The sequence below is a fragment of the Phalaenopsis equestris genome, unplaced genomic scaffold (assembly GCF_001263595.1).
Source record: "Phalaenopsis equestris unplaced genomic scaffold, ASM126359v1 Scaffold000224, whole genome shotgun sequence".
NCBI lineage: Eukaryota > Viridiplantae > Streptophyta > Magnoliopsida > Asparagales > Orchidaceae > Phalaenopsis > Phalaenopsis equestris.
The window spans coordinates 5,372,416-5,444,504 of record NW_018164666.1 but is presented as its reverse complement, the minus strand read 5'-3'; the positions used below and the strand labels follow the sequence as shown (position 1 = coordinate 5,444,504).

The window sequence follows — 72,089 nt, the reverse complement described above, 5'->3', positions numbered from 1 at the left end:
TTATAACTTTGGCTTAATATCCTCCTATTACTTTATAGGAGATGCATACCATGATTCATGTCTATTACATTACATTGGCATAGTTTTAGTTATGATGAATGATATTCTTTATAATCATTGATCTATAGTAATGAAAGTTATCTCAATTAAGCTAGGCTTCATAGTTTTTTAATTCTCATGTTTTTATATAAAAAAAATTATATCTTTTATGTGATGCTTTCTACTTATTAATATAAGTGCAAAATCTTTATGCATCTCTAATTTCTATCCTCCTATTAACTAAAGATGTAAAATGAGAATCCCTTGCAATTACAAACATTCTTGAAAATTTATATAGACATAAGAGCAAGGAGTATTATAAGGCTAACAACTATTTAAATTGCTCTCTAAAGACTATTAGGCCAAGCTAAAGCATTCACATGGACGAGGTAAATGCTTAAATTTATTGATAATTAGAAGTATTTTATCATCACATTATCCATTAAATCTTATTGTTCAACTTAGCAAGAACTCAAAGATTTGGAGACTGTGATGCTAGGACTCATCTCTTGGAAGGCACCAATTGGATCACTAATTAATCATATTTTTAAAAAAATATTTTAATTATTACCTATAAATTTTATTTATTTTCATAAATTAACTATATAATTATGTGGAGTTTTAAATATTGCCTACCAAATTTACAAGTACTTAAACAAGCACCAACCAAGCAGCCTGCAATTATCTCCATTTATGTACTCACTTGTAGCCCTTTTTTGTTGTTGTTTTTAACATGTTTTCCTATATTCGTGGAGTACTGATTTGTCCTCCATACCAACGCCCAAAGTCGGATATGCCGGTAGGGCTAACCATCTATGTACTAATTTCTCCCATCCTGAAAGGAATGGGAATTATGATATCGCATCCGCTTCATCTGCGCTCACTACCATTAATGTATCTCATTCTTGTGATATCGGCTTAAGTCAAAGTTTTCCATACTGTTTACTCTGTACACATACTGTTGTCACCGTAGGCTATAAGTAGAAGATTTTTTTTAGTTTTTCTGTGATCCATCGGCATTCCCATGTGCTGAAATAGTTCAGAAGTTATTATTTTGATTAGACCTACTGTAAAAATTCGAGGGTGCCAGCCTTGTGGTTCAGAGGCGAAAGCAAGAGGCTATCGAAAGTTAAATGGAGGAAGACGACACGGAAAAGGGGGAAAGGTTGCTTTTTTGAAAGGTATTGCTTTTAGTTTTGGATGTTATAGCTCTAGGCCGCTAGGACTGACTTATTGAGTGTGTTGGTTGGGCGACTTGGAGATCTAGTGCGTAATGAGTCAATAATGGGGATTTGGGGTGTGTTTCTTCACTATTATTGGCAACGTATTGCTGCTTCAGTTGATCTGGAAAGCAAATAATTGGGATCCCTGGTTGGTTTAGGGTTTCGGGGATGGGATCTGTGGGGTGAAGTCAAGAGCTTCTTTTTACTTGCCTCTTTTTTTTATTTCGCTTTCTTACAGTCGTTTGATTTAGTTCTGGGGGCATTGTTTTAGTTGGGTTTGTTGTTTGGATCTTCAACTATTTTACTTGTTAAGAACAATGGATTTATCTGTTAGAAACTGTGCGCCGGTGTTGAGTTGATGCTTCTATTGGCATGATTTTTAAGGTAAGATTTGTATAATTTTCCCTTAACAATCCTCGATTACGGTTCTCCTTGTGAGTTTTCCTTAGCTCTGTACAATGATTTGCGACCATGGGTTCTGTTTTGCACATACTGCCCAGTTCGACGATGTTTTCTGTTTGTTTTAGTTGTTCTGGTTGATTTTGACTAAGCCAGCATAAATAAATTATGACTTTTTAACAAAGCCCGCTCCTTTTTCGTTTTGTAGGAAAAAATCGGCGCAAAAGCTCTATTTCCCGGAGCCTTTCTGCTAAAATGGACTGGAACTTAAAGGCTCCCTTACAGTGGGAGTGGGAAAATCTCGCCTTGTTTTCCGGGAAAGAAAGCGAGATAACCAAGTTTACAACGCAGGCTGAATGGAGGACTGAAGATGGCGGAGTAATCAGTAATGGATCTGTGTATTCATCTGGCAGCGGAACTTCTTCTGGTTCAGACCTAGGTAATGGCTCATCCAGAAGCTCCGTCTCAGCATCCGTCGGCTCTTCATCAAAAGTTGGAGTTTTTACATCAGAGTTGAACTTCGAAGCCCTGGAAGGTTTACATCAGAATCCGAACAAGAACAACGAACCTGTCACAGGTGAAGATGCCGAAACATCGCCGGCGATAGTTCGACGGAGCGGTGCCGGAGAGCCGCAGCTGGGTCTAAAACTCGGCAAAAGAACTTATTTTGAGGACTTTGGTAGGGCAAACGTCAAGACTTCAATCACGCAAGAAGATACTTCAGTTAAGAAAGCTCGTGTGTCTCATCAAGCGACTCAGAATACTTATTGCCAGGTTGAAGGGTGCAATATCGATCTGATTGGAGCAAAAGATTATCATCGGAAGCACAGAGTATGTGAAAACCATTCTAAAAGCCCCAAGGTTATTATTGCCGGCCAAGAGCGACGGTTTTGTCAACAGTGTAGCAGGTACTGTTTCTAACTTGTGTTGCTGAAAATTTTCTATCTCTTTTTCTGGGAGTTTACATACATACCAGTCAATTCTTATGGATTTACATATCTAACACAAATTTTTCATATGACAAAAAAAATGTCACTATTTTAACTTTAAAAAAGTGATACATTTTCATGCATAAAAATTTGAAGTTTGGTTGTTAGATATGTAAATGCATAGGAATTGAGTGGCATGCATGTAAATCTTCCTTTTTTCTAATTTTTTAGATGCATTTTTGTTTAATATAAGTTATGTGATTCTTATGCATTGGGTTCCCTTTACATTCAAACTACTATTTTCTTATTATTGGCCGTCCAAAAAAATTTTGAAAATTTGCATAAACACCAAACAATTTTTTTGTATTTACATTTATGACACTTTGGTGTCAAGAGAACAACCTATGCTTGAAAGAGTCACTTTTGAAAAGTTAGCAGTAGTGGTATTTTTGATGTGATATTGAAGTCAGAGTGTTATGTATGTAAATATGAAAGTTTGGCTGCTAGTATGTAAGTATATTAAAACTGTTGTATGTATGTAAATGCCCCAACATATTTTGAAGATAGTCGAGCTATGTTTACGGCAATGGGGAACTGAGGTAGAACTGTCAGTCAAATAGGGGATTAATTACAGTAAATTAGTCAAACCTCCCTGAATTTATAGAGATATGGATTCATTTCTTTTGTTGATGTTCGATTCAATGCTTTCCTGATGCAGCTTGACTTGAGAGGCATTTACATTCATACCACACAATTCTTATGTAATTACATATCAAACACCTAAACTTTCATACTTACTAGCATAGCACTCAAATCTTAAAAAATAACACTATTATCACCTTTTCAAAGTAACATACACTTTTTAATGTAAAGGTTTTAAAGCATCAAAATGTAAATACATAAGAATTGTGTGCTACATGTAAATTTCTCAAAAAAAAAAAAAATGAAGATGGTCAAGCTATGTATATGACAATGGGGAATTGAGGTATAACTGTCAGTTTAATAGGACATTAATTATATTAAATTAGTAGAACCTACCTTAATTTACAAGATATGGAATTGTTTCTTTTGTTCATGTTCCATTCAATTCTTTCTTGATGCAATTTGATTTCAAAATCTGGTTTTACAGATTTCTATTTTTTGTTGTGTTTGTTTAAGGTTCCATGATTTATCTGAGTTTGACCAAAAGAAAAGGAGCTGTCGCAAACGCTTATCCGAACATAACTCACGTCGACGCAAACCACAGCCTGAAGCAATCTCATTCAACTCTTCAGTTCTTCCTTCATCATTTTATGGTATGGGACTATTTTTTAATATTTCTTGTTTGATTAAAGCCCTCATATGACAAGTGTTATTAGTCTCTTATTATACTTGATAAAGATTTATTACTAAAGCTGAGCTTTTATATTCTTATATTTACATTTTGAACCAAATAGAATTTCTTTGAGTAGATATGGCATTGTTGGAATATTTTGATGCAAGCGCTCAGGTAAGGTGCATTTCATTAATTTATGACTTTCTCACCCATTCTTTTAGGATCATTTCTATCAGGGTGTTGTGAAGAGAGAGAGAGAGAGAGAGAGAGAGAGAGAGAGAGAGAGAGGGAAAACCGAAGAGTAGCATGGAGCCGAAGCATACCTCAGTCGTCCATCACACCCTTACATCAGAATTAACCCTATTACATATCTGTAGCTTACCCTTACAATATATCTCAGGAAGGGTATAACTTATTCTATACTAAAGAGTTTATTACCCCCCATCAAGCTGATAGAGTTTGGGACAAACTTGAAGCTTGGACTGCAGCTCTTTGAATTTCTTCTTTGGCAATGGTTTGGTGAAGATGTTGGCCGGTTGATCTGCCGTACCGATGTAGTGAATTTGGAGGAGTTGAGAGTAGATTTAGTCCTTTATAAATTGATGTTCGATCTCGACATATTTCGTGCAAGCGTAAAATACCAGATTCGTGGCTATAGCCATTGCCGAAAATTGTTGAGTGGTTGTCACATGAGATTTTTGTGGGTTCCAATTGAGGTGCACCGAGTTCCTCAAGGAGTCGGCGGAGCCACAAGGTATCAGATCCCGTCTAGGCTTGAACGCGATACTCATTTTCTGTAGAAAAACAAGCAACTGTATGTTGCTTTTTGACAACTCTTGTCCTCACCTACATTCACTGAGGCAATATTGCGACGTGACCCATAGTTGGTCGTTCAAACGTGCAGTGTCTAGATGCACGCATGCACACACACACACACACATGTACGTTTGTGTATTTAGAAATCTTACACATTAACATTCATATTTACATATATAACACTTTGGTGTTTTAAATCTATGTATTAAAATGTGTATGTCACTTTTATAAAGTATTAATAGTGTTGGTATGTCATCAACAAATCTCTATCATTTTGCACGAATCTTGAGATATAGCGCAAATCCCGTGACAATGTTTTAAGAAGAAATCCTCGAACTTCAATTAGAAATCATTTAGAACTTTGATTTCAATAAACATATAGTCAAATTGTCGACTCAACAAGGCAGACTCAATGATGCTAAATTTGGTCCGATTCGAGTCAAATAAAGCCTCAAATAAGTTGTTAACCATTTTGGTAGCTTTCAATACATAATTTGAAGGTCAAAATGGATTCCAAATTCTACAAGCTTACAGTAAAATTGAGCATCTTGACAAGAAAAATCCAACTGTTTCAAGATCACTTAATTCTAACCTTATGGCACTTAAATGCTAATAAAATATTATCCAATTGAGGGAAGCTCTCCGGACTATCCTATCAGAGCGGCTCAAATTCCTTCCTTATAACTCACACTCTCTTAGAGCCATGCCCCCAACTTGAGAGGGGAGCTAGGCATGGAGCCAGAAGAAGACAAGAGCAAGAAGACGAGCTGGGAGAATGAGAGAAGCGTGGTATCATTTTAACACTGAAAATATGGTGATTTATTCCTGCTCCTGCAGTCGCCAATCACTATCAAACACCACCTGTTGGTCACCATCTACAACCGTCGGTTGCTCTATACCGCTGACTACCATCGATCGCCACCTACTCCATACTCTGACGAAGATACAACATGTCTTGCAAAATTTCAACATACGTTTTGGAACAATGAAACACCTGATAGAGCATTACTTCGTCCAGTACAATAGACAATGACGCAACCCAAAGACAATGTAACAACACTCCCCTAATATGACGCAGTGACACACCATAATGACGATGTAATAATGCACTCAACATACAGTGCAACAACGTCTCCCGAATATGGTGTAATAATGCACCTTGAGGACAGTGACTTTATTTGAACTCTTAATGCTCTCTCGTTGCAGCACACCAACTATTTTCTAGGTGATCCACAACTCTTGCAGCACTCGATCCCAATTTCCATAGCCTATGAATGTTTCACAACTCACCACAACGACCTACGTAGCCAACTAAGGTCTACATGACTTACAACTCTTCGTTCATAACAGACCTCTAATGGGCATGTTTCACAGCATGTGCGTATGTGGTGGGATTTGGTGGGTGATTGAATTGGTGGAAGAGGTTCAACATTGTGACCGGTTTGAGGTGGTCGGTGCAGCTTCAGTTGACCATATGGTGTGGCTGAATTGGAGATGGTGGTGGGGGAGTGGGTATTTGTGTGGAGGCAGGGTCTGACACTGGATTTTCGGCAGGTGGAGGATTGGGAGAAGTTTTGGTTGAAGGTAGTGGAGGCTTGGATTGGCTCATATGTGGAGGTCATAGAAGTAGAGGGTTGATTGGGGTAGCTGCATGTGATTTTGTGTGCCACTTACAATGTTAATCTCTTCGCTACACAGTAGAGAGTAGAAGTCATCAGGATTGAGGAGATATAGTCGAGTCCGGATTGCCGTCATATATCCTTGGTAGGTTGTCAGTAGGCCATTGAGAGTGTAGAGTATGATATCATTTGTATCTAACTTTCATCCACTGTTCTAATGTTATCAACAAGAGCTCTGACACATGGTAGATATTGAATCACCACCTGATTGTTCATGAAGAGAGTGTGTACGACATTCTTGAGCTAAATAAGCCTTGAATGATTTGTTGGTTGCAATCATTTTGCAATTGTATGCCATGTCTTGGTAGTAGTAGAGGGTTGTAATACTTAAGGAAGGATTGGTGTACAAAGCTGCTGAAAGGTTTTGATCAATCAAAATCCATGCGGCATAGTTTGGATTATAAACCTGAATATCATCCCTATTTTCGGTAAATTGAGGGCAATGTATGCTTTCCTCTAGAAACCCTAGATATCCATTCGCTGTGAGAATCTTCAGAACTTGAGCCTTCCATATAGGATAGTTATCCGCAGATAAACGGTTTTGAGTTAGGCTCTTGATGTTGCTCTTGAGAAATTTGAGGGAAGGAGGAATCGATATGGGGACATTTGTCTCCATTATCATTGGATTCATATTTTCTGAGGTTTGTAAGGTTGACATTGGTGTTGATGTTGTAGATCGAGTTGATACCTTGATAACTTGCACGGGTAGGTTCGATCATCTTTGCGTAGCTTTGGATGCCGATCCCGATCGGACTGCTCACGGGTCCTGTGTTAAAAGCTGCTTGACCACCGGTGAGAGGGGGAAGGGAAGCTAGAATAAGCTTGAGCTCATGGCTCTAGCACCATGAAGAATAGAGAGAGAGAGAGAGAGAGACAGAGAGAGAGAGAGCAAAGCCTAGAGGGAAAGCTGAAGAGTAGCAGGGAATCGAAACATACCTCAGCCGTCCATCACACCTCACATTAGAATTAACCCTATTACATACCTATAGCTTACCCATACAATATATCTCGGGTAGGGCTGTAAACGAGCCGAGTTTGAGCGAGCTTGGACTTGGCTCGTGTTCAGCTCGAAATTGACTCGTTAAACTAAAATTGAGAAAAATAGATGTAAAATGTGGGATTCAAACCTGAATCAAATTCATACAAAAAAAGACACTAACCACATTGCCACATGAGGTGTTATGATTTAAACTTAGACATAAATATATATAATATATTAATGTTCGGCTTGCTTACATTTCAAGCTTAAAAATTTGTTCGTGTTCGGCTCGTTAGGTTTTAAGAACAAACCGAACCTGTTCACGAACAACGAACCAAATTGACAGCCCTACTCTCGGGAAGGATATAGCTTATTATGTTGCACACACACACATACTAGGTTTGTTATGTGAAGGAGGCAGCCGCCACTGCCATTTTATAATTTTCTTGGAGTATAATGAATTTTATTCTCCTTTGCCTATGATTAAGATTTCCCACATTATTCCGTAAGAAATGTCCTTAGTGCGGTTTATTGAATTTGTGGTCCTCATTTATGAGCTTATCAGCTTATTCAAATTAGGGTAGTGATGCCAAAGAAAGGCATGTTTGTTTTTGAATGTATATTGCACATGCTTGAAGGTTTTGATCATTGATTTGCAAATCAACGCCATTTTTTCTTCTTGCAATTTATCTTTTATGGATTCTTCAGGAATGCTGCAATGTTTGCTTTCAATAACATTCTTCTGGTAAATTACAATTCTTACGTGTTTACATATTTAATGCACAAAATTTGATATTTACTCTTATAACACTTTAGTGTCCTAAACGTATGCATGAAAATGTGTATTTCATTTCAACAAAGACGGCGTTGGTGGCATTTTTTATGTAATGTACTGATGTTAAAGATTTGAGTGATATGGTTGTAAATATGAATGTTTAGGTGTTAGATATGTAAATACATAAGAATTGTGTGGCATTTTCTTACATTTTTTTTTACACCATTTCATAACTCTTTATAAAACAGGGAACTTTCACTTATCATACATATGGAAAGGAAAATTCCTTGCTATTATTAGTTATAAGGACTTGCTTACAGATATGCCATATGCTTTAATGTTGCTTTAAAGTTACTTACTCTAATTATTTTTCTCAAAATCTGAACCAAAATCAGTGGATGCAGCTAATGGACAGCAAATGAATTTTTTTCTGAGTCGAGGTCCGGTCAACGATACGAGGCCTTCTGCAAGCACATTATGGGAGAAATCATCGGGTTTTAGCCTTTCAACATCAGAAGGAACTTGGCCGAAACCAACAAAAGCAGGCGTCGATGGAGCTTTGCATCTCCCTTTCTTGGATTTCTCTGATAACTTTCCCACTTCGCATCATGGCTTTAATAGAACTATGCCGTTCAAGGGCACCACTGCCGAGGTCCTTAATCAAGGTGATATCTTTTTTCTAATCTGTATAGTAGCTCTGCTTCTTTTAACTTTAGTTTGATTTCATTAGCATTTAAGGTTTTATTTTTTTTGGACTTAATTAACTGAGTTTTATAAATCCCCAACTGCATGGTTATGCCAAGCTTTGGACTTTGACCCGAAAACCAAGAGATTTGGATATGTATTTACATATCAAATGCCAAAATTTCAATTTTTACAGTCCTACCTAATTCTTAATGTTACAAAAGTGTTATCATTTTGGCACTATGTTATTCTTGTTAAGTACAGGTTTGCTTCATATTCAATAACCTGATGTTCCATATCAGTTTAGCTGAGGACAAGAGAATTGAGTTGAAAACAAATAGAAATTGTTTGGGGCATTTGCATACACTGCCCATAATTCTTATGTATTTATATGTCGCACACCTAAACTTTCATATTTACACACATAACTCTCAAATCTTTGATATCACATAACAAATACTGAATTTTTAAATCTACACCCTGCTAATTCTATATTCTTCAACATCTGTGATTTGTTCAGGTCTGGAAGCTTCTGCCTCTGCTTCCAACTTCAACGGAGCACCACCGGACCTTCGAAGTGCTCTCTCTCTTCTGTCAAACGATTCATGCGGTCCGTGCAACGCCGGACAGAGCCATATGATCATCGCCAAAACGAACCCCACCGCCGCCACGGCTTCGCATCCTTCGCCGGTTCAGGCTTCGAACTCGCTGCTGGAATGCTGGCAAGACGACCGCTCGCTGACCGAGCAAGCTCTGGCTTTCAATTTCAGCAGCAATGGAAGTCAGTTCCAAGACTTCCATCTCAGCAAAGCTCCCTTTGACAGCCCTTTATTTGAAGGAAATCAGGTATTCTCCAAGTCCGATGGGCACTTTCTAGGGTTCAAAACCTGAAATGGCTTGGCAGGGCTTATTGTTCTCTTAGGGTTTGACAACTTTGTGTTTTCTAAATAATTATTGAAGTGGATGTTGATATATTACCATTGAGAACTTGATGTTCTGTAATTTTGTGAGAGACTAAAAGTATGGTTGAGGAAGATTCATTGGTTTTAGTTCCACTTGGGTGGTGAATGGAATGTTGTGATGAAAATAGAAATTTAAAATAATAAGGTATTGTTGGGTGAGGATATGTCTGCGAATTTAGCTTGAAGATCGCTAATCGCTCGAAAATTGATTTTAACTTCGATTCGGATTGAGATTAGATTGAAATAAGCAAGGCAAGCTATGAGCCAACATTTGGGGTCGAATTTTTTTGGAGCCTATTTTGAGCTGAAACCAGCTTGGCTTGAAAACAGATCATCAATAGTCCTAGTGATGTGAAGTCAATGAATTTAGCGAATTTAGTTCGAAGATCGTTAATCGTTTGAAAATTTATTTGTATTTTAGCTCAAATCGAAACAAACGAGTAGAACTACAAATATTGTTACTAGATTTATGTTGGGATGAATTTTTGAAAATTGGATATATTTTGAAATGAGTGCAATATAAATTTAGGGGCCATTTTATTTGTTGAAAGGGATGCAGTGTAATTAAAATATAGTAAAATTGAAATGCAGTGTATTTGAATTTTCCTACAAGAATCTTCTGCTCTGTTGTTTCGCTCAATCTTTTACATTCTACCCCTTCCTATTATTTGTATTTAGCAAGGGGTGATGTTGCAACCTCTTGTTTCCCTTTACCCTTATTCGTTTCCTATTATTTTTGTTTAATGTAGGTGAGCTACAATGACGCATTGTCCGGAGGTTATATATATAATCCTAATCTTAATTTTTGTTCATTGCGTCATCTCTGTCATGAGATTGCTGTTGAAAAGTATTCATCATTGAGGGGCATTATGTAAATGCGTATTTTAAAATAAGGCATATTTTTGTAATGGAATGTTTTGGCAATGCTTTGGACATAACAAATCTGAAATGAACAGGGATGGTAGAATTGAAAAACCATAATTTAATAGGTTGATTATTGTAATTTATTCTGTATAGGAATCTCGATCTATTTGAATATGATATGATCAAAATTTATAGGAAGATGAGTTAAAAGAGAAGCCAAAAGATTTGTCCTTGGAGTCTTTTTATATTGCATTATTTCTATTCTAATTCATATTTTTATCCTAGTCAAGATCTTAGTCCTTTTATAATTAATATTTTTTATTTAATGATGACTCATAAGCAAAGATAATGATAGTGGTTTTAATTTATTAGAATTATTATCACATGTGTTTGATCTTTATAATATATACTATTATAATGTTATGATAATATTATAATTTGCCTTGTAATGTTGTTTAGTAAAGCTTTCACTTTATGGTAACATATTCTCATTGTCTCTTGCTATTGCATCGTTAATTGGTGGGGGGGGGGGGGGGGGGGGGGGTTTTGGGCTAATAGAGGTTTTGGGGGGGGGGGGATGTTAGAGCTATTAGAGTTTAGAAGTTAATGGTTAGACTGTGCTTTGAATTTGAGCTTCCTAATTAAATAAAAGATTATCTTTCAACTTCTTCGCGTGGCCTTGCAGGAGTTATTAAATATTATTTAGTGTTTAATATTTATAAGTAGAAACTTACTTATAATTGTTATGAGTTTGTACAAAAATACAAGTACAAATTGATATATGATGCGTGAGACAACAAAAAGGGCCATCCATCTTATGTTCTCATCCTCAATTTTCCATGAATTGAGACCAAATATGTCAATAAAGAAACCTTTTGCGAAACGGTTATCGTAGAGATCAGGAAAAGAGTTGGGAGTTCTTGTATTGGGGTTTGGGGGTAGATCCTTCAATGATTCCACTTTTAAACTGTATTCATATTTATGAATAATTCCATGAAAAGTCTCTTGAGATTTTAGTTATATTTTTGGTTGGCTAAGATTTTTTTCAATAAAAAAGATAGAGTTGTGTCCTTATATTGTATATGAGAAATGAAGATTAACTTATATCTTTTTATATTCAAAATTATAGTAAAATTTATGAACGCAGCAATTTAATGTAGCAAACAATAGTATGAATTTGCATAAAATTTTGCATGTTTTTGTGTGTTGATTACTTTATATTTTTTCTTATTTGAATAGACTTTTAGCCTTTTACTCGACTCTAATTTATAAGGGCCATCACAACGCTCACCCTCTGAACTGACTTCTAGCACTTGGTTTGCATGTAGTTATAATGAAATAGAAACATCTTTCAAGTCACTATCTATCTTTGTTGTGCTATTTTTGCATTAGATCTTTTGTTGATTCAACATACATTGACACATTTGATACTTTACTAAATTGTAATTCATGTGTTGACAAAGCTCTTCGACTATAATAATTTCTTATTATATAAAATAATAAAAAATTATTTGCTACTCATATAATTTTTATCTGAAAAATTGATTTTCAAGGCAATGAGAAAGATACATACTTTTAGATTTAAACTCTCTCTCTAGCTAATAGTTTTTTATAATTAGCTATTAGCTAGAGTAGCAAATAGTTTTTTATTTTGAAATATCATAAAGTAATCAACGCAATATAAGTACACTAAAATCTTTCTCATTGTTTAGGGAGAAAGATTTTAGCATCAACTTGCTCTTGCACTCTTTAGCTTTTGTATGTCTTGCTCTTGCACTTAATATTCCCATCACTTAGCAACGGCAATGTTTAAATCATTTACAAACTATCTAAAAATATAGGCTCAACTTCTTTATTTTGATGAAAATAACTCCACAACAAAATGGAATTCTAAATGAAAATACCAAACAACCCATAACCTTAACAATTATTTGCTAGATTTGGTTTGATAAATAAAATAACCACTCATACTCTATCTTAACAACCACAAAATGTTGAATTTCAGTTAGCGAGCATTTCTCTATATTAGAGACATATAATAAAGTTTTGGGGATAAACTCTCTTCGTAAAGCATAATTCTACAAGTATGTCGGTAATTTTCACATTATTATAAATCATATTTTGTGATTTGATTTTTTTTATATAGCGTGAAAGAATTTTTTATTTATTTGTTAGTTATTTGACATCATCTTATAATTAACATGTAAAGTTAAAAATGTTTTCATATTTATGTATTTTCTTATCTATTAATGTTATCCTTTGTGACCTTCCAATGACATTTCCTACACAGGACACCTTACAGTGAAATGAAACAAGGGAGAAACATATTAAATGAAAATTGAGTGAAAAAAAATTAAGACAAAAGGTGATCGGTGTAACACATTAGTCTAAATTAGATAATGTATAGCCTACCTTGGCCAAACATAAATGATATCTTGTTGAACCTCACTATACTATCCATTTTTGTATAACTGTGTTTAAGCTTATGATACACCAAAATAATATATTATTTTAAGCACATATTTTATGCTTGTTTTTGGTGATATTGCACTTTTTGGTGATATTGCACTTTAAAGAAGGTTATTTTCATGTTTTTGTTGCAGGTATATCATTTTTGGGCATTTGAAGCAAAAATGACAAAAAAGATGAAATTTGGAGTTAAAACAACAAATTTTGGGATTCTGGCGCATGATACGCCGTTTAACAGAGAACTGACGCATGATGCGCTAGAGACGATTTTTTGCAAATTAAGACGGTTCGAGATGAATTTTGCGCGAATTTTTAAATGAAAACTTGTTTTACACACCTATTGGAGTAATTCAATGCATCTAGACACTTTGAAATGTTCTTTTATGAAGGAGTATGTCTCTTGGATCAAATGACATATCTTTTGAATTCAAAAAAGTTGACTTTTGGACTTTTGGAGGGAATTTGGAATTTTTTTCAAAGGAGTCAGCCCAAAAATAAAAGAGAAGACTTGAAGGGGACTTCAAGGGGGCTAAGAGAGGGACGAGAAGGAGAGGGAGGAGAAAGGGAGAGAGAGAGAGAAAGTTGGCTTGAAAGGCAAGGGGAGAGAAGAGGAGATTTTCTTCTAGGGTTGTAAGAGGAGAGGGAAGGTGAGAGATTTCTTCTTCATTACACTTGTAAGAGAGAATTGAGTGAGATTGTAAAGAGAGAGACTTGGAGAGAATTTCTAGGGATTTGCTTGGGAAGGATTGTGAGATAAGTTGTGTCATTTGTTTCTTTTGTTTTGTAGACTTGTTTTTATATATGAAATCTGTGTTTTGTCGTATCCTTTTCATGAATTCTGAGTAGTTTTCATTATCCTTCTCTCTACTTTGAGATATGATTTTGTGAAGAATTAATTTGTTTTCTACGGTTTTAATTACCTAATAATTTGTGATGATTTGAACTCCGATCTTCATTTACTTTTTAATCTGGCCAATTGAAATGTTAAAACTTGTTAAGAAACATATGTTTTGAAAAAAGATATGATTTCTACAACATAAGGAGAGTCACATTTGATTTCATGGAAGAGTATGTCATCCATGGGATTGGGTGCAAATAAATAGAGAAATATACTTTGTTGGATGCAGAATTGAAGATTTTAAGGTGACAGATTAAAATCCCCAATTTGGTTCAGTTGATTGGAAACTGATGCGAGATTGTTAACCCTCAGGTGAGAGAGTAGTGAGAGCTCTGAAGTGGCAGCCGGTATCCTCCCAGCCTAACTACGAAATTAGAGACCAAACTCTGAATATATTCAAATGATTTCAATTTCTTCACAATCCATATACTCATGGTAAAGGGAAAGGGTGTATTCTTAAATTTAAACTTTCCATCAAAATAAAATCTTTGTTTAATTTTAGTAATTTTACTTTTAAAAAGTTAGTTCTGAGTTAGTTAACTTTGCTTTTCAACTGCATTTTATATAGCATTAACCTTAGTAGTTAATATTCAAACTTCACACTTTACTTTTGTTTTCATATTTTTAATTCTAAAATAATTTACCTATTTCAAGGATTTTCCAACTTCCCTGTGGTATCGATATCTAGGACTCAAATGAGCTCTTTATTACTTGAGCGATACGTATACTTGCGTTGATTTTAGCAGGGATTTGACAGTTTAAAAAGTGTTTTAAAAGATAAATTATTTTTATAAAAGATATTTTTGTTGGGATTATATTACATATTTATTATATATCTGCCGTGTGTAATTTTCTAATATTGAAAAATATTTGCAAAATTTACACACTAAATCCGCCTGCTTCAGCTTACCAATCTAATGGGTATACTTTTGTCATGTTTCTAAGAAAAAAAATCATTACACTTACACACATATTGTATAATAAGACTATATGGTAATTGAATTACCATATGTTCATTCACCCCATTTTGATTTATGATTTCGTTTATTTTGTTGTGTGAAAGTCAATTTTTTAAGTTATTGCAAAGTAAAAATGTTTCATTATTCAAGGTAATGACTCTCTTCTCAAATTTAATATAATCCTTAATTATAAAGCATCATATCATTATAAGCAAAGAAAAATGAGAAAAATAAGAGAAGGACAGATGGGGTAAGTGGAAGAAACCTTTGTAGTATAGAAGAAAAGTGGAGAATATGATAAGTAGAATTGATGCTTTATCTCCATATTCAACCGTCATTTTCAAAACAAGTGATTGTGTCTACTTTATCATGAATACAACAAAGTGATATACTTGTCTTTATCCATATAAAGCATAATCCCTTTATATATCTTTTTTGACTTTTATGGGCCATACACATAGGTGCCTTTCATTGAACAACATAAATGTGTCTTATGTTTTAAATCTTTAGTGCTTATTTTATAATCCCCATTTAGTTTTTTTTGTTTAAATTTTATTATTATCCTTACACATTTATATCTTATTTTATCATAGAAGATTTTCAAAAGTCATTCTTTTTTTAATTTTAGCCCCAACAATTATTCCCCATCCTCTTCATATTACCCTTTTCAAATTTTGAAAGTCACAATCATATTACTTATATTTTGGCGCAATAAGGGAGTTCAACATCTCACTCAGCAATGATATTTGATGAAGTGCATCAAATGATTAGTTATGGAATGAGGTTTCTGATTTCATTACTTAGAGGTAAGAAGCTTTATTCATTTTGTTGTATTAGGCAACTATATGTTTTTTTCTACTTTCTAGTTTGCCATACCTCGCATGCACTAAATTTTATATTTTTGTCCCGCCTTTTTAAAGCGGTAACTAATAACATTTATTATGAATCCTGGAGTATGTATAAGAAGTTTGTATCAATTTGATCATGGATGGTTTTATTGTGATATTTATCATAAGTGAAGACATGACTGCTATTAAGATAAGACTTTATTGCAAATGTCATATTATCAAAATTATTGGTGCAAGCTCCTATCTAATGCCGATAATGTTTTGTCTTTCTTTTTGAAAGACTAATGATAATACTTATTGATAGGTGAGATGGGGTCCATAAAAAAAAAATCTATCTTCTAACTTGAGCAAAAGGTTCATTGAGCCTCACTATACATAACATGACATATTATGCTTGATGATGGGAGGCATATCATTTAGCATATTTGCAAGCGCATACCCTTAATTGCACCCACATAATGATTGAGTTGTTAAACTCTTCCCAAAGAGTATTTAAATTTGTGAAGTACAAAATGATATGGTGTTATTCTTAAATTAGATTGAAGAATTTGTGATGTATTTTGAGAATCTTTAGACCACTATTCTATTGGAATCAATCCTTAAGATTGCTCTTAATTTCTTGGGCATTATCAGTGTATAGGATACTAACAAAAATTTATTTGGATTCAAATTTTGAATATCCAAGAATTTGACATTTTTATTCCAAATCTAAGCATAAGTGAGGTTTATATGATTACCTTCCAACCACACAATTGATTTATTAAAGAATGCTAGCTTTTAGTATGTACGTTTGCCATAAAACAAAATCAATTAGATAATAATTGATTTTTCTCATGCTTTATGATGTTATCATCTTTTGTGTCCTTGTTGTGGTTGAAGCATGCTTGTATATGAGAAGAAATAATTTATTATACTCAAATGCAACACTTTTTATTAGTAATATCAAAATGTTATGTACATATTAAATCAGTGTAAATATATAAGTAGACATTCGAAAAAAAATTAAAATAAAATTCCAATTAATATGACTTATGAAGATATTATAATGGATATATCAAATTTAAAGTATGTAATTAATGAGAAAATTAATGGATATTAATTAATATTGAAATATGAACGTTACATATATGTATCATATATAGATTTTTAGACATATTCAATCAATAATAAGAAGACATAAATTAACTACTTTTCTTATTATAAAATTGGTTAAAATGTTTATCAAATGAATCACATAAAATGTCATAAAAAATAAAAACTAGATTACTGGTGTATTTAAATATTATTAAAATTTTAACATTATATTATTTTAAAAATATAAAAGATTTATACATATTAAAATATTTTAATTCCACATTTTGACTAAAAAATTAATAAATAATAGGTCCATAAGATGCAAATGACACGATGATCAACACAATGCATCACTGACGAGGGACATGATTTTCAACTGACATGTTATTTTGCTTCCATGGTTCCATGGCATGTGAATACCGTGATTGCAGGAGTAACATAACCTGAAAAAAATAAAGATAAGCTCTGGCGAAAAAAGCTAGATAGGTAGGGGCCTGGAGCTTTTTGGGCGATTTTAGGGTTTCCTTGAAGAAATTCTTTTTCTCTTTCTCAAGGAAGTTTTCTGTCATTCTTTCATCTTCCATTACTTTCATTTTGGTTCTCTTTAGGTTATTGGGGCTTTACCCCCAATGAAAAAGGCTAGATGGTTTTCTCTGGAGAACCTTGGTTTATAGGGGGTAATTCTTTTCTTTTTAAAAAATGGTCTCATGATTTTTTACGAGTCAGGGAAAATTTTAAAGAAGTCCCTATATGGGTTAAATTTCCTTATATTTAGATTTTTTTGTTGGTAAGAAAATGGTTTTTTGAAAATAGTAAGTAAGATCAGTATCTCATTAGCAGTGGATTCATTGACTGCAAAAGGTTCTTGTTTAACCTTTGCTAGAGTAAACATCCATGTTAACGTGGATTCAATTTCACCTGATTCATAACTCTTGTTGCTAAGGATAAATATATAGTTAGTCCTATTATTTATGAATGAAATCCTATTCCTTGTAAGGTATGTTCTTCAATTACCTATAACCGCTCTAACTGTCCTAAATCTTCTTTTCGTATTGAAAATGTCGTTATTCCTTTAAATAGGGAAATAACTATAACATAAATACTAATGCCTTTGGAAATCAAAGGAATCATAGTAAATTTGTGAATACTTTTTGATCTTTTCAAGTTAACAATACCAATGTTAATTTCTTTCGAAGATTGCCCTGATCTTAACTTCCCTATTAATGTTACTACTACTAATAATAAATCTTCAGCTAATACTACTTATGTTTTACCAGTTATCACTTTTACTCAAGTTAAATTTGAAGTCAATGGTAACTCTACCATTATTTTGGATAATAGTGTTGCTAATGATATTTGTATGCAGTTGGATGTTATGCCTTTATTTCTAATATTAACATCCTTGTTGTTAATTTTGTGTATAATGTTGGAAATGTTGCTAGTAATGTATGTTCTTTGGTAAATGGTTCAGATTCTAATAATATTTCCTTCGCAATAATTTAAATATGACCTAGTATATAAGTATAACTTCTTCTTGTAATCCTTTTTCTTTGAGGGTAAATAAAGGTAGATCAAAATGATTTTTCCTTTTGCTATTTTTGACACTTTATTTTATTTTCATATGTTTTATCCAAGATTGGTTGTTTGGAATATTAGAGAGCTCAATAGTGAAGCTTGAATTATGGATTGTAAAAATCATTTGAAAGATAACAAGTTTGATTTTCTCTGTCTTTTAGAAACCAAATTATTCTATTCTACCATCTCTGATACCACTTCTTTAAAGCAATTTAATTTTTTTTTTTCAAATGAAGTTTGTGTGGATAATTTTATTACTTTGAAAATGGTAGAATCTAGATTAAGTGAAATTTGGACATTTTGAATTTTTCTTTTTTTGCTATTATCCCCAATTTATTCATCATTAGATTACTATTTCTTCTACTATTAAGTTCTTTATTACTGCTATTTATGTGGATAACTGTGCTACAAATATAAAAAGACTTTGGGGCTATTATTTCTGTTACAGATAATATGTGCAATCCTTAGTCGTTATTTGAAGATTTTAATTGAATTAGGAATATTAATGAGAAGGTGGGTGGTTCTCCTACCCATCCGAGTCAATTTTTTGATTTTAATAATTACATTTTAATGCTAGTCTTACTGAGCTTCAAAAATTTGGTCATTCTTTTCTGTTGGTTTAATAATCAACTAAATAATCCTATTAGATGTCTTCTAGATAGAACTGTTTGTAATTCTTTTACATTAATAGTTTTTCTAAGTCTTTGTTTGAAGTTTTAAATGATTATTCTTTTGATCATCACCCGATCACAATTTTTTTCGGAAATACATTTATTTGACATTTTAGATTTTTGTTTAAGAACTTTGTGACTCTTTTACCTAATTTTATTTAAGTTATTATCACTGCTTGGAACATGCCTATTAAAGGGGATCCTATTTTTTCTCTTTGCAATAAACTTCATCATGTTAATCAAGCTCTTAAATTTGGCTTTGTAATTCTTACAATATTTTATGTAAACACGTAGTTGAACTTAAAAATAGAAATAATATCATTTTTTTTTAATGTGATATTAGTCCTCCATCAAAAGAACTTCTGGCTTATTCATCTTACTTACAAAATAGTATCTCTAATGATACTACTTGTGAATATAAATGGGCTAAACAAAGAGCCAAATATACTTGGTTATTTAAGGGCGAGGATGATGTTCATTTTTTGTTTCAAAGAGCTAAAGTTAGATATAATTCTAACTTTATTAAAGAAATTTTGGCTAAAAATGATTATATTCATAACCAAGATGATCTTAAAGTAGCTATCTCTTTTATCTTATTTTCTTAATAATAATTGTAAGAATATTATTTTTAAGTGATAACTTTTCTATTAACAACAAAGTTTTTGAGAATGACTTTGAATTTTTTATTAAGAGTTTTTTTTATAATGATATTAAGCGTGCCTTTTTCTCTGTTGCTTCTAATATAGCTTTTGGATTTGATAAATGTACTTCCAAAAACTTAAAGGAAAATTAGCACAGTATTGGGGAAGATTGTAATGTTGCTATTAAGTTTTTTTTTTCATACTACCAAATTACCTTATAAGGTAAAATATACTGTCATTGTTGTTATTCCTAAAATTGCTTATGCTAAATTACTTTATAACTTCAGGCCTTTATCATTATGCAATGCTATTTATAAAGTTTTTCATTTACTTTTAATTGAAAAATTAAAAGTTATTCTTCCTAATATTATTCATCTGGCCAAAACTGCTTATATAAAATGTTATGGTATTGCTAATAATATCATCTTTATTAATGAATTATTTTATTCTTTTGATTCTAATAATTCTTCTAAGTAGTTTTATGCTAACGTGGATATTGCCAAAGTTTTTGATAAAGTGAGTATAAATTTCTTATTTGATAGGATGGAAATGATTGGTTTTCCTCTTATTTTCATAAAATGGATTTATGTTTGCATGACAAAAATTAATTTTTCTATCATTCTTAATAGTAAATTAAAATGTAATTTTTCCACTTCTTTTAGTTTAAGAAAATGTTGTCATTTTTATCTTATCTTTTTTTATCATTATGGATTCACTCTTTGTTATGTTTGACCATAACTAGTGTAGAAAATGATTAATATATCCCATTTAATTTATACTGATGATATTTTAATTTTGGTAAACCTGGTATTCTTTTTATTACTTTAGCTACCAAGATGTTAAATACTTTCAGTAAAGTTACCAATCTTTACATAAATGAATCCAAATCTGATATTGCTCTCTCTAAATCCGTGGATGCATCTTCTCAAAATAATATATTTTCTATATGTGGTTTTGCTATTAAACATCTTCCATGGAAGTGCCTTGGTAATGCCATTAAACATTTCAAATTTATCATTATTGATTGTCATTTGTTTATGAATAAAATTAATATTTGGTTGGCGGATTGAAAGCAAAAAATTTTATTTGCTACTGCTATTGTTAATTAAATTTATGATTTAGAGTTATTTATATTATTGATTTCATTCTAATGTTTTATTCTATGTTTTTTTCTAAAGGCTTGAGAAAGAAAATATCTTCTATAATCTTTAACTTTTTTCATAACAATAATAATAGGAAGAATTTTCATACTTTTGCTTGGTATAAAGTTAACATGCCTAAGCATTGTGGTGGTATTGAGCTATCTTCTTTGGATACCATTGATATGATGTGCAAGTACAAAATTATTTGATAATTCTATAATTTTAATTTTCTTTTATCTAAATCATGTTTTAATCATTATGGTTCAATTTTGAATAATTCTCACTTTAAAGCTTTTCCTTTTTGAAAAGATTCAATTAATATTACTAAAAGGATCAGACATAATAACTTTTTATGTTATCCCGAATGGTTAATTACTCTTCTTTTATGACCATTAGTTTAATGATTCATCTTTAAAATAGAAATTTGGTGATATTATTTTTACTTAGTTAATTCTTTTTATTAATGCTAAAATCTATGATGTCTTAGTAATAGTAGTTAGAACCTTGATCATTTTATAAATGCCCATGAATTATTTATTAATGATATTAGTAATATTTCTATATCTCAAGATTATTTTCATATTTGAAAAAGTGCTAATATTTACCACATAAGTTTGTGTATTTCTATTTATATGATTCTTTCTTAGCTTAAAGGATTTGCTATAAAATTTGCTTTTCTTACTTTAAAGATTATTTATAAAGTTTTTAAAACATGTGATTTTTTATTTTAAGAGGTATAAATATTAATAATCTTTGTGTTTTATGTTCTATTAATATTAAAATCATGATCATCTCATTTTTAAATGTCAGTTTTCTCACAATCATTTTAAAAAATGTATTCCTATTGCACTCTCTAATATTTTTTAAATTTTATATCACTATGAGAATATTTTTGATAAAATGCAGAAAAGATTTTATCTTCTTGCTTTGCAAATTACTACATATTACATACGACATAAAAGGAATTCTAGAATATTTAAAAATAAATTTCCTCCTATAGATTTGATTATTCGTAATATTCATTAGATGGTCATATATGAAAATAGAAATTAAAAATTTAAGAAAATTTATCTGATTATATTATTGATTTTTGTGGATTTTGTTCAAATTATTTATAATTCTTTTTGTTAACTTTGGGTAGAGTTTTGTTGTATTTTGATTTTTCTCATTTTTTTTTCATTTTTGTGTTTGGATATTTTAGGTTTTATTGATGATTTAATGCTTATTTGTTTCTCTTATGGTTTATTTGGTCGAATGGTTGTTATAATCGCACCGTTATTAAACTTCAACTATTTTGAATAAATTAAATCTTTTGAATTGATATTTATTCAAAATCTTGGACTAAATTTTAATCTCTCCTATAAGTTATTTTTGCGCATTGTTTGTTTATCGTTAACTTGAGTTAGTGCAAGGTTCTAGATTATGTGGTATGTTTGTTTGTTTATTTTTCTATTTTTTATTATTGTTGTGTTGTTGTCTTGGTTGTTTCTCTTTACATGCCTCGTTAGCTCACCCATTCAGTTGATTGGACTTTATTTTTGTTGTTCACCTTATTGTTTTTAGAAAGGAAAACCACCGAACATCTCAAATTGCTATCCAACAATAGATTTTGTCACTTATCCCTTCTTAAATGTGCTCGATCACCCTTATCATCCTTTTCATACCCTTCCAAAACTAAGTCCCTACAATCACTTCTCAAACACCTTTTAGAAGCCCTAGAATGATATCATCTTGGATCAGAACCTGACCAACCCTAAATTTTTAAAGGTTTTATCTTTCTTAACCAATCTAAATTTCCAAGAAAAAAAATTTCCATCGTAGCCAAATCATTTCAACTGTAATTATTTGTCCATACCCTAAAATTTTAAAATCTAACATTCTTATCTTCACCAAATTTGACAGTGAAATCTACCACTAACAACTGAGCTCCCGACCAACTTTAATTTTTAATCAATTCTACATCTGTCAAAAAGTTGACCTAGAAAAAGGAATGTCATGCCACAAAGAAGAAACACTTAGCGAGATGTCCAAGAACTCACTACATAGGACATACAATGAAAAAATCCTCCAAATATAATAGAGGCTTGTCATCCATGAGAGAAGAGAAACTAGTGAGGTCACTCATAGTCACAACGATGACTTGCTAGATAGAGAGGAGAAACTGATCCCTTCCATTATATAATTTTTAATGATGAAGAATTGATACGCTAATAATTTTTCATGAAATATTAGAAAAAAGCCAGTATTTTAGAATGAAGTTTGATCTACTGGACTTTGACATTCACATGGATCTAGATAAGTTCATCGAGTGCTCCAGACGATGGAGCATGTATTTGAGTCTAAGAACGTTCCACTTGACACAAGACTCACACTAGTTGTTATTTAGTTTAGGAATAGTATTTCCTTATTGTGGTAGAACTTGAAGTGCCTATATCAGTAGGAAAAAAAGTAAAATTACTATATATTCTAGAATGAAAAAGAGATGTAATGCAAATATCTTCACTTTGTATTAGCGACAAAAAAAGTTCATAAAACCACACCACTTACATTGGAGATATTCTTTTATGGAGGAGTGCATAGCTAGTTTGCATAACTCATTTTGAAATATGAGTTGGTGGAACCAAGGGAGCACACAATAGCGATGCTTCTTGAAGGACTGAGGTTTGGTGTAGCTGTAGCCATATTGGTTCTTACTCGATGTACATACCTTAGCTTTAAAGGTTGAGAGATAATAATGTCATTAAATAACTGCCACCCCCTACAAACACAATTCAATACCATGATCAAGCAACAAGTTTACACCCAATATAGCACCCAAGCTGACCCCACTAGAGGAGAACCGTGCAGAGTGGAGAAAAGTTGAAAACTACCAACACTCCTAAATCTATCATAGCCAAGAAGTGTTTCAAGTATCACAATTTTGAGCACATTGCATACAATTGCCCAAATAGAAAGATGTGCTTCTACAAATTTGACCATTAGATATCTCTCAACAAACAAAACAAACAAAATGTGAAGAGTCCCGAGCATCAAAACTTTTGGTACCCATACAGAGAAAAAGAGGGAGATAAAAAAAGTGTCATCATAGAGAAATTCAATTATTTTAAAACAATATATTATTACTTTTATATTTAATTTGTGAAGAAGCATTTGATTATACAAATGAATACTTTTCATTTGGACTTGAATAATAAATATGTGAAGGGAATAAATTGAGCAATAATAATATCTCATTTTCTACAACCATCATTTTCATAATGGGTGACTGTATTTTTTCTCTTACCTTGATCAAATAGTACATTAGTCAATATATCAAACTTTATATAATGTGAAATTTTTCATGTACCTATTTTAAAATTTAATAGATTATTTGAAATCGATGAACCCATAAATGAAATTCATAGCTAATGGTGAGTTGAGATGCGCCCTTTCTTAATAATTGAGAGCTTTAATTACTATTAGAATTGCATGTGAGCACCCCCAAACTTAATAACTACTATTTTTTTTTTGTTAAACTTAAAATTAAGTTGTAGTTTTTTAAAAAGCTGGTTGTATACTTGTGATGGAAAAAAAAAAAAAACCACACCTTAATTTTTAGAAAATAACAATTAATATGTTCTTCAAATAGAACTGTGGTAGCGATCTGAAACACAAAGCAGACAAAGATCTGTCCTGACCATAAAAAATGTTTGAAATAATTTTTTCATTGCTTTGTAGCCCAAATTACTCAGGTAGGCATGTATTATTATTATTATTTGAAATTTGTTATGATAGAAAGCATTATTTTGCGACTAAATCTAATAAAATATGATAATCATAAGAAAACTATCAATAAGCTTTTTTCTATTTTTATTACACAAGAAAATTTTAAAAACAAAATTATTTTCCACATTGGACCAACAATTTTACACCATCTTAAAAATCTCCAATCACCCAAAGAAACCCAAACTCACCCTTGCGATCACGTCTAAAAAAGCATGGTTTTAAACATCAGATTGAACTAGTTGTTTCGACTGGTCCAATCATAAACTAGTAATTTGGTCAGTTCAGTACAAACTTATAATCATTTTTACATAAAATTAGGATTAAATCGGTTAGAACGAGGGTCAAAACGACGAACTGATGAACCAATTCAGTTCCTAAAGAATCGGTTTGGTCTAGTTTCTAAAGAGCCAATCTGTTCAAATATTGTCAAATTTTAATATTTTGATTTTAATCGGAGGAGTAGAAAAAATATTTAAATTAAACATAAAGAAAATATCACGTATTAAATTTATATTTATAATCTTGTTCAAAATATTAGAAAAAACTTATAATTTTTTATTATTTAAATTATATTAAAATAATTTAAATATTTATTACCTCATATATTTAAATCTCCAGTTCAACCTAGCTAGGGGTGTAAGTGAGTCAAGCTAACTCGTAAACCGGCTCAAGCTTGTGAGCCGGCTCTTTTAAAAAGGTTTAGTATAAATTATATTCAAAATATATTAGAATTAAAAATTTTATCTTTAAAATATTAAAAATATTAAAAAATAATATTTTTAATATTATATTAAATAAAATTTTTTATTTGTCTTCTTGCTCGCCAGCTCACGAGCTCGTAGAGTTAAACTCTAATTCGATAAAACTAACTAGCCCTAATTCAATCTAAAGGCTCGAATTCGACTCGTTTACGCCTGACCTCAACCTGTCTTGATCCGATTTTCGCATTGCTCTAAAAACCATAAAGTTGGCCCGCAATTTCACAGCAACGCAAAACGTGCCCGCGAGCCTGAGTGAGGCGTTCCACTTTCCCGCGTATCTATCCTGATCCATCAATTGAACGACCATGATGTTCTTCCTGCTACACGAATCACGGCGTTGCCTCTCGTTAACCATAAAATCGATCTACAGCCGTCCGATTCTATATGGCTCGTTCCAATACGTTTCGGAAGACCGTCTCCTGCCCATGTGGCTCTGGGCTTTAGATAAATCCCAGTCGCTGTTTCTTCTCCCTCCTCCCTCTCTTGAAACACAGATTCCGGCGGGGTAGGCGGCGGTGAGGGGATGGGGGAAAGCTTGTTCTCGTCGGAGCCGATATCGTTGAGGATGGATAGGAGGTCTCCAGAAGCGGTGAGGTTGCGGGAGGCGATCTGTAAGAAGCTATGGGAGTTCCTCGGAGATTATTCCGACGACGTCCTAGCGGTATTACTTTATCTAATTCGAGCTCTCTCCGGATCCAATGGAGTTGCGATCATTTTTTATCTGTGTTATTTGACGGTTTATTCGTTTATTGGTGAAATTCTGGACTACGGGATTGAATTTTTTTTTTGTTGGCCTTTAGCTGTCCTTGCATTCTAGTCATTAGTGCTTCGGTTGATTCGGTGATGTTACGGATGTTTTTTTTGCTTACTCGCTGGCTGCCGATGTTGCTTTTGATCTTGCCGTAGGCGTTGATGTGCTACTGTTGTTGCTATTCTGGATTGTGGAGAGCTTATAGCTTGACGAGTTATTTTTCTTCGTCTTTTAATTTTTTGGATTGTTTTTTATTCTTATGTGCTGTGTGATGAGTGAACCAAACTTACAATGATGGCATGGGTTTAACCTTCCTAGTTTAAGCTTTGGATTCGTGGGTTGATATTGATGAACGTTTTGAGAGACGCTGTGTTTAGATATAGTGGCTTTGTTCCCTCGGATGGTGTTAGGATTGAATTACTAGTGTTTTATTTTGGATGAATGAGGGTAACTTGGCCTACCTAACGTGATATGAAAGAGATTTCGGAGAGCTAGGGTTTGGTTTAGAACGCTATATCTTGTTGGCTCGATGAGAGGATTTGATGTGGATCCTTTATTGCTGATTGAATCTATCTTACTTAAATTATTTCTCCTTGTATTGAACCACTGGTAGGAGGGTGTGTGAGGTGTGATAGAGGGCTGACTATACTAGAGATAGAGAACAAATAAATATTTGTATACCAGAATTAAAATTTAATGATATATGGGGCTTGCACTAACTCACTTTTATGGGAAGAGGAGAGAATAACAAACTTTTGACTTTTGACACATTTTGAATTTTAAGTAGATATCCATTTGATCCCCAAAACTAGTAAAGTTTATAATCATCATTCAGGCTAAGAAATATGATATTCCTAGCGAGGATAGTAGATGATCTTTTCCTTACCCAAAAATTGACAGCTTAATGGCTACATGAAGATCGTATGGTTTTATATTGTGGCAATCTGTCCTGATAGGACACTTTTTGATGCTTCTAGCTTCCTCTTAACCTGTATATTTTATAATTTTCTTTCATGTAACTTTGCAATCACCCCATGCATCCTTACATTAGATCTCTTGGAATTGCAAATTAGAATCAAAATTGAGGTTAGGGTTCTAACTTTACTTTGGTCTTCTCATTTGATATGCTGCTGTCCTCCACTTGCTGGAAGTTTGAAAACCTTCAATATGAGATTAATGATGAATGATTATTAATGGGATTTTTAATTTCTTCTTTTTGGTGGATAACGAGCCCTTGTCTTAAAACTATTTTGCACCTATGCTACTGGTGTTGAGCTTGCTTGCTTGGTTTAGTTATTCTATTTTTCTCTTGTTTAGATCAACAATACTATTAGGTGCTTTCTTGTTTGTTTTGATAGTGTTGAGATATATTAGTCTTTTTTTTTTTCAATTCTACAGAAGGAATGCCATAACATGTGTTGTTACATGTGGATAAACGGATTGTTTGGTTCATGAAATTTAGTTGCGTTTATAATGACTAAATATTTGAGGACGTGGGTATGAGATAGGTTGTGTGAACATAAGATCTATATAATGCAACAACCTAAAATAAGAGCTTTCTTTTTTCACTTCTATGATCATGTTGGTCAAAATGCTGGAACCAGAGGGTGGTTATAGGGGGCACTCGACACCCTTTGATTTTATCAAACTCTTTAATCTCCTGCAATGCCCAAAAAATTTTGCCCCATTAGCTTAAAAAATTAATAATAATTCAGTATTAATTATATATTTAATTTAATAATCATTCTTATAATAATTTCTAAAAATTTTAGGGAGATGAAAGTCTTAAATTTAAATACTTGCCAGTCCTCCACTTAAGTCATGATTCCAACATTTGTTGGTCACTTTTTATTGGGTTTGAACTTTTAATGGACACCCGTTGCAAATGCAAGAACATGTTGAGGAAGCAATTTGGCACACATTGGATAAAAATAATTCTCTTCTAATTTGGTATTTTTTAGTTCATTTTATCCTTAAAAGTTTAATTTAGTTGTTTTCTCTTTATTACACAGCCTTTTTTATCATTTTTATATCTTGTGCTTGATAGAATGTTGTAGTTATTTATGTACATTACCATTTTTTCTGCTAATAATATTAACTTCTACTTATCACATTCAGTGGTGGGACTATGATTTAAACTAAGAGGGGTGAAACAATTTATCTCAAATTTATGGGTGGAGAACATATATAATTAGCCATAAGAGAATTTATTGGTGAAACTTGCATACCATACATGGCTATAAGAAGATTTAAAACAAATTTAAGTGATGCGAGCTCCATCTACAACAGCTGACTAATTTCACCACTAATTGCATACGTCTCTCCATCTCTCTCTCTCTCTCTTAGTGATGCCATTTAAAGAATAATTCTATCTTTCAACTGTAATAAATTTAATTTAATGCTATTTTAAAGAATGCAATTTTATTTAACATAATAAACGTTCATTACAATATTTCTTTTTTCCCCAATATTTTTAAGACATCAAAATTATGGTAATCAAGATTAATATGAAGTACGATTATGGACCCAAACACAAAATGAATATAGTGATTTGACATAATTGTAAAAAGTAGGACACGAGACGCCATGGATAAATTTTTTTATTTGTTGAATTATGAATATATTAAATTACATAATAAACTATTGAACATTTTTTAAAAATTTTATACAATGATCTTCAAATTTTTTTTGAGTGATTAATAAATTTTAAGTATTTGAAGATTTTCTTAAGACTTGATATTTCACTTAACTTTTATGATTTTATTCAACCTTCAGACTCCCTAAACCCTAAATTAGACGACAATCATTCTACCAAGCGAATAGAGTGGAGCATTTCATTTTTGTTTTTTTTTACATGAAGTTTTATTTCTTGACTTGTTGCATCCCACTCTCACTTCATGTGTCCCCCGATTGTGTTCTTTCAATGTCGCGTCGTTACCATGTTAGAATCCCAATTTACTTTAGACACAGTTTGTTGCGTGTTGGACACGTGTCGTAGCATGTCAGTGCTGTCTCAAGTGTCTGTGCTTCATAGCTAGATAACATTCAATTTGTCTGCTGTTTTTATTACCCCAATTTTAGCTATTATTGTTATTTAAATTTTCTCAATGCCATAGATAACATCAAACCGAACGCCAATTATTCTAAATAACTTAGCATTGCATTAATTGAATATTGAATCATGTAACTCCTAATTTGTTTTACTGGTGCTTTCTAGCAATAATTTGCTACAACTTTTTATTTTTTATTTTCTCCTGAAATGTCCGAAGCATAAAAGTTTTATATTATTTTCTTTTACTCTCCTGTTGGTATTTAAGTTTTGGACAAGCCGTTTTCCTTCGTTGAATTGATTTGCCTTTACTGTAGTTGTGACTTGAATATGATGTTATTGGCATTTTTATGTTTACTATTCAGGATTACATTGTAGTTCTTGTTTGTAATGGCAAGCATCAGAATCAAGCACGTGATGACCTACAGGCATTTTTAGGGGAGCAGAGCGGGACATTTGTAGCTTGGTATTTTTTTACTCCCGACCTTTGATTCTAATTGGTTTGGCAATTTCTTCTCTCATCAAAAGAAGCTATTGATCTCATGTTGTCCTTATTTTTTTCACTTATAAGTGTCCTCAAAGATTTTTAATTTATAATTCTAAGCTTCATTTTGCGTAGGCTTTGGGATTATCTTTCCCAAGAATTCATTTCAAAGGCGACTCCGAACCTCTCTAATCTAGAAGTCAAAGCAACAAATAATCATAGTAACAGTTTGGACAGGGACTATAAAAAGAGCATACTTGCAGACCATGATGCTCAATCAGTTTCGTTATCGAAGGTAGCCATTTGATCTTAAGACTTTTAATTCAAGTAAACATCAAACACTTTATTAGTATTTTGATGGCACTTACCAATTGCTGACTTTGCAGGATAAGAATGGATCATCGGAACAGCCATCATGTCACACAACTTCAAACAACTTTAAACCTTCCCAAATGATGGAGAGACTCCGGCCTTGTTCCCCTAATTTAGATAAACGTTCACTTGCAGTAAATACGGAGAGGTTGAATGTACAAGAGATTGCTCTTCAAAAGAGGTCCGGTTCAAATAATGGTAATTTCACTGCAGATGCAAAAAATATTTCATCTTCAATTACGTGCTCTCATGAAGTTTTATCTGTTGGGAAGCAGTCTTTGCGTAATGAACTTCCAAACCGGAAGGTTGAAGATTAAGCCTTTTGTCTTAGTTTGTCAGACTATTTGTAGAAACAATGAGTCTAACTGCATCATTCCATATTATAGTACAGATACTAAAAAGTGATTCCAGTACTGTACCTTCTCAATGCCTCCCAGAACCTAAGACAGAACAAACTGCAATATGTTTGCGATCTGTTATTGCAGGCAAGAACTTATTCTTAACTTTTGTTGTGACTTGTTAGTTACTAACTGCTTGATTGTTTTGCTGGAATGTTTTATCCGGACAATTTTGATGATTGGGTAGGGTAATCTCACTGTTAGTTTGTGAACGTCCTTTAACCTTGCCACTTGTTCACATATGAAATAATCTGGGCACTGTTTCTTCTTTGTTCAAGTTTGATTTTTGATTTCTGTGCCTTTGCCCATGGTTCATAATGACTCTAATTTGAATCTTCTGCACATTTCTTCTGCAGAAGAGCATCAATTAAGGCCTTCATCCAGTAGAGATTTTTCTGAAGCAAGGCTGCCTTCAACTGCCATGAATGATTTGTCGTATCAAACAGCTCGTTTACGAGGCAATGTTTGGGATAGATTAGGAAAGCCTTGTGTAGAAGATAAGATACCAATTAAAGAAGAGCAACGTGGTCATCTTGATTTAATTGATACTGGAAAGCTAGAACTTCTAGAAGAATATCAAAATCCCAGGTTGACAGGGTTTTCAACTGTAGCTAGCGCAATTAGCAACTTTAATAAACAATCTTATACCATTGATAGAGGTGATGCAGAAACTGTTAAACTTTCTGGTGATTGTAGAACTTCAGATAAAATGGTAGAAGCAAGCACATTAAAAAGGAAGGGACATATGTGTGAGCTTAACAGCAACAATGGCTCATCCAGCAAGGAGAATTTTATTCAAGACAAAGGTTATTCTCAGCATCAACGACAGTCATTTCTTGTCAAGCAGAACCGTGAACAAAGCGTGAACAAGTTTGCTAGAGTAGCTGATAAATTGGTTGCATCTGATGCTAAGATTGATTTAATAAATCCTGGGCCAGACTGCAAAGCCACTGTAGTTTTTAAATCTCAAGTGACAAATAATTCAGTGCCTTTACCTTTGGAAAATCTGGTTCCTGTCAGCACAACGCTGCCAGTTAATTCTAAATCTCAGAGTATAGTAGATGGTGGGAATGCCAACAAGAAGCCTGTGCAAGAAGTAAGGCTTTCTTGCCAGCAACCCACATTCCCTTTTTTCTTGCTATCTTTTACTTTGCACTATGTGTTTTTTGTAGGATGTTCTTGCTGTTAAATCAAGACTTCGTCAGATTGAAATGGATATGCTCAAGCTTCGTTCAAATCAGGTCGTACTGAGCACCGATGGTGGAAAACAAAAATCTTCAGGTTTTCAAACTAGAAAGATTCATAATCCTGACTTTATCTTCTTTGCTGATTATGCACGCATAGAGATTTCTTTGATTTTTGAAGTTCAAATAATTGCTTCTTGCAAGTTAAAAATATGCTTTTATTCTTTCCTGCAAGTTAACATTATGATTAAAAGATCAGATTTAATGTATTTCTTTTCTCTTAAAAATATTCATCAGGGTGAAATTCTTATCAGAAAAAAACTTTTATCAATCAGTGTCTTCTTTATGTAAGTATTACCAGTATTTTTATGGTTTCTTGAACATTTTCGAGAAACTAGTGGAGTTACTTATTACATCAGACTGTGTTTCCCTTTGCATGATTTAATTGCGCCTTGTCAAGTGCTGCGTGCTTATTCCTTGAGGAGTGTAATAATTTGAAGTGAATCACCAGGAAGATAGATATTCGATAGTAAGTGGTGTCATTGTATTTAAGAGAAGAGCAGCTTATTGCTTTGGAAATAACCCTGGGAAAATAAGAATGGGTTGTTTTTGTGGTTAGCCTTAGTTTAACTGTTGTCATACAATCGAGCCTGTCATATAACTAGGACAGTCAACTTATTTTAATTTTAGTTGTCTTAACATTTATTCATTTACATCACATGCGAAGCCTGACAGACTATAGGTTGCTAGCGATGGAAGAACAATGCCTTCAGTTGATGAATAAGTGTTTCTTTTTTTATTTTGCCAAACCTTAAATTGAGATTTTATGATTATACCCATTGCAGTGAGAAATGACAGCTGTAGGTTTGTAGAATGTCATCAGCTAAGGCGGCTCCACGATTTAAATCGATTATGGTTTGTTGGCAATGATTTACCAGGGCATGATACATAAACCAATACAAAACCAATTAGTTTACTTTCTTATTGATGAGGATGCCATCCTGTTGCTAATAAGTTTGATTGAAAAGAAAATCTATAAATTAGTTTTTGAAAGACTTGAATGAACTGCTACAATATCCAGCATAATAAAGGTTGGTTAATTTGCAGTAATGATTTGAATGGACATATATAGGTTCCAACAAGATCGTCATGAGATGATTCATCATATTTATGCTATTTTGAGAAATTATTGAGTGAGACATTTAAAGAAAAAAAAATTATTTAAAATAACATGATGAATATATTATTTAAGTATGTATTGGTGCAAAAATTAAAGCCCAGTTATTTTTGAAGATGATGGATAAAGGCTATGCTTTATGTTTAAATGAGATATCTATCCAAATTCAAAGAGTTATGAGTGATATTGAAGTTGTTTGACCAATGAGTAGATAAGAGAATATCATAAACATTTGAAAGAATATTTTATTGAATTGTGTATAGGCCAGTTTTGCTATCGTATAAACTAATTCAAAACCATCTTTTTGTTTTGAGAAACAAAGAGTAGTAACTATATAAGAGAGTGATTAAAATAGTAACAAAAAGAACTCCAAAAAACCATGAAGAACAAAATGAGGATCATGTTTAGCATGGTGAGTGTCTACATTCATGGGGATACTTAGTTGTTATGTAATTCAATAACTCTTATGAACCTCTCGCTGTTCTAATTTTCAGATTTGTGAAGCTAGCAGGCCTTTTCTTAATCATAACTAAAGACTTGATTGAAAGAATTCAATAAAGGAAGAACACATCTGAAGCTTGAAGAAGAAACTTGTAACAGGGAAATCTTGTGGCCCAAGGAAGAAGACTTCTGCTTAGGCAAACTCCAAACACCATTTCTCGGTGGAAACCCCTTCTCATCTTTGCTCTCTTCTTTTTGCGTCTAACTCCAAAATCTCATTCAAGGATGAACATTATCTCTCCTCTCTTTTTTACTTGTCCAAATTGAGAAATCTTTTGGATTGCTCTTTTTTTTTTTTTTTCTCCACCTGAGGAAAATTGGCATGGCATCAGACTTTAGGGATATACGAAGAATGGGGGTTTCTAAAGTTAAAATTGAAAGATGGTGAGATGTATTTTCGATTTGGAGGAAATGGATCAGAGCCATGCTTGTTCGAATGAAAGTAGCTAAAGCTTTCGAAGGGAAAAGAAATTGGCCAAATTCTTTTGTCACAAATGAAAGGCCGAGATTATGGTGTTAGCGTTTTAATAATTTGGTGTGCATTTGAATGGCAAGGTGTTTTGTGAGGTTGATTAAGAAATGAATGCTATAACAATTTGGTTAAAAGTATAAGATATATATGAAGAGGAACTTGCAAAATATGGTTGTTGTAGGTTTTTGGTTAAACTTATAAGATATACATGACGAGGAACTAGCAAAATTGAATTCACGATGAAGGAAATTATTTGGAGCATAGAGGATAACATAAATTATATCAATAAAATTGTCATTGATTTAGATAATCTTGTTGTCAAGGTGACGAAGGGGATCATGTTATCATGATTTTGAGTTTATCGCCTAAATTTTATGCACATTTTGTTGGACTAAATTTGCTTGATGAACTCTACTAATAGAAGAGGTTCAAACACTTTTGAATGCCACTGAGATGGAAATTGTGGGCTTTGATTGTACCCTGGACTGTTTTTTTGTTTTTGTTTTTTTGAGAGAGTTTTGAGTGTCAATATTTTCAGATTGAAGATTGAATTGTAGATAAGAAACTATCCAGAGATTTCACCCTCATTTTGTGAGGTCTTATTGATCCGAGGTTCGAGGTTTCCAATATGAGCAAGCACTATGATTAATTGACACTCTCGATAATATGAGAACATTTTTAATTAAGGCTGGTCATTTAACAAGAATAATCAACATATAATTCCAACAAACATACATTTTAAGTGGTAAAATTTATCACTTGGAGCTTAAAGCAGATGGTGGGAGAAAGATGACGAACTCAATCAAGATCCAATAATTTCGTTATCTCGGGTTGTTGTGGTTTCTGATCTACTTAGTTAACAAAGATAGTCGACCCAACCTGACTGAAAAAATCTTATCAACAAACATGAGTTTATGTCATCCAAGGGACTCTTATAGATATGAGGTGGAAGTTTGTCTTAGAGGACAAATTTAAGGCGAGCTTAGTTGACAGATGTTTTGTATCAATCTATTGTATCCTCATGATTTACCACTCTAAGGATAGAAAATCGTTGGATAACATGCATACTATGATTGTAATCATAATATAATGGTGTCATTTGAAAGCAACCACTCGACCGAAAGGTTTTGGTCGTAACCGCTATTTCTTGGTGCTCTTTTGACGGTAATATAGGTGACTGAGACTACATTCTTAGTGGCATGAAATTACTTTGAGTGTGAATATAGTAGTACACTCCATGACATTTACTCTTTATGAGCTGAAGTCAATCAGAAATTTGTCACCCTCGAAAAACTGTTGCGGAGTGTAGACAGAACTTGCTTTAATTTTTTATCGATTGATTTTAATTTGGAAGATTTGATTTCCTTGCTTTAGGTCTTTAGGTAATTGATTTTACTTTAAATTTCTTGATTTATTATTTTGATAACTTGATTTGAAAATTGAGTTAAACTTTGACCCATCCGGTTGAATCTTCTTTTTACTCGGCAATCATCGTGAATTTAAACATTTAAAATTTTTATATTGAAGTGCAGTTGAGTTTGCTAATTTAGGCTTTTTAAGATATAAGTTTGGTCGACTCCTGTTCTTTTCGGGGGGAGGATCGAACTAGGTGATTTGGACTTGCAAATTCTTATATTTATGATTTGGATGTTTATTGTTAAATTTATTAAACTTGCCAGCTTTAGTCCCTGTGAGGAGGATCAAAGTTGTTGGGTGAGACTTACAACTTTGCACTCTAGATAGGGAGGCCCGATTAAAAACTTGCATAATATGTCTTGAATTTGATTTCAAAATATAAGGAGTTTTAACTTTGGAACAATTATAGATTTTCTCATAATTTTGCATGCTTATTAAAGCAAAAAACAGTTGAGTGTAAATTTAGCTTTGATCCGCGCAACATTTTCAAACCATTTAAGTTTAAACATTTAATTAGTTTGACAGAGCACATGCGAGATTTAAATTTCATATATTTGAATAACTTAAATAATTTAATAAATTTTGAAGACTTGCACATTCTTTAAATTATGAACTTAATATGAAATTTACAGTAAAAGACGCATGTAAGATTTTGAGATTGTGCATACTTAGACTCACATTTATAAATATTTTAAAACACATATAACTAAGTGGTGTCTAACTTATCATTCACAGAAGTCTCAAAACTACACTTCAAAGTTTTAAGACATTTCATTTGACTTGAGGAATACCCATGAAGTTTGTATAAGCTTTGAATACCTTAAAGCTATTTTCAACGATAAATTTTTATTTGGATATTATCTTATTGGAGTGTATGTAAGATTACATGTTTGAGCTTTAAGAGGGACCACCTTCTGTTTATTAGCGAGTGTATTGCGAATCTAGTAGTGATACTCTAAAGTTTCAAAAGCCCAATTTTTGAATTATTTTTCATCCCACGGAGTCCAAGTTCGAAAACAAAATTTTGAATTGATTTTCAAACCCTAGGAGCTAACTATGAAATGCTTAATTTAAAATTTGTTCAAGTCTTATGAGCTTAAATTTAAAAGCCCAAATATTATATTTCTTAAGCTCTGGGAGTCTATATTTCAAAAGCCCAAAATTTTAATATTTTTTAAACCTTAGGAGGCTAAAAATTAAAAGCCTAGATACAAAATATTTTTGAACCATAAGAGCCTAAATTTTTAAAGCTCGAACTTTCAAAATATTTTTAAAATTTAAATGATTCATATTTTATGTTATTTTTTTAAGTTCAAAAATTTAAAAATTTTAAATTATTTGTAAGTTTAAATCACACAAACATTTGGCAATCATCTGGCATCAACCCTGTTAGGAGGCATCACGAGAATGTCAGCATTCTCTACTGTCTTAAAAGACTCGCTGGTCAGCCTCGTGAGACACTATGACTAGGAAATAAAATGTGTATTTAACCCGCGGTCTTAAAAGATGCAACATGCTTTCAATGTACTTGCAAAATAGTTTCAAATTGCAAGTAAGCATTTTCCTAAGCGGTACCTTATTTTTCTTGAACTAGACTTAATTCTCAAGAACATGTATTCATGTTTTCCCGGATGGGTATCTGAAAATTTCTATTTTTTATAAAAATTTTCCTAATGAACCCTCGATTTCCCTGAATGACACTTAATTCCCAAGGATGGATTCCTGCGCTTCCTCAAATGGATATATATCAAATGGATATATATATATATATCAAATATCTATAATCATTTGTTTTGGCTTTTCTTATTATAAAAGGAATTTTAAATTCTTGCTTTTGTTGCTCATCATGATACATATATATATATATATATATATATATAAATTGCTTGCTCCATCGCCCCATTTTTATACCTTTTTTGAGCGAAATCGGAGATGTTGACGATCGACGAAATAAGATCGGCGAGGTGACGGCAAGTCAACTTTCTGATCATTTTTATACAAATATATAACATATAATAATAACGAAAATATTAAATTGGGGAAAGAAATTCTCAGTTTTGGGTAAAATTAGGTGGATTCATTACAGTCTTTGTGTGGAGACGAGGTGGAGGACAAGCTCTGTATGCCATAATCTCGTTGTTGCTTTCCTCTCTTGCCCCCTGGTCGCAATTGTATTGCCTGAACAGGGAAGAATCACTAGAATTTCGGTCGCAGGTTGTGTAGTAGAGAGGGGAAATGGGGAGTTCGAACCAGTCAACCCCTGCATCTCGTTTGACAATAACTTTTTGATATTTCAAAATTAACTTGAGGAGCTCCTTTTCCAACTTAGTGCGTTTGCCAGTTGTGTTTTACATTGGTGGTTACGTTTTTATTTTGACATGCCAAGGACTAGGTATCATCTGTATAGCTTTCCTTGAGGGGACAAGAATGCAACTCTAAATGACCTTCAGTGCCTTGCACAGAACTCGGACAATGCTCTTGCTCGCCTTTATAACAAAACCCTTGTCCTGTATGAGTCCTACTTCTTTGTAATCCTGAGAGCTAGTGACATCCACAACTTTTACAACAAGAATCTGCAAAGGTGCCGATTGTAGTGATCCCTTCATCACTTTTTGGTGCTCCAACACTCCACAGAGCATCCACAGACGTCCGAAAGGCCGCGAACTATCTCCTAGCACGCACGGTTGATGGTACGGAGATTCATGCAAGCTGGCAGACAGCAACGCCTCTGAAGACCTCTCAAAGAAGCCTCCAGAAGCACATTTGCCTCAGGGAAACGATTTGCTGGGTGGGTTTTCATTTTCAGTGGGAGGCATGCGAGAATTACAGGTGAAAAATGTGGAGAGAAGCAACAGTGAGATTTTTTAGGAGAAGATAGGGTTTTTGTTCCAATTGAAGAGGGAGACCTTGTATGACGCATTTTTGGTTGGATGAGGAAGGTTTTGCGGGAAACGGGAGGTGCGGGAAAGGAGTAGAAAGTATGGAGTTTCAGTTGTGGTTGCATGCTGCAGTCTCGGAGTTGTTTTCCAGCAGTCGAATCACGACTGTACTGCGAAGGTTTTGAGCATGAGAGGAAGAAGGGCAGGAGAGGTTTTCTGGCAGGGTAGAAAGAGGAGAGAGAAGAATTGGACGTGATAGATAGAGAGTTAGGTGAATCGAATTAGGGGGAGGAGAGGAACCAAATCAGGGATTTAGGTTTTCGTCCAAGAAGAAAATGGAGCGTGCAGTTTTGCGAGAGACTCAGGCAGGGAACAAGGGCTCCGTGAATTATGCTATGCGAACTGAATGAAACAGTAGGAACAATTACGGGGCGGGAGTTGTTAGGGTTCTAATTTAATTAGTTATCTCTCTTTTTTATTTCATTTTAAGCATCAACAGAAACAAATAAGAAAAAGAAATCGAAGGAGTTTGAGGTGTCAGTATTAGAGGTAGATTGATCAAATTTGAAAATTGGAAAATTGATCAGGTTACCACGTTTAACACACAGGATGTTGTAAAGTTGATACAAATCAAATATAGGTGAGTTGATAGCAGAAATGATAGTATTTGTGATCATCAGGGAGAAGCTGCTACTCAGGAAGATTTAACTGACTTGGGAAAGTACAATCCAGTAAGAATTGAATGGGAAACGGCACCTAAAGCACTTAGTTTTGTTGATTTGCCTCTTTTTGTTCCTGTCGCCGCTGCATGATTGCTAAATGAACTGAGATCATATAAAGAACGAATGAATAATGATGAGTGTTTTTTGGAGACAAAATATGCATGAGAAAATGGAATCACCGGAAAAGATTAGAATATCTCAACTTGTTGAAAAACTGCAGGGTAAAGGAATTGTGATCTGTTAATTGATGTTGGTCCTACTTATGAAAATAGGACTAGGACAAAAAGAGCAAATTGCAGGGTTTGTAGATTTTGATCGTGTTGGGGCTGGATAAAAGATCATTGATTGGTTTACTTTTTCTTGGCATTTGGAAAGATTGTGAGCTGGAAGGAAAGTTTGCAATTTATTTTTGCCTTATGAACTGCAGATTTGGAATATATTCCTTCTATGGAGGCAAGAAAGGAAGATATGTGATTGAAAGGTTGCTAGATGAACTTAAGAACAAAGAAATAAATACTGTAAACTGATGTGATAGTCAAACTGCCATGCAATTAAGATTGAATCAAGTATTTCATGAAAGGATATGATGTAGCCAAGATTATATGATTAAAAGTTGTGCAAAAATATTTGCACAAACTTGTGTTAACACCTCATGTAGAACTTAATACGATGAATGGCCGAAGAGGAATTGTAAAATGATGCTGATGATTTAAATCCTGCTTGCTAGTTTTCCAAGCATCATTTGCTTTTTTATTAGTTCACCATCCTCCCATAGGGATCAAACATACAGATACTTCTCTTGTCTGTTTGTTTGGTGGCATCAAGTACTTAAGGTGAGTCATCATTATCATTGTGTTCATTGTGCACCTTATTCAAGATAGATGTGTGATGAAAAAGTTATGAGAGTTTGTGCCTTATTCTTTAACACGTCTTCATATTTTCTTCAATCTGAACCTGAAATCACTTTTCAACATGCTCTGAGCAGTCTTCTTAAGCTATATTATTTGTTCACCGGTTGTGGCTCACTGTTCTCAAATCTCTTTTATCATATTTAAATTTTCAGTTGATGAAGTTACAAGTTTTTCTAATTCTAGTTTTTCTTAATGCAGTTTTGCAAAATCTATCCAAGGAAGTTATGGAGTCAAGGACAGTTCTTGTGGCAAATGTACACATTCCATAATTAACTGTAATCATGCATACAATTCCTTGAATTCTAATAGTTTCCATGAAGGATTATGGCAGAAATAAATATTATGTTGTGGGACTAAATTGTGGTCTGATCTGCCTTAGCATTTTTTTTTCAGACTTTCTCGCTATAATTTTACTGTTTCAGTGGCGTTGCAACATACCTTAGTCATTATTATTTTGTTGAACTGAGATACTAGATTAATTCGTTTTAGGAAATCTTCTCATCTGCTGAAATGGTTTCATACAAATAATCTTTGGATAATCATGAACCCAAGATGAGCATTGAACAGTAATCTTGAAACTGTACGTTGTGATTTTCTCAATAATTAGATACCACATTTTGGAGTGTGCATGATTTGCTGGAATAGTTTTATTTCGGATCCTAAATATCATGTAATCTGTATACAGTTTGATTGATGGAGTAGGAAAGAAATCATCGAAAACTAAACATGATTGATTCCTATGGTGCTTTAGGAAAAGAAAATCGTGCCAGCAAGCATTATCTTTATGTTTTGCAGTATAAAACCATGGCGTTGTTAAATAAAACATTATGGAGAATGCAGTTTAAATGTGGCGCAGATATGGGCCTATGGTATAGTTAATCAACAACTTTTGACACAAACCATAGTTTGAAGTAGATATAGCGTTGCAATGATACCTATTTCTTTTTTTGTAAGGCATAAGTTATCTTTCAATTGTAAGATGCAATATTCTTGGTAGGTTTTGCTACTTCCATGGTTTGTTTACTGTGATAATTTTATTTTCCATAAAATACTTCTGAAAAAAAAATTGTTGATTTCGTCATATTTTCTCAGGTACATTTTGCTGCAACAAAAGAATCTTTGGTTTCACACTTTGGAAAGTGCGGCACTATTGTTAAAGTTATAATGTTAACTGATGCTGTAACCGCTTTGCCTAAAGGGTATAATTTCTATTCTTTTGAAAATTGATGTTTTCCTAGTTATATTTATTATAAAAAAGAATCATTTCTGTTGTTTCCTTGGTTTACAGTGCAGCATACATTGTTTTTGCAAATAAGGAGTCAGTTGACAGGGCAATTTCCCTGAGTGGCACCTCCCTTTTCTCTCGGATTCTTAAGGTATGATTTGGGCAAAGTTAATAACTTAACTGAGAAGGAAGTTTTACATAGATACCACCCAATTCTTATGCATTTACATATGAAACTTCTTAACTTTAATCTATACATGTGCCACCTTACCTATGGATGACACTATGTATCACTTCTTAAAATAGTAATATTTTTTATGTGGTACGAAAGATTTGGGTGTTATAAATGTAAAAAAGGTTAATTTCAGTCTTTAAATATGTAAATACATAAGAATCGAGTGGTATGTATTTAAATGCCCCAACTGAAAACACAGTTGTATTAACGGAATGCAAACAAAGAATATTTGTTGACGTATTCCGTGTTGTCATCTCCCTAAGGTTATTCGGAAAGCTGAAGTTCCTCCAGATTTCTTGGTTCCGTCGCAGCCTGCTCTGAAGCAACTACAGCCATTTTATCCTCAGCCCTACGGGAAGATTCCTGTGCAGAAACCACCCACAAGTTCTCATCTTCAGTGGCGGCGTATCCCGAGCTCCGCCGGAGAGAGCTCTTTAACCGCGTCATCAAATGGACGAGGACCATCAAATTCTGTGGGGTAGGATTCCTAAATTAAATTTTATGCAGAAATCTTTGATAGAAGCGTATCAATAATAGTTTAGGAAATATAAACTGAAGAGGTTATATTAGTATTGTCTTTCAGAGCAGCTATTATTTGACAAAAGGTTTCTGGGACAAATGCTAGAAATATATTACATTTTGGATGAATAGTTTATTATTGTTCAAATCTCGCGCGGCTTCTTTTCCATGTAATGATTTAAAGCCTTGTGCTTTTTATCGAGCCCGTGCCATTCCACAACCGGATGGAGCTTCTGATCAGGAAATGCGTATTTAGATGAATTTGAATTTTACTTTTATCATTAAATGATAAAGTTGTGTAATTTGCATGAATGTTTTATTTCAGCATGAAATAATGATTTGGTAGTATGAACATGTGTAGTATGTTTAATTACTTGGATTATTGTTTTTGAATAAGATTATGCAACTTTGGAAGGCTTATTGGGGGGATCATAGTGCTATGTTTTTAGTTGTTAAAATGTTGAAATGTAGGGAACTTTTCTTATGTATTTACATTTTAAACACCTTAGGCATGAAATGTGTGTTTCACCTTTAAAAAAATAGCAATCCTGGTATTTTGATGTGATGTTAAATTGTAAGTGTGCGAGTAAATACGTTAAGAATCGAATGGTATGTACATAAATGCCACTTAAATATATTATGTTCGACCATAAGAAATATTTGTTTTTTATTGGATTCAGATTGGTTTTTCTGTATCATTAAGTAATTTACATCTATCCTGTAAATAAAATTTATTTCTTTGTTTCTCTGTCTCCCAATGTTTTTATGGTGCAGAATATTGGCTTATAAAAAAGAAAGCATAAAATTAAGTTAAGTGTTGTTGAGATGGGAATGCTTAGGTGGATGAGTAACTTTACAGTCAAGAGACGAAATGCAAAACAAATATAGACGCGAGAAGGTTGGTGTTGCTCTAGTGGCGGATAAGAGTAGAGAGTTGTCTTAGATGGTTTGGTCACATTAAATGTCTACCATGATTCGGTTATGAGATTAGATGTTTTAGATTTGACTTATATTTAAAAGGGAGGTAGACTTGAAAGAAGATTTGGACATGTTGGTATAAAAAATGATCTGAATTTACTAAAATTAAATGAAATATGACACTCGTTATGACAATGAAGAAAAAAAGTTTATATAGTTGGCCCCACTTGGTGGGAGAAAGGCTCCTCTTTTTTTTTTTGTGATCCAAGAAATAAAATGGGATTGAGATCCCAATATGATATCCAAAGAAAGTCTAGGTTTTAAGTTTTTAAGTGCCGATAAAAAATAGCACAAAATACTCTTATATTTCGACAACTGTAGTTTCTTCGTCCTGTCTTTTAACAGTAATTTAAGTTCGGCTTTTCATATCTCCTAAATGATGAAAGAATGAATCTAAGGTTTTTAACAGATTATCATCTATTTAAATGATAAAATATTTAAATTGACACTAATTTTCACTTATTTTGTTGAGTAGAAATTGATTTAAAAAAAAAAAATCTTTTAATGTTCAAATAATATTTGATCAATATTTGAACATAATTTGTACATGGACCTGAAACCTTATTACTATATGATTCAAATTTTGTTCTATTCTTAAACAAATATTGATCATGATTGACTGTTTAAAAATATTGTTAATGAGAAAAAATTACATGTGGTGGACCGCACGATCCTTTCATCTATTCGCCCGTTCAGACCGTCGTCCGAATTTGCTGTCACCACACGTAATATTCGCATTTGATTAAAACACAATTATTTCAATCATTAATAGACTTAGATTATATTTTCTGCAGCCATATCTTCGGATATGTTCCTCCAATTTACGACGGTCAAATCTCTCTTCTTTTAATCACAATTTTAATTTTAAATAAATTTGGAACGAAATAGGGCAAGAGGGAACAAAAGTAAGAACATATAGTCCAAAACCGAATAAAAGTAAAGGTAAATAACAAGAGAAAGCCTCTTTGTTTCAATTAAAACATGAAAACAGTAATATACTTTCATACAATGAGAGCAGCAAAAACAAAATAAGCGAAGTGAACCAACCTAACCGCTAACAATATTTATTTATAATGATAAAACAGCAAGGAACTACATAACAAGTCGTTTTCTCCCCCAACTTCATTACCATCCTTCTAATTAAATGCGCCAAAACCCAGCAATTTTCTATATTTCTTCACCATCCCTCTGACATTTCTCCTCCTAGTGCTTGTTTCCCCTTTCTCCTAATTCTGCTCAGAAATCATTGCCTTCAGTTCAGTCGATCGTCATCGGCTGAGTCATGCAACATCTGAAACGTGCACGGCGAACAGAAGTGGCCAATTCAGCTTGAACATTTTCGAGCAATTTTACAATGTCTGCAAAGGGAGGACGAACATCGGGGTTCGCATTCCAGCAACGGGTCATGATCTCGCCAAGCGCTGGGGGGCACTCGCTTGGTATGATCGGACGAGCTCCCCTGTTGACGACGGCAAAAGCAGCCTGCACAGCTGTCATGTTCTGGAATGGGAGCATTCCTGTTATGAGCTCCCACAGCACAATACCAAAACTATAGACATCAACCTTCTGCGTGTAAGGTCTGTGCTGTATCATCTCTCTGTTTATTTGATTCAAATTTTCAATTAAATTTGAAAAAATACGGAAGCAGAACAGAAGTGCTGATTGAAGTAATAGTCACAGAATTCAAATGATTCAATGAAACAGGATTGCAGGAATAGTGCGAAAAATTCAGATTTCTACTGAAAATTTAACAAACGAATCAAACCTGTGGGGTAGAGAAATAAAATACAACAAATACGCAGACACAATTACACAAATATTTTACGAGCTTCTTATCAGCAAGAAATACTTTCTCATAATTGAAAATAAAGTAATTTATCATACTTTTTTGTCTGACAAAAAAAATGAAAAAATACACCTGAGTCAAATATTTATGATGTCATTGAAATATCAGCACTGAGGATCAATGGAGCCCGAATGACTTCTTTAATCATCACAAATTCTTCTTTCTAAATTTTTTATTGTTCATATTTGTTCTGGAAATATTTCATCATGTCTTGACTTTTCATAATGGTAGTACACCAAAAAATGATCTTAAAATTTGTTTCTATTGTGATAATAAATCTATTGGCTCCTGTTTCGTGATTTCGATCCACCTATTCCTTGACAATTGCTTCCATTTTAAGGCCTGCTCTACCAACATTCAATCAGAATGGCGTCTCTGATGTCATTTAATATCAATTTATTTGAATAATAAGAAGTACAAGAGAGTGTTACTACACCGTTCCAACTTTCAAGTAGTGATCAAAGAAGAAATGAGACATGAGTTTCATCATCAAATGATGTCTATAAAGCTTAATTCACTTCTGATTGAGATAAACTCATTCACGGGCTCAATAAAAATGTTTTCCTCCTAACATCCTAAGATTAAAAGATGATGCATATAACGATGCATATTATTGACAAAATAGTGCTTTTTGGACATGATAATGGCCGTATCACCCAAGTTATGATATTTATTAAGAACATCGAAACTGCCGCTCATAGTTAAAGACCGACCGATAACTCTAGCACTTGTTCGTCCCTCAACTCCCATTATTTTTTATCAATAACTAAAGGTTGATCGCTTGAAGGTTATAATCTGTTATTTGCATATTCTAATCGACAAAATTTTACATATCAAATTTGTCAGTTTTAATGTTTCTATCTTCATCGCTCAAAGTTTCGTGTAGCTTAATGAAAATTCTAATACTAAATGTTCGTTTAATAATAGCAAGTAAAATACACAAAGAAGAGAAATTAAATACAACAAATACACAAAAATAAGAACACGGTTTTCATGCAATTAGTTGGGATTCACCTCTCTCTATGCCACACAGAGAAATCAAATAATCCACTGAATCTCAAAAAGGTGTATGAAGAAATTATATATCATAAATAGTTTTAAAGTGCATTCATCTATTTCAAATACGAGAGATGGACATGGAGAATGTGCATCACTATGGACATTACTCTCTCTCTATTTCTCAAACTAACACCACCTTCAAGGAGTAAAAAACATCCCTTTTACAAAAATTAAAAAACTAATTCTTTTGTTCCTCTTTCTATTTGCTTGCGAATGTGGGATGCAAATCCTTCCTTTCAATGCTATATTTATAGTGTAATAAAAGAATGAGTTTGGAGATGAAATTTATTATAAAAATCCATAAGATATTATTGTCACTCAAAGTCAATTAAAGATGTTTTAAATTCACTTAAAGTCAATAAATAATCACTTTAAGAACACCAAAATATACTCATAGTCACAAAAGTAGATTAGTCCAAATGCAATGTACAATTAAAATGCACTAGTTCATAGTCAATATATTTTGAATTCGTAAGATTTGGGTGAATTCCAATGCATTGATGTGCAAACTTGGTGCCCGAGGCTCACCTTCATCGATAATTGTTGCCACCATCGACAATTGTCGGCCGTCGCCACCACCATTAGCTGCAGGCTTGTTATTGACAACCGCCACCCATTCCACTCTCAATAGCCCACCAACAACCTCCGGCCACCCATTGAGCTCAGGCCACCTCCACCACCGACACCCGCCATTGCTGCCAGCCACAACTTAGCCATCATGCGTAGCTTGATATTGCTATCCGCTATTGACTGCCGCCACATACTTTATATGATTTTGTTTTCTTCAAACCAAAAAAGAAAATATAAAATTCTATATTTAATTTACACTGAACCAAAAATTTCAAAATATTTTAAATATAATACATTAGTTTTACAGAACATTCCTTTTTCAACAAACCAAACAACGCCTCGGTTATATATATAACTCGCTCTTATTAGTTGATAAATTTTTGAGAAATTCAAGATTCTCAATCTTAATCTAATGAAAATATTAGCACCATAATGGATAGATATTTAAAAATTTTACATGCAACCACCTCTTTTTATAAGCATTGAAGGGTCTATTGATGATAAGAATTGATTAATGCATATTGAAAAGATGATTCATGACATGCTCTGCCTGAAGAGGAAGATAACACTTGTTACATTTGTATTAGGAAATGAGGAGAGAAAATAGCGAGCATTGTGTGTGGAGCCTGATGGGGCTAGAAGTGTCCTATAGCAAAACAACATCCAAGGGTGGAAGTATGGTGTCAGAAATGGAAGCAGAAGTCTAGTGTCAACAGTGGATGTCAAGTGCCATACTTGGACCCCTAGCTCCAGGAGGGACACCAAGGCACCGACGATCAGAACGCCTAAAAACCTGACGCCTAGGCTCCTAGAACCTTCAATTGGTACCCGAGAGATTGGAATTCTAGTGCCAGGGAGTGGAGTAGCTGTGCGGTGGTATTTTTGTTTCTAATTTCGAAACAAAGACACCGGAAACTCGGCGCTCGGGACGGACAATCCAGCACCCAGAAGATGACTCCAAACAAAAATGCGAAAAGGCAACGCTCGAGAGCGGTGCTCCAACGCCAATCAAAGTTTCTCTTCCGACCAGGATTTAAGTCATTGACTTCTAGACAACGAAGATATATATTGATAGCACATGTAAAATAAGTGGAATTGAACAAGCGGTGCAGTAAGTTCTGTGTTGGAATTTTGCGGTTTACACTTGTGCAATCAAGAGAGGAGCGTTCATGAGTTCCAGGATGGTAGAGATGAACTTTGAGTGTGGTGTAATGTGTATGTTCTCCTCATTTTATAATGGAATTTTTGGTGTAGTGTGGCTACGTATTTTTTCCTCATTATAGGATTTTTACACGTTAAATCTTGTGCACTTTTCTAAATTGTCTGCGTTGTGTGCTTTTGTTCAATTCTTATTGTGGATATCTCAAATTAGTGTGTTTTTTTTGTAGTGTGATTTGATTATGAATTGACCGGTTTCTCCATCCCAACAAGTGGTATTAGAGCATAATTTTTTTTGAAGATCTTTGATTTGAGAGGGAGCAATAACCGACCAAGTAAGGTATAAAATGGAGAAGTTCAACTGTGCTAACTTTGCATTTTGGAAAATCCAAGCTAAAGATTGTCTGTATCAAAAGTAATTGTATCTACCACTAGAAGAAAACACAAAAAAAACATCAATATGACTCTGGAAGAATGAGAAGCGCTATATCAAATAATATTAGTTTTGATCTGTCCATCAATTTCCTCGTATGTCGCTTTCACAACTTTTCATGAGAAAATTACAATGGATCTCATGACGGCAATGACAAGGATGTATGAGAAGTCTTTCAACTTCAAATAAGATTTTTATGATGAAGAGATTATTCAACATAAAAATGGTGGAAGGGAGTTTGGTGTTTGAACATTTGAATAATTTTAATAACGTGACAAATTAGTCGGGTTCTGTGGGCATCAAGTTCGATGACAAGATCAAAACAATGTTAATTCGATCTCCATTGTCAGACAGTTAGGATGAACTAGTTACGACAGTAACTTTTCAAGTAATACAAAGTTAAATTTTGATTATATCAAGGGGTTTCGTAAAAAAACGAACAGTGAAACTTCAAATTCTCCGTTGAAGAGGAAGAAATCTGGATAGCAAAATAGACAGACAGATTCAAGTACAAGAGAGAAAAGTTCAGATCAATAAGAAAAAATGACGAAGGGTGACTGATAGAATTGCGGGAAAAAATATCATTTCAAGAACTATGAAGCTCCGAAGAAGGATGATGGTGGAGGCCAAGAAAGACATCTCTCTAAAAATGTCTTCACAAGTCAAATCCAAGGTGACTCCTTAATTTTATCCCTAGATAATATTAAAACTTGGATAGTAGATTCAAGTATCCCTTTTCATGCTTGCCCCAACAAAAAGATGTTTAAAAACTACACACAAAGTGATCTAGAGAACTTGTATTTAAGAGATAACAAAACCTACAGTATTGTTGCAAATCATGATGTTCATATTAGATTGTCAAATGAAATAATCAAGAAGTTTAGCGAAGGTAGTTATGTTTTAAATTTGAAGATAAATTTAATCTCAGTGAGTCAGCTTGAACGACCAGGGTATGTGACTACTTTCACATTTGATTCACAAAAGGTTACTAGGGTAATGGTGATAGCTTAGGGTAACATTGAAAGCACTCTTTATCAAACCAATGAGAGAAAAATCCATTCATGTAGTTAGAATAAAAGTTGATGCAAGCTTTTGACATAGCAGACTTGGCCATATGAGCGAGAAATGTATGCAATCCATACTTTCTAAAAATAAGCTTCAGGGTTTAACATCTATAAATCTATATTTTTTATGAAGGTTGTGTATATGTCAAGCAAAAAAAAAACTTTTTTCTCCAAAAGTAGGTCAATGGTGAAGTTCAAGAAACTGGAGTTAGTGTATAATGATGTATGAGGTCTTACTCTAGTTCAGTTTATTAATATTCCCACCATTTTGTCAATTTTATACCTAATCACATTACAAATGTATGAGTTTACTTTTAAACACACAAATCTGATTTATTTGGGGTGTTTAAGAAGTGGAAGGTAATGTTTGAAAATGAGACAATTTCGGGATTGAAGTGTCTCAGATCAGATAATGGTGACGAGTATCGTGATCAGAGATATTCATAAGTTATTGTGCTTCATAAGAGATCAAGCATGAGTTCACTGTTCCAATGACATCACAATAGAATTGTGTGGTTGAGCACATGAATAAAACTATCACATAGTGTATCCGAAGTATGGGTTGCATGCAGGTTGGCCAAAGCAATTTTGAGCAGCAATAATGAATATTGCAAATTATCTGATAAATCGTGCCCCGTCAATACGTTTGAATGAAGAATTACCTGTAGAAACCTGAAGGGACAAGGAGGTAGATCTATCTCACATAAATATATTTTTTGTTTAACATATGTTCATATTGATGCATGATACAAAAATAAACTTGACTCAAAATCTATAAAGTGCAATTTCATTGGACATGACTTACATGAATTTGAGCACAAATTCTGGGACTATCAAAATCAAAAGTCCATAAAAAATAGGGATGTGATTAAATGAAATAGAGATGTACAAGAACATTAACAGAACTCAAGATTGTCTGCTTCTAATAAGTCATGCAAATATGTTGAGATAGAAGCAATGATGATCAGGAAGATGGAGAAAGGAGATGTGCTCAATCTGATGAAGCACATGAAACTCCTCAGACACCTAATACTAAAGTTAGAAGGTCCGGCAGAGTGACACAACCGATACAAAGATATTCTCCTTCATTATATTATCTTTTGCTAATTGAAAGTGGTGAACTAGAGTGCTATGAAAAGATCACTCAAGTTGATGATTTGAAGGAGAGAGTTTGCCATGGATGACAAGATACAGTCATTATGGTCAAATCGAACTTGAAATTTGGCATAATTATCAAATGGCGAAAGAACGCCGCACAAGTGGATCTACAAGGTGAAAAAAGAGTTAAATAGTAGCAGACACTAAAGCAAGGCTTGTAAAGGAGTTTCGGTAAAAGGAATAAGTGAACAATGTAATTTTTTTCTCCTATAGTGAAGATAAGTGTCAGAGTTGTGTTGAGCTTTGTAGCAGAGAAAGATCTATACTTAAAGCAGATGAATGTCAAGGTGGTCTTCTTACATGGTGATCTGGAAGAGGAACTATATATGATACAACATGATTATGAGATTTCAGGGAAAGAAGATATGATCTGCAGGATGAAAATTAGTCTTTATGATTTGAAGCAGACCCCGAGACAATGTTACATGAGGTTTGACAGATTAATGTTAGATATTAGGTACATGAAGTGTCAGGCAGACCACTGTTGCTTCATAAAAAATTTTCATAATTATTATATCTTGCTTCCTTTTTATGGTGATGACATGCTAATTGCTAGAACGGATATGGAGAAAATCAGTGACTTAAAGAAGCAACTATCAAGAAAATTTGAGATGCAGGATTTCAGTTCAACAAAAAAGATTCATGGGATGAGACCAACAAAGACATGATTGCAGATACAATGAAGTTGTCCCACATAGAGTATGTTAAGAAGGTCCTACATATGTTCAACATGAGTGAGACAAAACAAGTGTGCACCCTCTTAGGTAGTCACTTCAAGTTATCTAAAGAACTATAACCTACGGCTAAAGCAGAGGAAGCAAAGATAGAAAGAACCCCCTATGCTTTAGCTATTAGAAGTTTGATGTATGTGATGATATGTACAAAACAGATATTGCGCATGCAGTAAAAGTAGTCAGCAAGTACATGAGTGATCCAGACAAACATCATTGGGAGACTGAAGTGAATTCTCAGATATTTGAGGGAACAATCAATCAAACACTTTGTTTTGGAAGTGTAGGGATTGATCTAAAAGAATATTTAGATTTAGATCTAACAGTAGATGTAGATGATAAAGAAAAGTATCACAGGAGATATATTCACTTTGGGGAACACATCAATGAGTTGGGCTTCCAGGCTGCAGAGGATTGTTACACTTTCAACTGCATAAGTCAAATACATTGTTATCAATGAGGCTACCAAAAAGATGATTTGATTGCAAAGCTTAATGGTAGATTTGGAATGAGTAAAGAATTGTAAAATTTTATAGTGACGGTATGAGCATTATTCATCTGGCTAAAAATGTTATTTTTATGTCAGCACAAAACATATTCACTAAGGTATAACTTTATTTATTTTATTCTAAAAGACGAGCAATTATTCTTGGTGAAGATAAAAACAGCTCAGAATCTTACAGATATGTTGACTCAGGTGGTGCTGTCGAGAAACTGAAGCTATGTTTGACTTCAATGGGAGTTCGAAAAGGTTGAGATCGAAGTTGAGTCACACTGTAGGACTATGAAGATGGTAAAGATATGATGGTGCAGATTTGGAGGACAAGAATCGGTCGCAATTAGTTTCCAAGTGAAAAATTATTGTATGTGGAGCCTGATTGAGTTAGAAGTGCTTTGTAGTGGAACACAACATGTAGGGGCGCCCGAGATTAGAAAGCCCAAAAACTTGGTGCCTGGAGTGGCGCCTAAGTGCTCGGGACCCTCATCTAAAACTCAAAAAAATGGAATTTCAGCGCTAAGGAGAGGTGCAACTGAGTCACAGTATATTCGCTTCTAGGTTCGAACACAATGACATTGGAAACCCGTGCTCAGGACAAGCGATCTAGCACCCATAAAAATGACTCCAAATTGAACGTGTGGAAAGACGATGCCCGGGAGCAGCGCTCTAGTGCCATGAATAGTTTCTCTTACAATCGATATTTAAGTTCTTGAATTCTACATGAGGAAGTTATCTCTCGGCAGTGCGTCTAACAAGAGTAGGACAGAGCAAGCGATGCAAGAGTTCTATGTTGAACTTATGCAGTTTGCTCTTGTCTAATCAAGAGAGGAGCGTTTGTGAGTTCCAGTCTTGTAGAGAAGAAATCTAAGTGTGATGTAATCTATATAATTCTCCTGATTTCATGGTGGAACTTTTTCTAAGTGCAGCTCCATGATTTTTCATTGCTCTCGGTTTTTTCTACATTAAAACTTGTGTGCTTTTCTGAATTTCTTATGTTGAGTGCTTCTGTTCAATTTTTGTTCCGGATCGCTCGAATCGGTGTATTTTTCCGTAGTCTGATTTAGTTGTGAGTCAATCGAATCTAATTTCTCCATCACAATAAGTGGGGTATCAAAGTAGGATTTTTTGAAGATCTTTGATTCGAGTAAGAGTAATGGCTGGCGAAGAGGGGTACAAGGTGGAGAAGTTTAACAGTTCGAACTTTGCGTTCTAGCAAATGAAAGTTGAAGATTTGTCATGTCAAAAGAAATTGTATCTGCTACTGGAAGAAATCCCCAAAAAGTTTGAATCTATGACTAGAAGAATGAGAAGCATTTGATCGAACAACATTAGGTTTGATTCATCTTTCACTTTTCTCATTTGTTGCTTTCAACATTGTTGATGAGAAAATTACGGTGGATCTCCTGCGACACTGACAAGGATGTATGAGAAGCCTTCAGGTTCAAATAAGATTTTTCTCATAAAAAGATTATTCAACATGAAGAAGATGAAAATAAGTTCGATGGCTTAACATTTGAATAACTTCAACACTGCGACAAATCAATTGTGTTCTGTGAGTATCAAGTTTGATAGCAAGGTGAGAGCACTGTTAATTATATCTTCATTGTTAGACGATTGGGATGGACTCGTTACAGTGACAACTATTCAAGTAATATAAAGTTAAACTTAGATGGCATTATATGGTTAGTGCTAAATGAAGAAGTTCATAAGAAAGCAAGCGGTAAAATTTAAAAATGTGCGTTGAATGTTGAATACAAAGAAATGAATCAAGATAGGAATACAGACAGAAACAGATTCAAATCTAAGAGAAAAAAGTCTAAGTAATAAAGCGAAAAATGACAAAGGCGAATGCTAGAACTACAATAAGAAAGATTATTTAAAAAAGAACTGTAAAACTTCAAAGAAGACTAATGTTAGAAGTCAAGATCAAAATCTTTCTATAAATGTCTACACAGGTAAAATCCAAGATGACTCCCTAACTTTATCCCAAGACAGTACTAAATATTGGATAGTATATTCACGTGTCTCCTTTCATGCTTGTCCCACTAAAGAGGTTTAAAAACTACACTCAAAGTGGGCTAAGGAAGGTAAATTTGAGAGATAACAAGGGTTGTAGTATTGTAGGAAAGAGCGATATCAGGTTGTCAAATGAAATAATCTAAAAGCTTGGTGAGATTAGGCATGTTCTAAGTTTGAAGAGAAATTTGATCTTGGTAAGACATCTTGTAAGGACAGAATACATGGCTACTTTCACAGGTTATTTGTGAAAGGTGACCAGGCGTCAATGATGATGGCTCGGGTTAACATTGAATACACTCTTTACCTGATCAATGAGATGACAAAATCCATTGATGTGACTGGAACAAAGATTAATGCAAGTTTTTTGGCACAGCATGCTTGACAATATAAGCGAGGAAGACATAAAATCTAATTTTTAAAAACAAACTTCAAGTTTTAAAATCTATAAATTCAGATTTTCGTGAAGATTGTGTATACATCAAGCAAAAGAAAGTTTCTTTCTCCAAAAGTCAACAGTGAAGTCCAAGAAATTGGAGTTAATGCATACTAACGTATAAGGTCGTACTCTAATTTAATCTATTGGAGATTCTCACTATTTTGTTACTTTATAAATGATCACAAAAAAACTATAAGTTTACTTCTTAAAGCATAAATCTGATGTATTTGGGGTGTTCAAGAATGAAAGGTCATCATAGAAAATGAGACAGATTTGAGGTTAAAGTATCTAGTATCAAATAATGATAGCGAGTATTGTGATCAAGGGTTCATGAGTTACTGTGTTTCAGAAGGAATCAGACATGAGTTCATTATTCCAAAAACACCACAACAGAATGATGTGGTTGAGAGCATGAATCGAACAATCACAGAGCGTGTCAGGGGTATGCGGTTGCATGCAGCTTTTCCAAAACAATTTTGGGTAGAAGGAATGAAAACAATAGTTTACTTGATAAATTGTGATCTGTCGGTAACATTGAATGAAGACTTACCTGAGAAGCCTAGAGTGATAAGAAAATAAATCTTTCACGTAATAGTATTTGATTGTTCAACATATGTTCATATTGCCGTAGGATACAAAAGTAAATTTGATTCAAAATATATCTAGTGAATTTTCATTAGATATGATTAAGATGAATTTGGGTGCAAATTATGGGATTATCAAAATCATAAGTTCATCAATAGCAGGGATGTGATATTCAATGAAATAAAGATGTATAAGGACATGAACAAAATTTATGATTGTTTGCCAGCTACTTTTGAAGAATAATCCAAATATGTTAAGATGGAAAACAACGGTGATCAAAAAGATGGAGAAAGAAGATGCGCTCAATCTGATGAAGAACAGAAAGTTCCTCAGACACATGCTATTAAAGTTAGAAGGTCCAACAGAATGACACGACCGATATAGATGTATGTTCCTTTATTATACAATCTTTTGTTAATCAATAGTGGTGAATCAAAGTGCTATGAAGAGGTCACTCAAGTTGAGGATTCAAAATAATAAGAGTTTGATATGGATGATGAGATGCAATCATTGAAGTCAAATCGAACTTGGAATTTGGCAGAAGAGTATTGCACAACAAATGGGTCTAAAGATTGAAAGAAGAGTGAGATGATAGCAAACGCTACAAGGTAAGACTTATTGAAAAGGGTTCAGTAGAACGGAGTGGAGAATAATGAGATTTTTTTTCTCATGTAGTGAAGATGAAAACTATCAGAGTTATGCTCTGATTTTTTTCTCATGTAGTGGCTGCTCCCATGATCCGAACGCCTAAAAACTTGGCACTCGGAGTGGCCACAACCTTCATCTGGAGCTCGAGCATTTAGAATTCCAGCGCCCAGGAGGGGCACAACTGCGTTGTGGTATGTTTGTTTCCAGGTCCAGAAATAGAGACACCAGAAACCTGATGCTCGGAATCCAGCGCCTAGAAAAATGGCACCAGATAGAGTGCGTGGAAAGGCAACCGGGAGTGACGTTCCAACATCATGAACGGTTTATCTTTCTATTGGAATTTAAGTCCTCGATTTCTATACGAGGACGGTATCTCTCAAAAATGCGTGTAACAAGAGCGAGACAGATGAGTGGCGCAGTGAGTTCTGTGATGGATTTCTACGGTTTGCTCTTGTGCGATCGAGAGAGGAGAAATGTTAATGAGTTCTGAGTTTGTAGAAAGAAAATATGAGTGCAGTGTAATATGTAGATTTCTCCTTATTTCATAGTGAAATTTTTGGTGTTGTGTGGTTCCATGGTTTTCGTCCGTTCGCAGATTTGTTCACGTTAAATATTGTGTTTTTCTAAATTTCTTGTGTTGTGTGCTTTTGTTCAATTTTTGTTCCAGAATTCTTCAATTGATTGTTTTTCCACAGGGTTATTTGGTTGTGAGTCGATTGAATCTGATTTCTTTGTCCCAACAGCAAGGTCAGTAATGATATAACTATAAAAGTTAACATAGCTTTGTTTTCAAAGTGAGATGATTTGTAAAGCTTTTCAAGTGTGGTTAGTTCCTCTTGTTGCTAAATGCATAATAAATTTAAAAGATTAATGCAAGGAAATCATCAGTAATGCAATATAAGGCATAATTTAAAATGCTTTCAAAATATTTACCTCAAATAATTCTTACTGCTGAGAGAAATGTCACTGGTTTTTATATAAACTGAGAAACATGATTAGGCAACTCCTAGTTCTCTTAGGTTTCAATGACTATTCTACACTTGGGAGAAGAAAATCTTAAGCCCACTTTTCAATAATTTGAATGTCTCAGGTTTTTACTGTTAATGATACCCATTAAGCACCATAACATATGAAATCTTATTCAGTGTAAAAGTTATTTATTTTTATTTTTACAGAAATGTAGAAGTGAAATGGCTAGAGCTAATCCAAATCTAAGATCACACTGAACTCAGATAAGTACAACAAAACAAAGTTCGCCTAAATTCTTATTACTTTATTACTTTGGTGAGCATATAAAAGTAATAGAGATGCATTAGGCATAAACACAGAATGTAGAATGCACGTATCAAGTAATTAGATTCAACAGTTTAACCAAATCCTCAAAAATAAAATAAGCTAATGCTCTATTATCAAATGAAACTCTTAACCTATTTATCTTGAATAAAAGCTGTACATGTGACATTAGGGGATTCAATTGCCCCTTATTGTGACAACGCATAAACTTAAGGCTGGACGTTCCATCATGTTCAATTTTGACTTGGAGCTAATATAGTTGACTCGATCTCGTTATCAACCTATCAAAATTCCTCTAAGAGAGTACTTCACTCACTTTCATTTCTAATTGTATTCTCTGACCATGTGTAGAATAATAAACTTTCATGTGCCTGGGTTGATGACATCAAAAGCAATTATTTGAGGCAGACAAGTACTCACTCTTGTGAGGTATTCCATATGTATGTATATATATATATCTATATATATTATTATATTTTTTTCCTAGAGTAGCTTCCACAGCTTTTGGATTTTGACTTCTTTCAATTGGAGCACTCTATCTTGTAATTTCCATATTTTTCATTTTTTTTCTAGAGTAGCTTCCACTACCATTAGATTTTGACTTCTTTCAGCTGGAACTCTCGAACTGTGTAACCTATGGATTTAATATTTTTGCTCTTTTGAAAATCTCTATGCAATTGATTTGCCTGAAGGTCCATCCCTACCCACTTAGTTCTTCGACCAAAACATAATAATCACAGTGAACAAAGGGTTATGTAATCATGTAGCTTAATTCATATAAAAATCAATAATAGTTTACTTAATATTAGAAAATTATTGATGACATGCCTTGAAAGTATTGTAAATTATGCCTCGCGTCGCATTACCAAACAGTCACCTGGCACAAATCTTATAAATTTATCTTGCATTTATTTGTTCGCAGAAAAAATAAATAAATAAATAAATTCAAACCACTCCCAAAATGTCTTTACAAATCCTACATGTTTAAGAAGTTAGGTGACGCAAAGCATCAATTACGTGATGTGGAACCCCGCATTTCCGCAGGACTGCAGGGAACCACGGTCGAGCAGAGGGAAAAGCACGATTTTCACATTTTTTTTCATTAACTTCCTTGCTTCCCTTTTCCGAGTTATTTCCTTATTTCTAATTAAAGTCTCTTCCTAGCATAGACTATTTATATCTTGTATTTTTCTTGTTTCTTTCAGCCTTTGATTTGGTTTGTATGTTTTATAGATTGTATTTCGGATTTCTACCAAAATAGAGTGGTGTATCATTTTTTCCTTTTCCAAGTGGTGTTTGTAGCTTGTGCAAGAATAGGTGGTGAGACTCCTCGACATCCGTACCTCATCGTTTGGGCACTATCTTTGTTGTTTTCAGCCAAGAAAATCGCCGGAAAATATTTATCCCCGTCCAAATGCCGTTGAACTCGCATATTATCACATCACTCCCTTACCATTCTACAACCAACTCTCCGCAACATCCGCCTCCCAAACACCTTCTAGAAGCCATAGAATGGTATCATCTAGTATTAGGGCTAGCAAACCCTAGAGTTTTTAGGGTTTTGTCTTGTTTTGTCCCAATCTTAATTTCTAAAAAGAAATTCTCACTATACTCAAATCATTCATACCATAATTCTTAACCTCAATCCTAAATTTTCAAAAACCGACTTCCGTGCCTCTACCAAAAATTCATTCTAAACACCTATCACCAAAGCCTAACCCCCCAACAAACATTTGATTTACAATCCAAAATCTGCTGAAAGCCTGATCTTGAGAAAAGAAGACAGTGCTGCCTAGGAGAAATACAAATAGAAGATGTCCATGAGCTTACTATGGAGGATATGTAGCGAGAAATCCTCCAACTGTAACAAAGGCTTATCACATTCAAGAGGAGACAATCCAATGAGCTCACCCATAGCCACAATAACGACTCATCAGATCGAGAGGAGGAAATAAATCCTTTCCACGAGGTAGTTTTCAGTAACAAAGAACCAATACCCCGGTGATTTAGCAAGAAATATTAGAAGAGAAGTAAGGTTCTTAGAGTAGAAGTGAATTTATCGAATTTGACGGTCGCATGGATCAGGATGAATTCATTTGGTAACTCCAGGAAGTTAAACAAGTGTTTGAATATAAGGATATCCCATCAAACAGAAATGTAAAGTTGACAGACATAAAACTCAGGAAGAACACTTCCTTGTCGTAGGGAAATTTGAAGCGTCTACACTAGCATGGGATAAAAAGTAAAATCATGACCTTGTTAAAGATGAAACTGAAAATATAATGCAAATACCTTCCCTCACATTATCGACAGGATATGTTCTTAAGATTTCATCACTTACAACAGCAAGTTCTCTTAATAGAAGAGTACACAGTTGATTTTGAGCAGCTTTTGTTGAAATGTGAACTAGAGGAGCCCGAGTAGAGCATTAAAGCTCGATATTTGGGAAAATATAGATTGTTTATTAACAACGTCGTACAATTGCAGACCTTACAGGATGTCTAGTATTTAGCCCGGAAGATGGAGAGACAACACCATAGTATTAGGTTAACACCACCTTCCAAATTGAATTCAACCACAGAATTAGGATTTGGAAGTGTTGTTGGACTCCACATTTTCTCTCCTAGTGGAGCATCCAAGACAACCATGTCTGAGGTAAAATAAGTCTAGAGTGAAAAAAATTTGAGCTCACCAACACTCCCAAATCAGTCCTAGTCAGAAAATGCTTCAAGTGGCATATTGAAGCAGATTGCTCAAATAGGAGATGATATCTTTCACTGAGCAGGGTGCAGTAGAGGAGGCAAGGGCAGGGGGTGAAGACCCCAAAAAGGAGAATAAAGAGGAGTACCGGCTACCCACAAATGATGAAGAGATGCTAGTAATCTGATGACTCCTCCAGACAGCCCATGAGAGGCAACAATGGCTCCGCCACAATATTTTTCATATCTACTGTACCGTGCAGGGGAAAGTGAAACCTCATTATAGAAGAATGTAGTTGGGAAAATATGACGTTTGCACAGTGTATAAAATGAGTCCCACTACTCAAAGTCATTCTCAGCCATATTAGCTAGTCTGGTGAAAGAAGTGGAGTAAGACAGTGTTGATAGGAGGTGCATCGTGGAGTTTCTATGGGAGACAAGCTGTAGAATCAGATTTGGTGTGATGTTCTACCTATGTATGTGTGTCATATTCTTTTATGCCAATCGTGATAATATGACAGGGATACACTTCATACGGCTGTAAAAACACATACTCACTTATCAAGGATGAGAAAGAAGTGTATTATACTTATATCATTGAAGGAGCTAGTCATGACGGGTACTCTGACAAAGGCAGAAACTTTAGTGGCCCACACCACCTTTTTATAGATTATAAGAGAAAAACCGACGAAATTGACCTTGATGATGCTAAAAGACAGTACCATGGAAGAGACTATCCAAGACGGTTCGACCCTTACTAGAGGAGTTATAGGATTCTCTACCTTTCAGTTTACCCCCTAGGTTGCCACCATTAAGAGCGATCCAGTGGAAGGTCATATGTAGCAAGCTGGGCACTAAATTTCACTTCAGTTCATTAGCATACTCATAAACAGATGGCCAGATAGGAGTGATGAACTGCAACTTTGAAATTCCTCTTAGGTGTTTTGAGAGAAAGAACAATTGATAGTGAGATCCAAGTTCTTCCATGGAAGAAGAAGAAGCTTCTCCTAGTCAAGGAGAATAATGCGAAGCGTCAATCATGCGATGTGGAACTCAATGTTTCCGTGGGATTGTAGGGAACCTCGATTGAGTAAAGAGACAAGCATGATTTTCACGTTTTTTTTCCCTTTCTATTTCTTGCTTTTCTTTTCTGAGTTATTTCATATTTCCATATCTAATTAGGGTCTCTTCCTAGCATGGATTATTTATATCGTATTTTTTGTTTCTTTCAGACTTTTAAATTGTTGTGTATTTGAGATGCAGGAATAGGTGATGAGCCCCCTCAACATCCGTACCTCGCCGTTTCGACGCTGTCTTCATTGTTTCAGCTGGGAAAGCGTGATATTTATCCCTATCCAAACGCCATCAAACTCGCATATTATCCTTCCCTTATCATTCCACAATCACCTCCCTACAAAACTATCTTCCTAAACACCTTTTAGGAGCCCTAGAACGATATAATGGGATTGACATGCAAATTTGTCTTTTTGTTGAACATAACATCATCTATCAACTTCGGCTTCCAATGTCAAATGTGTCAAGATATTTGCTTCTAAGGGTAAAATATGCCATCAATTATCTTTTCAACAAGCTAGATAGGTCCTTCAAACTTTATAAAAAGAGGTGATCTTATGAGTTGGAATAAGTTGTCTATCCATTATAGTGTTATTACCTATACTGGACTGAGAGTGAAATTCTTGAATTAATTGAGTAACAGCTACCATCATTTAAATAAATATAGCAATAATAATATTAGTTCCACTAGATTATAAGCCAACATTTGCTTTTGCATTATCAACGCTTGTGATCCATTTATCTTAACTTCAATTGATTATTATAAGAAAATTTGTTGAAGATTTCTCTCAAATTGTGATTCTCCGTCCAAGCCGACTTAAAAAACAGTGAAGTTTGAATAAATAATTGATGTAAAGAATTTTTTCAAAATAAAAAAAAAAGTCTAATGAATAATGTAGTATTGACTTTTTCTTCTGGTTCTGGAGAGTTTTACATCTTCAATCGCTGAAAGATATAGGCGGTGTTTTGATGCGACATGCAAGTAACAGTCAATGCAACTTGACAGTTTAATAATAATCAAAACAACAATCATACTCACGACCTGAAGTTGTTTGTTGATCTCTTTGTACAAAAGATATTATGTATATGGATTTCACTGTAAAGTTTTACTAATCATTTTATTCTAAATATATATCTTCACACAAAAAGGATTTAAACTTGATGCAAATACAATGCTTAAAGGTAATTTAGAATGTGATAGAACTAAGGTTATTGATAAAATTCGCACTCATTAGTTGATAAATATTCCTTTTTTTCTTTTTTTTTTCTTGTTTTTTTGTTTTTTTTAAAGATCTCCCATACAATAGATAGGATGAGCATATATAAATACTTTCAACACTTCTTTAGCACTTCATGAACAGTTCGTAGGGACCTCTTAACACATCACAAACACACATTGGGCAAAATATCTTTGATTACGCTCTTTTAGAATTTATAAACTTAATAAGTTCAGAAGTTTGATCAGAAGACAACTTGAATTATGAAGAAAGTATTTTTGCTAGGCTTGAATTATGATGGAAGCGCTCTTGCACTTCTAATAATAAAAACTGTATATTTACTTAAATGTTTTGTCAAATTAGTGTTCGTATTGTACATTTGTCAGGAATATTTTTGCCCTATGTCTATATCGTATTTTGACAATTTCTATGCATCATAGCTCAACATTAAATAAGTAAAAAAAAAATATTTCTACAATAAGCATGAAATTCAGTATAATCTCATGCACAATAAGAGGCAAATGCAGTGAGCATGAGTATTTTTCATATGATTATTACGTTAAAAAGGGGAAGGTAACATAAATACTGCAATTGAATCATAGCTTATCAATACATTAAGCAATCAATTGACCCAAAAATCAAAACTTTGCACAAATATTGACATGCAACTATCAAATGTTGTTAGTAGATGCTGATAAATCAGTCCAAAGAAAGCATGAAGGCTGTACTTAATTCATCCAAAAGTATTCCCAAATTAAAATTAAAATACTTAATAAACGCAAGATTGTTACTAATAACAATTTTAATATTTTTCCCTGGATGAAACCAAATTCAACACTGCAAGAGAGGGCAACAATTCTACAAGATGATGCTATAATTAAAAATACAGAGCAAGATGATTTAAACAATTGATACTAAAATTTAAAAAAAAAAATTAAACAGTGTATGGCGACTTTGGCACAAAATTAAAAGAACCTATCAAACTATACATATAAAGAAATATATCAAGTATAATGTAGATGTTGTGAAATGGAGCGTGAAGTACCCAGGAGGACTTCAGCGCCTCCTTGCAGGAGCTCCTACGCCCATTATTGGCGTAGCCTCACCCGAAACAAGCATCGCTACGCCATGTGGCATAACTAAGCTGCAATGGGTAACACCACGCTGCAAGTTGGGTTGATTCATCCCAGCGCACAAAACAATTACATCATGTGATGCGTGACCAGGTTGACGGTTACCTCTTAGCGAATCGGTTCTTAACCCCTCTGTTCGAGTGACGAAGTGATGTTCTGATGTGCAATGTATTCTACAAGGCGGTGAAGTTCGAGAAGTGAATTTCAAAGCGAGGATTTCTTTTTTATGAGATTGAGAGGAATGTTTGGAGTAAAGTTTTGTAAGTTCTATTGATTGTAGAGTGAAGATCTGAGTAAGTATTTATGTATATTTCTGGTTCTTCATAGTGAAAATTTTTTGGTAGTGTGGTTCTGTGATTTTTTTCTTTTTATTAGATTTTTCCACGTGAAATTTTGGGTGTGCCTTTTTTTTAAAATTGTTTTGTTGTGCTTCTGTTCAAATTTTTGTTCCGAATTTCTCGAAAAAATGTGAGCCTATTTTGCGGTGTGATTTTGATTTCTAATATCAAGCTAAAAGTATTTTCAAATTTCCATCCAAACAATAGAGCACGTTGGGCTCCTCTACCTAACCAACTTTTTCTCAAGCAACCCGTCACGTTGGTCATATTTCTTTTGTTAAAGGAACACTTCTACTTATTTCTTGGGTTCTACTGATTTGAAGTAATCGAAGAATGGAAAAAAAGATAAATGGTAAAGGAATTGAATTGAAATTAAATTTCATCAATTTGTTTGGTTTAAGAGAAATTGAATGCTATATAACAATTTTTTTTGTTTTTTTCTTATTTGGTTGACTGAGGGGAATTGAGTTTTCGTTTCTTTTAAGTGAGAGGATTTAAGTCAGAACAATGCCTCTTATTTTCACTAGGATTGGGTAGAGAATGTTAAAATGCATTTGTTCTAATTTTCTAAATAAACTCAATTACCTAGAAAATGCATTAAAACCAAACACATATTATGAAATTGTGAAGTCCCTCCAATTCCTTCAAACCAAACATACCCTAACTGTCTCAAGGATGCATGACTGTTCTTTTCAGATCAGTCTATACTAGCATTTTCAGTATGGGAACTAATACGTTCAGATCTTTTAATTTGCATCTAGTATCATAGTTTTCTGTTTTAAGGTGGCCATATAGGCTTTCCTCAAAAAAACTAAAGAAATAAAATAATAAAATAAAGCATGGAGTATATGAGTACAATTGATCATCATTAGCAACTTCAGAAACCTGCGGATAACCAAAAAAACAAAATATTTTGTCTACTTACGGAGCCATCCACCGGTAGGTCCCAGTTTCTGGTGTCATTCCTTCTGTCTGCACTTCGATCCGTGCCACTCCAAAGTCAGCAATTTTAATAGACTTATCCCCAAAAATGAGAAGATTATCCGATTTCAAATCCCTATGAATGAAACCTAATCCATGAACATAAGCCATTCCCCTGGCAACATCCAGTGCCTGTCTAACCGCAATTTTCAGAGGCACCGATCGGTTTTGCCTCCTCGTCAGAAATTGTCGAACCGATCCACCTTTCGCATACTCTGTCACAATGCACCAAACCGTCTGCTTTCTGCAAGCCCCAATGAATCTAACCACATTGAGGTGCTTCAGTGTAGCAAGCATCATCACCTCCTGCGCAAATTGCTGCTCCATCAACTGAGCTCTTTCCGGGTCATTTTCCGGTTTCTCTAACAGCTTAATTGCCACATCTTCCCCGTTGTAAGATCCCCTGTAAAGCTTCCCAAATGCCCCTTGCGCAAAGGGCTCTCCCAAGTTCAGCTGCCTCAGATCAAGCGTCCACTCATCGTAGTTGTCCAGGCCTTGCGTGGGGAAACCCTGGTCCATCAGAACTTGAGCTAGGGCATCACTGCTTAGAGCATGACTGACACGACCAGGGCGGAAAACGCTATGCCCAACCGAGCTTCCTCCTGCAGTGGGAACCTGGCGGAGAGCGTTATGATGGAGAATACCTGTTCGTGAGTCGCTCGACCCAACGCTGCTGTTCTCCGTCGACATCGCCACCGACCCGCCGCCGGTGCTCGACTGGATGCTGTCCACCGACATGTTCGTCTCCTCGCCGAGCTTCCGATAATACGCCATATCATAGAAGCTCACCCCACCAGCTCCGCCGCCTCCGGCGATAATTCCAGCGAATTTAGTCGACTCCATCATCTACTTAACTATTCGAAGCAGATAGATCCCTCTCTACTTTTCCACAAACGGCTTCGGAGATGCCAACATCGGACTACTAAGAAGAATCAAAAAATAAAGTAGCGAAATCAACACCAGCAGAAAATTGCTTCGATCTGCGAGCAGACACCACCGTTTTCCACCGGACAACCGAAATATCTTCCTCCGGCGAGCTTACAGAGGAAAGCAAGATCAGAGCAGAGAGGTACGAATGAGAAGTCCTCTTCTCCTCCTCTTTCTCTCCGTGCTGCAAATGGGAGAAGACCAAATGAGAATGAGAACAGCAAGTCTTCGTTTTCTTCGTTGTTTGGTCTCCTGAGCAGCGGATCACCACGTGGCCTGTGCACCTGTTTCGTCTTACGCTGCATTTTATCGTGCGTTTTTAAATGCTTGACGATTAGCGAGGGCGGTTATGTCGAGTTGAATCCGCTTAAGCACGAGAAAAATACGCAGCGGTTAGCGAGTTATTTCTATGTTATACAATTTGTAATTTTTGTACAGCACTTTTATTTTCATATATTTGTAGGTTATCGAGAGGTTATAGGGGTATAATGCGGATATAACCTCCAATACCTTCACTGTAACCTACGTGACGTACCCAATTTTTTCTTCATAAGCACCCGTTCAAATTTTATTGGAATAATTACATACACATCACAAGAAATTTGGTATTTACATATTTCTCATTCGCTTTCATCCATTTTATCAAATTCACAATAATTTGATCTTAGACGCATGTAAATATATCAGCTCGATAATTGAAAAAAAATCAATTTCATAAATATTAATATTTCAGATAGTAAGTATGTAATTATCCCAATTTTAATTTTATTTGAAAAGGAGAACAAAAATAATATTTATTATGAGAAAATATTACATGCGGAGTTCGGACGTTAAAATATTGCTTACGGACAAAGACACGATGCACCCGAATCTTTTTTCTCCTTCTGATGTATTGTCTCTGTTGTCCGGACTCCTGACGTAATATGTACACTCTTGAGTACATTTCAAATATAATCTAAGAAAATTCTATTCATACAAACATTTGAATTATCACTATTTTAAATTTTAAATATGAAATAAGTTCTTTCATGCATAAATAAAGTGCCATATAAATATATGTAAGAAATTAATTCTTTGATGTCATAAGAATTGAGTGGTACTTATGTAAATATTTTTTTTATAAATATATACTATCAATTATATATGTGCTATTTATGCATCGAACCTAAATTTGACTAAAATGATTAAAGAAATGAGCATAGAATTTGAGCACCAAACTTTCTGCTGCTAAATGGAGGCCGATAAACAACGTGTATTGCTGCTGGGATCTTGGCGGTGGATCAGACAGGTAGAAGTCCAACGGTCAAAATAAATATTTGAATTATTTTTATTTGAGGAAACTTTGCGTCATCTTATAAGCATAAAATTAAAATATATAAATACACTCTCTCTCCCTTCATTTTCATGGACTAAACATCAATTTATTTTTAAAAGTGGGTCTGTTCGAGACAATTATAGTTGTGCTGAAAAATAAACTCATGTTCAAAAAGAAAGTTGTCACAGCTCCTAGTGAGGACCGGTGGAAAAATACAGATTACAGTTACATCTTTTTAAAAAAATAGTCAAAAATATAGTTTACTCAAACAAATAAAACTGATGTGCGGTGTCAACGCCACCTCAAACGGGAAAAAAATATTACATCCGGACTCCGCATGCAGAGCTGCTTGCAGAGTCCAATCTCGAGCATCACGTGGAAGGTCGGGGTCCACCTACATAAGAAATGAAAAAGAGAACGAAAATAAATAACCCGGTCAGACCGATGCGTTATAGGAATATTCTATCGTATATGAATATTCTCTTGCGTTATTCTGAATATTTTTCGCATTATTCATGTGTTATTGGTGTGTTATTGAGGTGATTCAACCAAATGACAAGATAAAAACTTCTACTGATGTGATATTAATGTGTTATGGACGTGATTTTGAGTTTGTATTGTTATTTAAAGAACAATAACATCTCAAATTCTCTACAGTCACTGTTTTTAATATGTTATTGGTGTGTTATTCATGTGGGTGATACAATACAATAACGAGATGAAAATTTCCACAGATGTGATATTCATGTCTTATGAAGGTAAGTTTGAGTTGATATTGTTGTTTAGGTGAGCCCCGACCTTCCACGTGTCTGCTTAAGATTGAATTCTGCTCTGCATGCGGAGTCCGGATGTAATATTTTTTTCCTCAAACGAACCCTGTGTTTCCACTTCTTCTGAGGCACGGTCACATTTTTAATAATTAATATGATAATTGTCATTAAAAGCATTATTACTCATCTTTCGAGATTTCTTTTTTTTTTTTTTGGTCAGGATTGATATTATGAAAATTCTTGATCTTAATTTCAATAAATATTCTATACATTGGGACATAATTAGGGATATCTTTATAAATAAATAATTATTATTAAACCATAAAATTTTGTATATGACATATTAGAACCTTAACATGGGGCGTCCATCCGTTGATGAGTCAGATGAACTAAATAATATTTAGATACAAGCATTGCACCAGCCTTAAGGGCACCTTTTATGTATGTGTATTATACGGTATAATATTGGGTGTATATATGTAGCTATGGAGAGTATCTTCTCTGTTACTAGTAGGGCTGTAAATGAGCTCAAGACTTCTTCAAAATTAATTTTGTTTGAAATTGGCTCGCATTTGAAATTGTCTCTGAATAGCATGTTAGTGTTCGGCTCGATTTATATGATGGTGTTTGGCTTATGTTCGGTTGGTTAAATTAATTAGAGAAATAGATGTAGGGTGTTAGATAAGAATATGCATCATTCCTAAATAATAAAAGAAAAAGAACAACATGATTACGCAAACTAAAGTGATTCAAACAGAGCTATAATATATATAATATATGATTACATAAATAATATATATATATATATATATATATAATTTCTTTATTTTGAGCTAAAATGAGCAGAACTCAATCTAACAAATGGTTATTCATGTTTGGCTCGTTTATAATTTGAGCTTAAAAATTTTATTCTTTTTTGACTTATTTAACGAATGATTCAAAAGCGAGCTACTTAACAAGCCAAATACGAGTTGTTCGCGAACAAAGAGCTTTTTTTACAACGCTAGTTATAGGGGGTATCTGGTAATTATATTGGAGTGGCTGAGACAAGACACCAGTGACCAAAATGTGGATGGTTGGAGATGCTCTAATAGATTGTTTAATCTATGTCGATGATGTTTTGATTTTTTATAAGACGAATATTGCTTATGATAATTATTTGTTTTCTATTCTTGATATCCTTGGTAGAGCCTCTAATTTGCGTGTTAACATGAACAATTACCTATATGTTTCTCTAAATCTATTGACATTTCTACTCAGTATGTTTTATGTCATAATATTGGGTTTGCATTTAAAGCTTTGCCTTGGGATTGTTTGGGTTAATACTAAACTTATTGTTATGGACTGTAATAAACTTTTAAGTAATCTAGATTTTTGGTTAGCAGGTTGGGAACAAAGGTTGCTCTTGTTGGATGGTAGGCTTAGACTTATCAAATATGCAGTTTGGAGCTATCTATACTCTTGGTTTCATTTTTCTAGCTTTTGAAAAGGTTTTAGAAGAAAAATCAATCTCTTAGTAACTATTTAAACAATAATGATGTTAGGAGGTTGAATACTATTTCATGGAATATAGTTAACATGTCTTTGCATAATGTTGGAATTGGTCTTCATTCTTTAGATAATATTATTTTCAAGTATTAAAAAAAATATATTTGAAGAATTTTCAATGCATATTTTTTTATTAATAATTTGTTGATTGATCATTATGGACCTATTTGGTCAAATACTCGTACTAATTCATCTTTTTTTTTTGGAAAGATTTATATAATGTGGCTTCCAAGAATAGAATGTGCTTGATTTTTAATGTCACTACCCGTTTTCACTTTCTTTTTACTATGAACCTTGATTTTATGGAGATTCTCTTTACGAAAGATTTGAGAAATTTGAGAATGTTAATTTTAATTAGTTTAATTACCTTTTACATAATAAGATTTTTGAAATTATTATTATTAATTTTTGGGTTATTAATGTCAATGTCATTGCTCCTTATTGTATTAATATCATTCTTAATATTCCTATTATTGACGATTATTCGAGCTTTTGAAGTGATTCTAACAATTATTCTCATAAACATTTCTACTTTTTTTATGAGTTTTGTCCTGAACAGAATTGGTTAAATTTGGTTTATTTTAAGGGTTATGCTATTAAGTTTGTTTATCATATGTGGAAAATCTTGCATAAAGGCCTCAAATTTTGTGATGTTCTTCATGACAAAGGGATTCTTGTTTACCTTAACTGTATGCTCTGTTCTGATTATAGAATCTCATTCTCATTTTTTCTTTTAATAACCTTTCTCTCATCTTCTAGTAGTAATTTGTTTGAAGCCATCTATTATGCTGATATTATTTCTTGTAAAGTTTTAAAGAAAGTTTATTTACTTGTTTTTCACTCTACAACTTATTATATTTGGTTCTAAAGAAAAAAAAAATGATTTTTAAAAATAGTTTGAGACCCATTCATATGCTTAGTAAAAATATTCGTTGGATTATGAGACAAAAAAGGAGAAGATAAAGACTTAATATTGAGATATTAGAGATCATTATCATCTTTATTATTTTTATTTGTCACTTTGGTGGGTTGGTTTTTTCTTGTTATTGTTGTTTAAGAACATATATTCCTCTTGATTTATATTATTCTATTAAGAACAAATTTTTTTCTTCAACTTAAATAGTTTCTTCCTCTTGGTGGGTTGGTTGTTTCTTGATTTCGCTCTTAAGATAAATATTCTTATTGATTTGTGCTTCTCTGTTAAGAACATATTCCTTTTTTATTTTCTTTTTTTTCGAGCTATGATGAATTCAAACCGTTCTTTCTCAATATTTTGATTATTCATCTTAGTATTAGAGGTCCTTATAATCTTAATCATTTTTGTGGTTCTTACGTTTTTTATTTTCTATTTGTCTAATTCTTCTCTAAGTTTTCTTTGATTAGGTAGCTCTTCTCTTATGGGGTATGTAGAATTGACATTGGTTGAGATTTGCTGAGCTTTTTATGAGTTTGTTCAATATTGATGTATTTCGTTATCTATCAAAAGACATCTTGTCTCTTTTTTTGTCCTCTTGAAGTTGTTTCAGACTTTAGCTACTTTGGTGATTCAGTGTTGTTGATTTGATGTTTTTAGTACTTTTTATTCAGCTTTTTTGGCTATAGTTGGGCTGTCTTGTTGTTGTGCACTTTTTGTTTCTAGTCATTTTGTGTTTGCAACTTTATTATAATTGTGTGTAGTTGTTGTTTCTGCATCTTATATTTTTTTTAGCACTTGTTTTCATTTTTTCATAAAAGTTTGGTGTGGCCCTAATAGTTTTCCAATGAAAAAAAAAAAGAAAAAAATCTTGAATTACGATTATAATAGTGCACACACTTGTAATGGTACTAGTCTCTCTCACTTATGCATGCTAAAAAATTGGCGGCGGTAGAGTATGGATTATCGTCTTAGAGTTGCACGAGATTTCAGCATACACTCAAATAAAAGAAACAATAAGTAGTAAAACTAGAGAGTTTTTACGTGGAAAACCCGTAAAAAAAAACCATCAGTCCTACCTAACTCAGTTAAAAAATTCATTATATGCTGATGATTACAGATACCCTTTGTCCCACAAACGGAAAAGTGTTACAAAGTCTTCTAAATTACAACGTTGACGTGCGAATGAACTTATTGTAAGAAGTGGGCAGTAGTTGATAGCGATCGTTGAAGGCCAGCAGGTGGTGGTCGACGATGATAGATGGCGGCGGGAGTGGTGCTAAACTTCAGCTTTTTCTCAAAGATTTAAACTCTTCTTCAAGCCTCCAGCTCTCCTCACTCTCATGAGTGTCTCTATTTGCAATTTTGTGGATACAATTAATATAAGAATATGAACAACTTTAATTCGATGGTCCAGAGAGCTTCCTTCGATTAGACTGTGTTTGATCGACATTTGAGTGTCTTAACGATGTCAGAAATGAGCAATCTTGGGCTTTCTAGATTCGTCTTGTCGAGACGCTCGATTCGACTATAAACTTGCTAGATTGACATTCATTTGATCTTCTCAATATGTTCACAAAATGTTCAAAAATAGTTTAATGACTTGATCTAAGCTTGATTTGACTCATATTGGACCAGTTTTGATATCATTGAATCCGTCTAATCGAGCCGGTCAGTTTGACTATAAGTTTACTACAATCAAAACTCTAAATGACTTCAAGATTTGAAAATTTTTTGCTCAAAAAATCATCTCAAGATTCGAGCCGTGCCTCGAAAATCGTGTCAGATGGTCAGAATTTGTTGATGGGGTGTCACTCAACATATTTATTTATATTTATAACAATTTTGCTGCCAATTATCTTTCTCAGTTTTCCGATGTAAAAGAAATTTTGCAGAAATTTTTCAAATGAATCTTAATTATACCTACATAAAATTAAATTTGAGTTGAATCAAATTAACAAACAAGCTATACTTTAATTTTATAATTAAATTAAAATTCAAATCATGATTAGGGAATTCTCAGCCCTACCTAACGGGTGAAGACCTTCCATTGAACTGCGATCTCTTGTCGTTATATGCTCTATTTTCTGCTCAATTGCCATTATAATATTTAAAATTGCCGCTTCTTCGGCATTCGGTGAAGCGATGGGCGTCACGATGTTCTAGTAACTTCAGCCCAATTATTGCTGGAGAAATTTTAGATAATTTTGACTTAAATTTAATGATCATGAAAAATACATATAATGTATATTAGTTTATTAATTAAATTTATATTATATTTATTTTAAATTAAATTAATAATTATGAATTATATTGATTCATATTAGGAAGATTTGCATACATACACTCAATTCTTGTGTATGTTTAACATTTTATTTAACTTCTAAACTTTAAATTTTATATAAATATCATCATATCATCTTATCTATTTATGAAAAAAAAGCTACATTTCATTAAAAAAAGGCATGATTTTTTTTTATTTGATGTGAAAGATTTGAGTGGTATAAAAAAGACAATTTAGGTATTAGAGATGTAAGTACATGTATTAGGCATGTTGAATTCTGATTTATTTGTAAATCACATCCGAGGGAATTGAGCACAAAGGAGAGAGGGAGAGAGGTGAATAGTAATCACGTCAATCATGTTGGCTTTTCCTATTGTTTCAGGCTAATTTTTCTACCCCTTGTTTATAAAATGGAATATTTATAGGAGGAGAGTATATTAGGATGATGTTATATTTTTTTTCTTGTTTTTGAAGAAGGTTGTACAGAGAATTCTTGATATTTTACTGATACGAGCCTATCACTTAGCTGCTCTCAGGCTCGGTCGACTGAGCTTGTTTCGCTTAGGCTCGACAGAACCGACTCAGACAATTGGGCATAGTTGACATTGCTGATCGACTGAGCTTGATTGACTTAGGGTTGGTAGGACTGCT

The 72,089-nt window shown here is 33.7% G+C and overlaps 3 protein-coding genes across 9 annotated transcripts; 2 read left to right on the top strand and 1 right to left on the bottom strand.

Moving 5' to 3' along the window:
• The first annotated feature begins 991 nt into the window (after nucleotides 1–991).
• Nucleotides 992–9,893, top strand: LOC110023454 (squamosa promoter-binding-like protein 12). Of its 4 annotated transcripts, none has more exons than XM_020722885.1 (5): nucleotides 992–1,220; nucleotides 1,870–2,569; nucleotides 3,749–3,885; nucleotides 8,550–8,819; nucleotides 9,359–9,893. In XM_020722885.1, the coding sequence occupies exons 2-5, from the start codon at nucleotides 1,917–1,919 to the stop codon at nucleotides 9,727–9,729; spliced, it is 1,431 nt and encodes a 476-aa protein (XP_020578544.1). In that variant the 5' UTR covers nucleotides 992–1,220; nucleotides 1,870–1,916; the 3' UTR covers nucleotides 9,730–9,893. The 4 variants fall into 4 exon arrangements, with proteins under 4 accessions (XP_020578544.1, XP_020578543.1, XP_020578541.1 ...); XM_020722884.1 differs by lacking the exon at nucleotides 992–1,220 and adding an exon at nucleotides 1,253–1,646; XM_020722882.1 differs by lacking the exon at nucleotides 992–1,220 and adding an exon at nucleotides 1,276–1,336.
• A 15,986-nt stretch (nucleotides 9,894–25,879) lies between these two features.
• LOC110023450 (zinc finger CCCH domain-containing protein 14-like) lies at nucleotides 25,880–42,187 on the top strand. Of its 4 annotated transcripts, none has more exons than XM_020722876.1 (11): nucleotides 25,883–26,128; nucleotides 29,633–29,733; nucleotides 29,887–30,046; nucleotides 30,138–30,321; nucleotides 30,510–30,608; nucleotides 30,878–31,617; nucleotides 31,694–31,802; nucleotides 39,982–40,037; nucleotides 40,876–40,982; nucleotides 41,072–41,159; nucleotides 41,507–42,187. In XM_020722876.1, the coding sequence occupies exons 1-11, from the start codon at nucleotides 25,991–25,993 to the stop codon at nucleotides 41,723–41,725; spliced, it is 2,001 nt and encodes a 666-aa protein (XP_020578535.1). In that variant the 5' UTR covers nucleotides 25,883–25,990; the 3' UTR covers nucleotides 41,726–42,187. The 4 variants fall into 4 exon arrangements, with proteins under 4 accessions (XP_020578537.1, XP_020578535.1, XP_020578534.1 ...); XM_020722875.1 differs by having other exon boundaries at nucleotides 30,138–30,428; nucleotides 30,515–30,608; XM_020722877.1 differs by lacking the exon at nucleotides 30,510–30,608.
• A 1,484-nt stretch (nucleotides 42,188–43,671) lies between these two features.
• On the bottom strand, nucleotides 43,672–64,898 carry LOC110023348 (serine/threonine-protein kinase HT1-like). Its single transcript, XM_020722715.1, has 2 exons — nucleotides 63,626–64,898; nucleotides 43,672–44,337 (listed from the first exon to the last, which is right to left on the bottom strand). The coding sequence occupies exons 1-2, from the start codon at nucleotides 64,525–64,527 to the stop codon at nucleotides 43,998–44,000; spliced, it is 1,242 nt and encodes a 413-aa protein (XP_020578374.1). The 5' UTR covers nucleotides 64,528–64,898; the 3' UTR covers nucleotides 43,672–43,997.
• Nucleotides 64,899–72,089: the final 7,191 nt, after the last annotated feature.

Coding starts and splice junctions, on each gene's coding strand:
- LOC110023454 (XM_020722882.1), top strand. Junction 2,570..3,748: donor TTTTGTCAACAGTGTAGCAG/GTACTGTTTCTA, acceptor TGTTTGTTTAAG/GTTCCATGATTTATCTGAGT. Junction 3,886..8,549: donor TCTTCCTTCATCATTTTATG/GTATGGGACTAT, acceptor AACCAAAATCAG/TGGATGCAGCTAATGGACAG.
- LOC110023450 (XM_020722875.1), top strand. CDS start 25,991: ATGGGGGAAAGCTTGTTCTCGTCGGAGCCGATATCGTTGAGGATGGAT. Junction 26,129..29,632: donor ATTCCGACGACGTCCTAGCG/GTATTACTTTAT, acceptor TTTACTATTCAG/GATTACATTGTAGTTCTTGT. Junction 30,429..30,514: donor ATGAACTTCCAAACCGGAAG/GTTGAAGATTAA, acceptor ATTATAGTACAG/ATACTAAAAAGTGATTCCAG.
- LOC110023348 (XM_020722715.1), bottom strand. CDS start 64,527: ATGATGGAGTCGACTAAATTCGCTGGAATTATCGCCGGAGGCGGCGGA. Junction 44,338..63,625: donor ACCTACCGGTGGATGGCTCC/GTAAGTAGACAA, acceptor TCAAATAAACAG/AGAGATGATACAGCACAGAC.